At 36.8% G+C, this 72,089-nt stretch overlaps 3 protein-coding genes and 2 pseudogenes across 3 annotated transcripts in view; 1 reads left to right on the forward strand and 4 right to left on the reverse strand.

The window, feature by feature from the left end:
- Positions 1-958: 958 nt before the first annotated feature.
- On the reverse strand, positions 959-1,906 carry LOC118828814 (olfactory receptor 4F15-like). Its single transcript, XM_036735683.1, has one exon. The coding sequence runs from the start codon at positions 1,895-1,897 to the stop codon at positions 959-961; it is 939 nt and encodes a 312-aa protein (XP_036591578.1). The 5' UTR covers positions 1,898-1,906.
- Positions 1,907-13,542: 11,636 nt separating this feature from the next.
- Positions 13,543-14,952, reverse strand: LOC118829956 (olfactory receptor 4F15-like). Its single transcript, XM_036736797.1, has one exon. The coding sequence runs from the start codon at positions 14,947-14,949 to the stop codon at positions 13,996-13,998; it is 954 nt and encodes a 317-aa protein (XP_036592692.1). The 5' UTR covers positions 14,950-14,952; the 3' UTR covers positions 13,543-13,995.
- Positions 14,953-21,576: 6,624 nt separating this feature from the next.
- On the forward strand, positions 21,577-22,116 carry LOC118829768 (annotated as a pseudogene).
- Positions 22,117-38,114: 15,998 nt separating this feature from the next.
- Positions 38,115-39,041, reverse strand: LOC118829769 (annotated as a pseudogene).
- A 26,504-nt stretch (positions 39,042-65,545) lies between these two features.
- LOC118829770 (olfactory receptor 4K13-like) overlaps positions 65,546-72,089 on the reverse strand; it is a 16,785-nt gene continuing 10,241 nt past the window's right edge. Inside the window, 2 exon segments of the mRNA XM_036736657.1 lie at positions 65,546-66,411; positions 66,414-66,486. Coding sequence (XP_036592552.1) covers positions 65,546-66,411; positions 66,414-66,486 — 939 coding nt within the window.

A 72,089-nucleotide genomic window follows, 5' to 3' on the forward strand; every position in this document is an offset into this window, starting at 1 on the left:
TTGGCTGCCATCCTGTAGGCTGACTAATTTTCACCTTATTGTCCACTAAAGCCCAATATCTGCTTCACACAGAATGTTTTCTATGAAGGTCTCCTCCATCCTAGATTTTTCAAGATTATTGTTTAATTGATGTCTATTTTTCTTTTTCACAAAAAAGAAAGTCCTTTTTAAGAAAAATTAGTGAGAGTCTAATCTAACAGAATCAGGAAGACCCTACAGTATGATTCATTAGATGCATTAAATACATGTATTAAGGAAACAAAACAATTTCTTAAGTACTTTTGAGGGACTTAAAAGACAAGTTCTTTAAAAAAGATTATATACACAATTTAATGGTAGTAATACTTGATTCAAAAAGGGATTGACAAATTTCCTTAAATGAAATTAAATGGTCAAGGAGTTGTGTTTTTTAACTGCACAGATGATTTTTTTCCTTACAATTAAAGCACCTAGAATCAAAAGAAAGGATTTTTCACAGGACTTGGTGATCGGTTAACAAAAACTTGCACATTTTAAAATTGTCAACAAATACCATTTGTAGAAATTCTCTTCATGTCAGAGTATTCTGTCATGAAAAACTCCTCAATCTGGTCTTGCCTTATGTCTCAGTTTCTTTCACCAACTTTCATTAGCTTCCTTCCTTCTCATAATTATAGTAAATTTTTTCAAATATGTGCCTTTAGATTTCCTTTCTGGTCCATCTACACTCTCAGATGATGATCTCATGCATATTTATTATTAGAGTTATGATTTTTTTGTATGTGTGTACACAACATTCAAAGTTCTCTCCCATCTCCAGACTCCTGTTTCCAAATCCATACTTGAAATTCCCATTTGGATCCCCCTAGGAATTCAAAATTAGCATGTCAAAACCAAACTCATCCTTTCCCCTTACAACTGTTGTTTCAAGACTTTCTGTTTATGGAAGTTAGAAGTTCTTGTCTTCTCATCAAGTCACTTAAGAGATTTTCCTGAAACTCACAACCTGGCTACACATTCTTTTCATTGCGAACTTCATCTGTTTGTTCCTTAGTGTGTAGATAACTGGATTCAGAAAGGGAGTCAGAATGGCATCAAAGATAGCAAGAAATTTGTCCAGATGTGATGTGTTAAATGGCCATGCATAGAAAAAGATAATTGGACCAAAAAACAAAATCACCACAATGATGTGAGATGAAAGAGTGGAAAGAGCCTTAGAAGAACCACTTGATGAATGTTTTTGAACAGTGAACAGGATGAACATGTAGGATATGATCAAAATAAGAAAGACACCTAAGGACATAAAGCCACTGTTGGCAGTGACCATCAACTGAAGACCATATGTGTCTGTGCAGGCAAGTTTGATGAATCGAGGGAGATCACAGTAAAAACTGTCCAATTCATTGGGACCACAGAAGGGCAGATTAATTACAAAAGCCATTTGAACCACTGAGTGGAAGAGGCCAATGACCCAAGCAGCAGCCAGAAGAGAAATACACATTCTTGGGCACATAATAATCAGATAATGGAGAGGCTTACATATGGCTACATATCTATCAAAGGCCATGGCGATAAGCAGCACCATCTCAACACCACCAATCAAGTGAATAAAGAACATCTGAGTAATACAGCCAGAGAAGGAAATGACTTTGTGTTTTCTGAAAAGGTCACATATCATCTTAGGGGAAGTGACAGAAGAAATCCCCAGGTCAATGAAAGAAAGGTTGGCCAGCAGGAAGTACATGGGAGAGTGTAGGTGAGGGTCAGAAGTCACTGTGAACACAATGAGGGAATTTCCCAGCATGCTTGCCAAGTAGAAAACAGAGGAAAACACAAAGAGTAGAAGCTGAATGTCCCGAGAATTGGTGAGTCCCAAGAACACAAACTCAGACACAGAAGTATGATTTACTCTTTCCATTGATTCCTTCAGTAGGGCATCCTCTTGAAATTGCCTGTAAGAAGAGAATAAAGAGAGAATTCAAATTCCTGGATATGATAATGATATCCCATAATCCAAGTCAATTTAATAAACACTAGTGAAGGGACTACTATGTGGAATGCTATGGAAATCCAATCTCATCTCACCATTTCATAGCCAAAATAACTTCTTAATCTGTGATCACACAGAACTACAAAGTTATTTGCATATTCAGTTAAAACCTTGTCCCCTAGAACTTTTCTAGCTTTTTTCCAGAGATGACTGGATGAAAGCAAAGGGATAACTGCTATACAGAAAAAAAAATTAGTAAAGTTAGGCAAGGCAATGCACCTGAAGAGAATATGAGAAGAAAGGAGAGGTGAAGTCATTCATTTCACTCTTTTTGGTTGGTGAGAATGTTCTTGGTTAATTAAATGCTCTTTATTTCCTTTCGTTCCATTCTGCCTGATCATAAACATTCTGTATTTCCCATTCTCCCTCACTCTGTGGTGGCAGAAAATGCCAGCCTGGACTGTTGTTGGAGTTGGAAACCTTAAGTGTTCACCCACTTTGCTGCTTCTGCCTGCCTGTGGGATTTTGGCCAAGTCACTTAAATTCTCTGAGCCTCATTTTTCTCATATGTAAATTAAGAATAATTCATCCTGCACTACCTACTATCATTCACAGGATTTTTGTGAGACTCAGCTGAGATAATGCATAGGTAATGCATAGTAATTAGAAAGGTTACATCAAACTATTCCTAGTTATACTATTTTTTCATCTTCTCATACAATTGCACTCACTGTTCATAAAAAAATGAAGGATACCTAGTTAGATCTAACAATTGGAGCTTGTTCTAGGTGGTAGAAGGGGGCTAAGGATATGAGGTAGAACAAAAAATATATCTATATTAGTGTGAATAATGTATCCCATGATGTAGTAGCATTATTCCAATTTACTATATATTTCCATTGAGCTGGAACAAATTAATATACTTTATATAATAATTACAAAAAGTAAGATTTGGATATAGATTTCTTTATTGTCACTAACCTGGACCTAGCTGTTGGATATTGACTTTATTAGATTTAGAGAGAGAGAATAAAGGGGTCAGACATCTTATCAGAAGGAGATTACACGGGTGTGTTTGCTGGCACTGGGGGCAGGAGGTTGTTGTTTTGCCCATACTTGCATCTGAGTCACAACCCTAAGTGGTAGACCCAGGGTGAAGAGGAGCACTTGCCCAAAAGAGCTCATAGTGGCAGTGGATCAGGGACCATAGTCACAGTTACAGGGCAAAAACAGAGTTCCTTTGTTGACTCAAAGATCAGAACACAGGCCAGGAGAATAGTGAACACATCTCTCCCTAGATCATACCACCTTAGAAGAGATGAAAGTTTACAGATCGCCCAGAACTAGCTCTGAAAACAGCTGCACAACCCCCTTGAAGCCTGGGACAGTGCCCATTTCACTCTGGAAGTAGAGCCCAACTTTAGCAAAGAGTTAAAAGTCAAGAAATAGGCTGTATGTAGCCCTAGCAAGTGCCAAAGAAGAAGAAATGATAAAGAAGACAGAGAGAAAAGAGCTCAGGTAAATATGGTGAGAATAAGGAAATAAAGAAAACTTCTGAAGCAAATTTTAAAGAGGCAAAACATAATAATTGTAAGGAGAAAAAAAGAAATAAGAAACTGATGGGGAAAAAAGGTGGCAAAAGAGTCAAAAGAGCAGTGAAGCTATAAACTTACACTGCTTGTGTCTTCAAGGCTTCCTAATCAATCCATAAACATTCATTAAGCCTTTACCATGAAATGATCTTTCCAAATCACATAACTAGGAGCCAACAACCAGGGATTAGTAGCTGCACTCAGTTCTAGTCTCTAATCTAATCCAGGCTATCATTAAGGGAGAAGAGAGATAGCAGATATCCCATCCAGATTCTGTGTACTTCTACCTGAGTTCAAGTCTTTTTCATTTTAATTGTCACTTCTGTAGTAGTCTCCTTACTGGTCTCCCTGATTCCTTTCTATGCCACTTTCTACCTAAATTATGCACTAATGATATGCAATCTTCCTAAGAAGAAGCTCTAATCACATCACCCCCCTGTTAAAAACCCTCTCATAGTCTCTACTCCAGCCCCAACTACCTAATGAATGAAATTCAAATGTCTTAAATGGGAGGAGAAGGAGAATTCAGGACCAAGAATGTAACATTCAAAGGTTCTGTCTTGAATCTTTGTACCCAAATCATTATCATAGTGACTTGGGCATCTTTGTGGGTTGGAGGGGGCAAGAGAAAAAAGACCTGTGATTTTATCCAGATTGGAAACAACTGGCAGTAATGCAGTTTGGCTAATATGTACCAGAGACAGAAGTTAGCAGTGTATGGGACATAGTAGGTGTTTCATATTGCTTGATTACTCTTGCTAATTTGATTTGAACAGAGAGCTTCATGAGTCCAAGTCCAGGTTTCTTTCCACTTGTGCACAATACTTCTTGCCTTACATATTACAGGCCCTCAATGAATACTTGTGGGATTGGATTGAAATGTGCTCAGACCTCACTTTTAGAAAGGGAATAAACAGCAGCCTGATCGGATGTATCAAGGGTATATATTAGGTTTTTTTTAATAGTGGATGTTTGTACATGGAGGAAAGGAAATCAATGAAAAAGAGAAGAATTAAAGAGAGCTAAGTGATAAATCACTTGAAACAACTGATGAAAGCAAAAGGAGGTAATCTCAAAGATACAAATAGAAGAATTAACCAGGGAAGATGCTATCCCCCTTACTCTTTCTCTGAAACCATGAAAGAAGTGAAGAGAATGTGAGAAAAGATGGTGAAATCCTAGGCTGGTGAAAAGGTGTGGTGAGAGGTGCAAGACTGAAGAGAAGTAAGCTCTTAGTATATGGTCTCAGTTTGTTCTTGTTTTTTATTAAAGTAGGAGACAAGATTATCTACAGAATGTTAAAGAAAATAAGATGGAAGCTTGGAGAATATGGAAAAGGCTTAGAATTGCTACTACAGGTAAATAAATAAGGTTTATAAGAGATGAAGATTAATTAATAGCAATAAGATTTCAGTTAACTTTGAATAGGATGTTTGCAATGAACCTGGCATTGGGGTTTTGTGACTTTCCCCAGAAATATTAGAGAACAGGATTTCATGAAAAAAACTCAGATAATAAGACATTGCCATTTTCATTGCAGACACAGGAAAAGATTTGGAAATCATTAGACTTGAATATTCAAAAGAGATTACCACAGAAATGCTTGCCCATGAAATCCAGACAGCATAAGGGAGCAAGTTAAGATGATAAAAAGAGAGATATTCTAAGGGGAAAGGGTAGATAGACATTTTGAACAAGAAAAAGAAAATTCCATAAGTTTTGAGGAGATGGTTAATTTTTTAAAAAATTTTATATTTTTGTCTTTACTCATTTCTCTGATATGTCTACCAGGAGATGAAATCAAGCCCTGTTTCCAGGTATGTATGCCCATATCTCCATAACCCGGAACCCTCCACAATAATACTCCATTTGTGTGTTTGGCTTTTTCTTCTCCCTGTTGACTCTTTTCCTAGAATAAGGCAGTTCCAGACCTGTCCCCACCCCTACCCATCATTGTCCCCTGTAATAAGTAATGCTGTTCCCCCCATCATCTATTCACCCTGAAACATGGAGGGCTGGCCAATCTGAGCTTCTGCTGGAAGAATTTATCTGCTGGAGAATTTATTCCCAACTCTCTCACTTACCTCTTCTATCATAGCACTTGATACTGTAGCTGAGCTGAAGGGATCCTAAAACTTAGCCTTCTAAACATTTGTAGTGACTACAAGAACTAAGAGTATTCTAAAATGCTGCTATATGCAGAAAGACAGCTCATTAGCAGCCAAGTGATGCTGTAGAGAATGGTTTTGCCAGCCTGAGATCGTTTGACAAAAGGACTTGTCTCCTAGGATTCTATTGGTTTTCCCATGATAACTGAGAGGAAATGTTGTTTTTTTTTTTAAAAAAAAGGATGACTAAGAAGAGATGTGGGTGTTCCTTGTGAAAAAAAAGATTGTTTCACCCTTTTCCAGTTGAATTTAATGAAGTTTGAACAAATACATAGCTGGGAAACGTGAGAAACAAACACATTTTCACACTTTTAAATGTGATCATTTTCTCTCATACCAAATTTTATCTGGCTTTTCAGCAAATCTGAAGGAATAACTTCACAGAACAAATGCCCTTAAAAAGGATTTGTTCAGTAAAACTTGGACTCAGTCAAAAGGCCACACTCAAGGACCTAGAAGGCCACATGTGGCCTCAAGACCACAGGTTCCCCCTCTTGCCCCCCCCATATCCAGTTTATGTTTTTGTAGATATTCATCCATATCTCTAAGGTTGTCAAATTTATGGGCATACAGTTGTGCAAAATAATTCCTAATTATTGTTTTGATTTCCTCTTCATTAGAGGTGAGCTCACCCTTTTCATTTTTGATACTGGTAATTTGATTTTGTTCTTTCTTTTTTTTAATCAAATTGGCCAAAGGTCTATCAATTTTATTGGTTTTTTCATAAAACCAGCTCTTTGTTTTATTTATTAATTCAATAGTTTTCTTGGTTTCAATTTTATTAATCTCTCCTTTGATTTTTAGTATTTCTAATTTGGTATTTAATTGGGGGTTTTCAATTTGCTCTTTTTCTAGCTTTTTCAGCTGTATGCCCAGATTATTGATCTCCTTTTTCCCTATTTTATTCATGTAGGCATTTAGGGATATAAAACTTCCCCTAAGAACTGCTTTTGCTGCATATCATAAGTTTTGGTGTGTTGTTTCATTATTGTCATTCTCTTGAATGAAGTTATTAATTGTTTCTCTGATTTGTTCTTTGGCCCACTCATTCTTTAGAATTAAATTATTTAGTTTCCAATTAGTTTTTAGCTTATTTTTCCATGGTACTTTATTAAAAATAATTCTTATTGCATCATGATATGAAAAGGATGCATTGAGTACTTCTGCTTTTCTGCACTGGATTGTGAGGTTTTTATGCCCTAGTACATGGTCAATTTTTGAGTATGTGCCATGTACTTTTGAGAAGAAAGTATATTCCTTTTTATCCCCATTCAGTTTTCTGCAGAGGTCTATCATATGTGCCTTTTCTAAAATTCTGTTTACCTCCTTAACTTTTTTCTTATTTATTTTGAGGTTAGATTTATCAAGTTCAGAAAGGGAGAGGCTGAGGTCTCCCAATATTATAGTTTTGCTGTCTATTTCTTCCTGTAACTCCCTTAACCTCTCCTCTAAGAATCTGCATGCCTTACCACTTAGTGCATATATGTTAAGCAATGATATTGCTTCACTGTTTATGGTGCCCTTAGCGGGATATAATGTCCTTCCTTATCTCTTTTAATTAAATCTATCTTTACTTTTGCTTTGTCTGAGATTAGGATTGCTACACCTACTTTTTTTACTTTAGCTGAGGCACAATATATTTTACTCCAGCCTTTTACCTTTACCCTATGTGTATCCCCCTGTTTCAAATGCGTTTCTTGTAAACAGCATATTGTAGGATTATGGTTTTTAATCCATTCTGCTATCTGCTTCTGTTTTGTGAGAATGTTCATTCCCTGCACGTTCAGGGTTATGATTTCTATCTGTGTCTTTTTCTCCATCCTAATTCCCCCTGTCTATGCTTTTATTTCTCCCTTTCCCCTTCTCCTCCTCAACAAAGTTTTGCTTTTGACCACTGCCTTTCTCAGTTAACCCTCCCTCTTTATTCCCCTCCCTTATCTTACCGTTTCCCACTTCCTACTTCTCCTCTCCCTTCTGACCACCCCCCTCCCTTTTTCCCCCCTTCTCCTCCTACTTCCCATAGGACAAGTTAGATTTCTAAACTTATCAGGGTATGTTATTCCCTTCCTGAACTAGATCAGATGACAGTAAAGCTCAAATACTGCTCTTCTCCCTCCCTTCTTTCCCTCTACTATAATATGTTTTTGTGCCACTTCATTTGGTGTAATTTACCCTTTTCTACTACCTCATTACCGCTTCTCTCATAGCCCTCCCTTTATATCTCTTACTTATATTTTATATCTTTACATCAGTTAATTTATACAGGCATTCACAACCTATGTATATCCCTTTCAATTGTCATAATAGCTGTACCATTCTCAAGACTGACTTATATATATGTGTATATATATATATAACATACAAAAGATGACATAATCCCACATAAAGATGTAAACATCCTGCCCTTATTGGTTAATAAGGTTTGTGGGGTTTTTCCACCTGGTTACCTTTTTATGTCTTTCTTGAGTTTTATATTTGGAGATCAAATTTTCCATTGAGTTCTGGCCTTTTCATCAGGAAGGTCTGGAATTCCCTTATTTCATTGAATGTCCATCGCCTTGCCTGGAAAATTATGCTTAGTTTTGCTGGGTAGTTGATCCTTGGTTGTAGTCCCAGCTCCTTTGCCCTTCGGAATATCATATTCCAATTTCTCCTGTCTTTTAATGTGGAAGCTGATAGATCCTGCGTGATCCTGATGGTAGTTCCATGATATTGCTTCTTTTTGGCTGTTTGCAGTATTTTCTCCTTGAGTTTATAGCTCTGAAATTTGGCTATAATATTTCTTGGTGTTTTCAGTTTGGGATCTCTTTCAGGGGGTGATCAGTAAATTCTTTCAATGACTATTTTGCCCTCTGGTTCTAGGACCTCTGGGCAGTTGTCTTTGATAATTTCTTTGAAGACAATGTCAAGGTTCTTTTTTTCATTGTGGATTTCTGGTAGACCAATAACTCTTAAATTGTCTCTCCTGGATCTATTTTCCAGGTCAGTTGTTTTGCCAATCAGATATTTCACATTTTTTTTCTATTTTTTCATTCTTTACATTTTGTTTTACTACTTCTTGGTGCCTCATAGATTCATTAGCTTCCACTTGCTCAAGTCTAATTTTTAATGAGTTAGTGTTTTCACTTTGCTTTTGAGTCTCCTTTTCCAATTGGTTGATTTTGCCTCTCAGGGTGTCATTTTGTCTCTCTAGAGACAATTTCACCAATCTTATTCTTTAGGGACTTGATTTCATCAGTGGATTTTTTTTCCATTTTTTCCATATTTTCTTTTAGCTCCCTAATTTGGTTTTTAAAATCCTCCTTTAGCTCTTCCAGCAGTGCTTTTTGGGCTGAAGACCAGTTCATATTACCTTTTGAGGTATCTGATGTATCTACAGTATCATTACTTATCTCTTCCATATTGGTATTTTGATCCTGCCTGTCTTCATAAAAAGAATCTATTGTCCTCGGTTTTTTTGTGTTCGTCTTCACGCTGTTTTGCCTTTTGCTGGCTTTACAATGAATTTCTACCTTTGGGCCTCAGGGCTTTCTGTCCCAGCTTTCTTATTCTGGGGGTTATGAGTCTAGAATTATAGCTTTCAGTTTCCTGAGGTGTGGGGGAGGGGTCTGGCTCCCTGGCGTCTCACTCCCTATGAGTGCTCTCCAGCACTTGCTTTTCAGCAATGGTCTCAGCTGTTTGTTGTTTGAGCTGATGTCTGGCACTTCCCCTGGGGGAGCAAGGTTATGTGTGGGCTCCTGGCATTGACCCCTGTCGACTCTGCCCCTCTGGGACTGATGAACTTCTACTATTTGACCACTGAATTCCCACTACTTTCTGCTCAGTTCCAGCACTCTTTTTCTTTTTTTTTCCCCGGGGAATTCTCTGGGTAGGGAGGGGAGGGATTAGAGCCCTTTGCCTGGCCATTAAGCTTCCCAGAAGTTAAAGAAGCCACGTTTCATACGTTTGGGCTGCAAGCCTCAGGAGTTGGTGTTTCACGGCCAGTGGCATTGTGCTGCCTCTCGTCGCTTCCACAGACTGCCGTGCTGTGTTGGGAGGCCTGGGGATCTCTGCCGGTTTCAGGTGCCCAGCTTCCTCCCAGCCCATCCTCCACGTGGATTTCCCGGCCAGCCGCTTCTGCCTTGGTCTGGAGCAGCTCCGCACCGAGCCCTCTCCGAGCCTACAGATTCATGCCTCCGGCCTTTCAGACTCTCCCGGCTTGGAAATTTACCCCACGCAGACTCCTCGCGGTTTCTGACTCTCTCAAATCTGCTCAAATTCACTTTTTTATAGGAATCTGACAGACCTTGTGAGAGAGCTCCAGTAAGATGCTGCCTTCATGCGGCCATCTTGGCTCCACCCCCCTAATTTGCCTTTTTATAAGCAATAGTGGTTTAAAACATTTTTTCATACAACTGTCAAAAGATGTTGATTCTTCTTCTGAAAACTGCCTGTTCATATTCTTTAACCATTTATCAATTGGGGAATGGAATTTATTTTTATATATTTGACTTAGTTTCCTATTTATTTGAGAAATGAGGCCTTTTGTTAGAGACACTTGCTATAGAATTTTTTTATATTACTTCATTGTTGATGGCACCTTTTAGAAAAATAGTTTCCTTGATTGTCTCTTTTAATTAGATCTAGTTTTGTTTTGCCTTTGTCTGAGGTGATGATTTCTACCCCTGCTTTTTTTTTTACTTTAGTTGAAGACTAAGAGAATCTGCTCCAGCCCTCTATTTTAACTCTGTGTTGTGTATTTCTGTTTCAAATGTGTCTCCTATAAACAACATATTGTTCCATTCTAGTTGTTAATCCATTCTGCTATGTGCTTCCATTTTATGGGTGTACTCATCCCATTTACATTTATAGTTATGATTACTGTGTATTTTTCTCCATATTATTTTATTCTGTTTTCCTTCTGTCTCTCTCTCTGTCTCTCTCTCTCTGTTTCTCTCTCTCTGTCTCTCTCTCTCTTTCTCTTTTTGTCATTATCTCTCTCTCTTTTTGTCCTGTCCCTTCTTTGCTTCTGACTTCTGACTGCAAAGCCTTCTGTTTTGGAGGAGAGTGAGGTTCAAGGATTGCCCAACACATCTCCACCCCTCTATTTCTCCCCAACTATAAAAGCTATTCATTATGTGCCTTCCTTTCTGTGAGAAAATTTTCCCTGTTCTACCTCTCTATTCTCCCTTCTCCTAGTTTATTCCTCTTTCTCAAACCCTCACTTTTTATATCATCCCAAGACCAGACATTTGACCCTCTTAATGTCCCTGAGAGCTCCAGAAATTGCTGTTGCCACCCCTGCTGCTACCTCCTATGAGGCCCATCCCTGGTGCTCCAGCTTTGCTCCAAGTCAGCTCCCACAAAAGTGTCACAGACCTCTCTTTCTGACATCCTAAAAACTATCCTGGACTGGGAAAAAAATCTCATTCTGACCTTTTGTTGGCTCTGTTGCTCCAAAATTTCCTTTGAGGCATCATGTTAAAGTTGTTTAAAGAAGAATGTTGAGATAGTTCAGCTGGATGGCTACCTATACTCTGCCACCTTGGCTCCACCTCTACTAAGTATACCTACTCATATATTTTTTTAAAAAGTTTATTATGCCTTACAAAATTACATACCATGACAAAACTGTAATGACAAAATAAAAGAAATCAGGAGTTATTGGCTCAGGAAAAAAAAAAAAACAAAACTCAAGTCCAAATCTCTACCCAAATGCATTTGAAACAAAAGGAAAGGGAATAATGATTTATATAATACCTACTGTGTGTCAGACACTGTGCTAATGCTTTTTATAAGTAGTCTAGCCCACGATGTGACACATCTTTACAAGATCAATGGAACTGGTTTCTGAATGGACACCATAATAAAAAAAAAACAGGATTTCAGATACCAGCACAGGATTTGGGTCAAGTTCTATTCTAATAGTTGTTTCCTCCTAGACATTCTTGAACAGACAGGACATCAAGGCATTCTCCCCATTCAACAACCTCATGATGGAGAAAGTTGACTAGAATGTGGTGATTCTACTGACTTCATTGAGTAGAAATGATAACCTTTTCCCTCAACTAATTGTTGGTATTTGAAGAGGGAATAATGCACAAATTGCCCCATTTTTCTTTTCCATAGAGTATGCTTAGCTGCCTTTGATTAACAAAAGCAAGTGCTTCTTTTCTAAAATGATTTCTGGGATATTCAAACTTTATTGCTGTGCTGATCTTATTGCCACCCATAATAAAATGAGGGAACAAACAAAATATAAATTTAAATAGATCAGATTAAAGGCCTTGATAATATTACACTTTTCCTGGAAACATCCCCACCTGAATATAACTGTAATGAGTACATATTAGGTGATAAAAATGTAATCTGATGAGTTTTAACAAAATCAATATGGATTTTTCATTCCTATTCATACTTCTTTCTTATTTCCTCCAGTCTGCCTGCTTTCCTTCTACAATTATTTACTAGAGATATACTGTATGTGACACATTGTGATAGACACTGAGTCCAATATAAAATTGAATCATATAAGATCCTTGGAGTAAAGGCACTTAAAATTGAGTAGACCATATATTAGAGATGAAAAGACTCTAAAAACCTCTCCAAAATGGGAATTATGTGCAAGAGATAAAGCAATTTCAGATATCTCCATGGTCTAGGAAACGCAGTGCCAAATGAGGTAATATTCAATGAATGAGCAACAGACAAAGCTCATCCACAGCATCTAATGTGTTCACTCAGCACCCCCTCCATCACCCATCATGTTCCTGCAGTAGGGCTAAATAACTCAACCTGTAAGCTTACAACATAAGTGAACTCTACCTTCCCTCCTCCCAGCAATGAAAAACCAAAAAGCAGAAACTTGCTCAGGCTGGTACAGCAGTGCACCAACTGAATGTACTACAAAAGAATTCAAGCAGAGAACTGAGGATCAGAGAGGACTGGGGCAGAGCACATGTGTGTATGTGTGGCATTACAGTAAGCTTGACAGAAAGAGACTAGAATCTAGCTGACACAGGTTCTGATATCCAGCCATCCTCAAAGTCACTTAAATCAGAGGCTAAAGTCACTGAAACATGAATTTCCCATGATGTTGAGAGAATTTTGAAATAAAGACCGTAGTGAAATCACCATCAAAAGGGTAAGGAATCACGGGCACCTAGGCAGCGCAGTGAGTAGAGCCCTGGCCCTGGAGTCAGGAGGACCTGAGTTCAAATTTGACCTCAGATACTTGACACACTTACTATCTGTGTGATCTTGGGCAAGTCACTAAACCCCAATTGCCTTGCCTTGTGCTTGCAAATACAGGGGGAGGAAGGAATCAGAAAATGAGTAATATGGAAGTAGAAGAGGGAAAAAAATACTGAAATTACTAAATATTTCTGAAAGAAGAAAACTCAGTTAAAGATGTTGATTATAAACAGATAAACCAAAAGACAAAATGTGAATAACAGAAGAGAATATGGTCTCTGAATTAGAAAAAAAATCAAGGTTTAAAAGACAAAAAAAGAATACAGTATGTCTAACAGGGGTAAAAGCACAATAATATCAGGTAAACATACATTCAGAACCCATTGAGAAGTCAGAAAAACATCATTAAGAGATATTTTAATTAAGCATTGAAGGATGGACACAACAAAATACTTAGACTGGGAGAATAGATGAGAAGACCAGGGGCTAAGACCAGCATGAGTAATGCTATAGAGGTAGAAGAATATGTTACCCATCTGGGACATGACAAGTAGATTTTGTTGAAATTAAGAGCATTTAAAAATTAATAGTATCAAATAAAGTTAAGAAACTAGGCACTAGCCATAATCTGAAGGTTAGCGAATACAAAGCTAAGGACTGTGGACTCTTTGTTATCTGGTTTATAAAAACCCATAATGTATAGATTGGGACCATAGAATTTCCATGAGAAAAATAAGTTATTTTCCTGAGGTGCTTATAGCTAAGCTCAGCAAAAACCAAGCTTAATTACAAGTACAGATTCTTACAACAACATGACACTGAACTATGTACATGACAATAGATTTCATTGTATTCATTAAACTCAGACTTTTTATTCGCTTCTGTATATATTCCACATTACAAAGTAGAAGATGGGAGTAGGAGGTGTTACTCTATTCCAGGTGATGAGCAAAATAACTGCACCTCTATAATCCTAAACATCTTCTTAGGGTGTCCTAGGTCATGATGTCTGTGTGCCTTCCATCCAGTATACAGGTCTGGAAGGATTCAGCAAAATCCCGAAGCATCTCTTGATTGTGCTTCATAAAATCCATCATAATGTCTCCCTAGAACTCATAATTTTCTTGCTCAATCTTTTCATTGCCACTTTCATATCTTTGTTCCTAAATGTGTAGATGGCAGGATTCAATAGTGGGGTAACAACAAAGTCAAAAATGGCCAAAAATTTATCCAATGACAAGGTAGGGAATTCCCACACATACATAAAGAAACATGGAGTGAAGAACAAAAACACCACAGTGATGTGAGCTGATAGTGTGGAGAAAGCCTTGGACAAACCAGCAGAAGAGTGATGCTTCACAGTGACAAGGATGAAGATGTAGGAAATGATTAAGAGGAAGAAGGTGCCTATGGAAAGAAGCCCACTATTAGCAGTGACCACCTGCTCTACCCAGTTGCTGTCTGTGCAGGCAAGTTCTGCCACCCGAGGAAAGTCACAGTAAAAGCTATCAATCTTATTAGGGCCACAGAAGGGCAAGTTTACAATGTAAACAAACTGAGACACAGCATGGATCACCCCAATCACCCAGGCAGCCACTACAAAACAAATGCATGTTTTGTGGCTCATTATGGTCAAGTAATGGAGAGGTTTGCAGATGGCTGTGTATCTGTCATAAGCCATGGCTATGAGTAGGACCATCTCAGTTCCTCCCATGACATGAGCAAAGAACATCTGTATCATACACCCTGGGAAAGAAATTACCTTATGTTCACTGAAAATATCAGTGATCATCCTTGGGGCTGTGGTGGAAGATAGACCCAGGTCAATGAGGGAGAGATTGGCCAGCAACAAGTACATGGGGGAGTGTAGATGAGGGTCACAAACCACAGTAAACACAATGAACAGGTTTCCCAACACAATTCCCACATAGAATGAAAAGAAAAATAAGAAAAGAAGAATCTTCATCTCCCAAGAAGCAGACAGTCCCAGCAGCACAAACTCAGTTACCACTGAATAATTTGCTCCATCCATTGATACAGTTGGCATCACAGACACTAAATAACCTGAGGGTATAGAACAAGATAGATATTAATAGTGTGAGAAATACAGGCTGATTCCTATTTTGTCTCAGCAATGAATTCAAGAGTCCCTAGATTGTAAGCACTGGAATTGAAATATAGAGGGAGTCACAAGAGAAAAAAAAAGTTCTTGTCAAAACTGAAGAAAAAGGTAAATTACAATTATTGGAGGGGCTGAAGGTAAATACACTCTTGGTGGAGCTGTGTATTGATCAAATGATTTGGGATTTGGAATTTTGTCACAAAATTTATTAAGTATTCATACCTGTAAGTATTCATATGTGTAAATATCACTATGAAGCCTATACACCAAAGACATCAATGAAAGATTTAAAAGGTAGCATAGGTATAAATTACTTATATCTGCTCTTTTTGTGGTAACAACTGAATAGTAAATGGGTCCCCATCTGCTAGGGAAAATCCAGTAATTGGAGAAGAAATAAAATGTGTGTGTGTGTGTATACACACATTATATATATACACACATTATATATGTATTATATATACACTGTATATATTATGTATATGTATATATACTATATATATAATATATATATTAAAAAGAGAAGACTAGGGTTCTTGTATTGGCATTGTGGTAAGAGTAAGGGTTGAACAAATTGGGAATGTTAAGCCTGAAGAGAAATAAGGGTCAGGGTGCCTGTCTTTAAGGATACGGAGGAAAGACTATGATATAGAAAATGGATTAGACTAATAGTAATGGCCCTGCATGGTAGAACTGAGAGGTATTGCTCTCATCTATTTAGATGGATGTCACAGAGAGGAGCATTTAGAATCAAATAAGAACAAGTTATTAGAAATTAAAGCTTCCTCCAAATTAGAATGAATTGTCTCAGAAAGTCATTATCTTCTAATCTGAGGTCATCCACTGAAGGCTGAATGACCCCTTTTGGGGAGCATTATAGAGGGGACTTTTGATCTAGTATAGGTTGGTCTAAATAGCTTCCGAGATCCCTTAAAACTCTGAGATTCTGTGATTCTGTAACTAAATAGCATATCTTTGGGCAAAGCTGTTTCTCTGACTCTTACCTTCTTGTTGGTTAAATATAGGGATTCAATTAAATAATCCTTAACATTCTTCAGAATTTGAAGATCTACCAAACTTTCCCATATTCTACAGTATAACTAATTAAATGTTGTACATTCAGGGCATAGCAAGTAGTTCAATTGTGTTAAAATTGAGTAGATAAAAAGACAGATGCAAAAGAGACCTTAGAGATCACGTAGTCTAAGTCCCTTGTTTGACAGATAAGAAAGATGCAGCCCAGAGAGGTTAACGGTCTTGACCAAAATCACACAGATAGTTAGCAAAGAAATAAAATTTTAATCTAGGCCATCAGATTCCTCTCATTCCTCTGTGCCACAATCCTCCACGTAAGAAGATTGTTTCTCACTAAAATAAACCTCTCTTAAAAGGAAGAGAAAATAAGATAACTCAAAAAGGGTCCTTTTCCTGCTGAGAACACATTGTCTCTCTCTACCACTCTCCAAAGGGGTCAGTGATTTAGAAAAATCAAAAATAAAAATAAAAAATAACTGCAATATTCCCTCAAAAAATTGAAATAGGGGCAGCCAGGTTGCCCAGTGGATAAAGCAGCATGCCTGGAGTCAGGAGGAACTAAGTTCAAATCCAGCCTTAGACACTTATTAGCTGTGTGACCTTGGAAAAGTCACTTAATCCCAATTGCCTCCAAAAAAATAAATATTGTGATCCTTAGTTCTTTAAAATAATAATAATAATTAAACTCAATATCTGCAGTTAGAAATCTCTTGATTTCCAAGCCATTCCTGACTTACTGCACAGTATTACAACTCTATCAAAGACATTAATGTCCAATTATGTTACTCTTTCTTCCTGGGGTCAAGGGAGTAATCAACCTTGGTGAGATTGGTATTAATGACATATTTCCTGTCTCTATGACAACAAACAAACCAATCTAACATGGTTAATATTAAAATAGCACTTTGCCATTCACAAAGTATTTTCCGCATAATCCATTAAGGTAAATAATAGTATTATCACTATTTTCCTGAAGTGAATATAAAATCCTCATTGGTAAGTGGTTCACCTAAGCTCACAGAGTCAGAACTGCAGTAGGCTATTCTACAAATTGAAGAAGATTTCAAATATCTTCTCCTCCTAAAAAACTTCTTGATTTCTCCTGTATTCTCCTTTCATTCATTCTTTATCTCCCCTTCTCTTACTCTGTTTCCCAAATCAAAAACTGTCAGAAATCAAAAACAGATTTATCTAATCAAATCTTGGTAAAAAGGCTATAATTGAAGTTAGAAATCCCACTTCCTAAAACCTCTTTCACATAGTCTTCTCTGTAGTGATAATGGAGTTCAAGAAAATAAAACACCAAGATGTGTGATATTTGCATAATTACTGCATCACATAGTCAGCTGATCTTACACTAACAAATAATATCTATAAAGCTCCAACAATGCTAAATGATACCAGAATTATGTATTACGTGTCTCTATGTGTACTGGTATGTATGTGCTTGGTGTTGAGGGGAGGGGGGAAGGAGATGGAGAGTGAGGAAAGCATGAAGAGCAGGGTGAGTTTCACTAAATACTTCTAGATAGAAATGTACCAATATTATGCTCACCTATGAGCTCTGGGGCTCAAGAAATGTTTCCACCTCCAATATATATGAGAATTTATTTGTGATCACTGACAGCAATTTAACCTTCAAGCCATCACAGGCTTCTTATTAATTTTTGACAATGAAGAGAGATATGAAAAGAAAAACAATCCTTTAATAGAATAAATCACTACCTGATGAAGTGAAGAAGTATTGGTGTGTACATGGGTATATATATATGCATACATATTAGTTATAATCCTTTTGTGTGTTTCAAAAAGTTGTTAGGTGGATTGCGTGTTGGATAAAGGGTTTGGAAAATAATACTGGTGTAAAGCAACCCACCAGCCTATAGGAAAGAGTTTATTCCATCTACTCCCACTGTTTCTTCAGTATTTCTAGAAACAGATTTATCTAATCAAATCTTGGTGAAAAGACTATAATTGAAGTTAGAAATCTCACTTGCTAATGCCTCTTTGACATAGTCTTCTCTCTAGTGATAATGGAGTTCAAGAAAATGATAACAGATAAATAAGGAAGAACAGGTCAAGTTGAAGTGAAAGGTCCCACCTCCTAATCCTTCTTCCTCAATCTTTTCTCTGGTGATAATGAGGTTTAAGAAAATAAAACCATAAAAGTGGGTAAGTGGGGGATAGCTCTAGCTATGAATGATTTGGGACTACTGTTGTCATAACGAATAAAAAAAAAACCTGAAAACATGCATGATATAAACCAGAATATCAAGATTCCTTGAACTCACTTGAAAGGAAAAGGGAGTATATTTGGTTTCTTTGCTTACTCGTAAAATACCATCACAATTATGGCCCAGCCAAGAATTCTCCAGGTGCTGAGATCCTCAGAACAATTGTTTCTCTTTCCCTCTTTGAGATAATCCTCAAATACAACCATTCTAAATGAAGAACAAAAGGTGGAAATCAAAAACACGAGATATGGCAGATTTAAAAGAATCATTTAATCCAACTGTCTCATTTAATTGAGTAAACTCACCACGTAAGTGAGACTGAGTTATTTGACCAAAATCACATAATAAGTTAGTTATCTAGCCAAAGCTAGAACCCAGGTCTCTTGGTTCCCAAGCCATTCCTGATTTACTGTACAGTATTACCACTCTATCAAAGAAATTAATATCCAACTATGTTATCCTTTCACCTGGGTTCAAAGGAGTAATCAAACCAAGTTAACAATAATTATGGTTAATATTAAAATAGTGCTCCGCCATTCACAAAGTACTTTCCTCACAATCCATTAAGGTAAATAATAGTATTATCACTATTTTACTGATGTGAAAATTGAATCACCATTGGAAAATGGTTCCCCTAAGCTCACAGAGTCAGAACTACAGTAGGCTATCCCACAAACTGAAGAAGATTCCAAATATCTTCTCCTCCTAAAAAACTGCTTCATTTCTCCTGTCCTCTCCTTTCATTTATTCTTTGTCTCCCCTTCTCTTACCATTTCTCCAAAACCTTTCTCAAGGAGGTTTGTGTTTCACAATTGGCAAGCATTCCCTCTTGACTACCTCATTGTCATTGAAAGATAAAAAATCTTGATAACTCTCTTTGTGGTTCTGAAGACATGCCATTATCTGAACATTGGCCTCCACCATCAAACATAGGGAAAAACAATTTAAAATGAAAAAAGTAAAAGACATTGTACCCAAGATTTGGTTAGAGATTCTTTTTTGCTCTCCCTTTACAAAAAAAAATCAGTTCTTATTACATAACTTGTTTACAATTAAAGTAGGTAGAAATGGCCAAGAGGCAGACTTTGTGGCTTGGCCTCCAGAAGAAAAAATTACACAGATATAGATATACACATATACATATATATGTATGTGTATATATACTTGACATGTAAATATTCAAATTAAGGGAGGTTGACCACCAATAAGTTCTATGTTAACCATAGTCAAATCACATCTAAGTTAAGTGTTCAGTTCCCAAAGGTACATTTTATAAGGAACACTGAAAAGCCATAAGATCTCCAGTAGAGAGAAGTCAGGATAGTGAGGTAGTTAGAAAGCATACCTAATGAAGATGGGTTGAAGAAACTTGATGTTTACCTTGGGAAGGAGAAAGCATAACAGTCCTCAATTATATAAAGGGTTATATTGAGAGAAAAGAATTAGGATTGATTCTACTTGGCTATAGAAAGATGAATTGGAATTAATGGATAGATGTTGGATAGGAAGGTTACAATTCTATAGGAGGAAAATATTCCTAATTATTAGAATAGATTTACATAAGCTACTTCTGGTGGAAGATGGGGAGTTGCCCCCATCACTATAGGTCGTTAATAAAGACTGAATGACCATTTCTTGGAGATAGTGTAGACCAGGGAAATAAAACATTGTTGGAAGGGGAATGGGGGAGGTGGGAAACAGAGTGAGAAAATTTGTTAGCTGAATGCAAAAAGAAAGATAAGGGGGAAGAATAACTGTGTGAAAGGGATATAATGGAATTTAAATCCCTCTCTTACCTACCAGTTCTTTTACATAAAAGAAGGAAGACTCACTGGGGTTGAAAAAAGATCAAGGACATTAACTGCCCTCCTCTATTCCACACAGCCCCCCTTTTTAATATTTCCTACAGAAAAAAAACAACTATAAGTCTGTTCTCTACTAAAAATGAAAACACTTACCTGTTCCAAAATCTAGTGACCTATCATTGCTTGTGAAACCTCTAATACCCAGCCCATAATGGTGTTCCACTGGTAATTATGTCTTGAAATCACACTGGTTTTCCCTATGGGAAAATCAATGGAAAGGTTGCTTGGCAATGAAACAGGAGGGAAGAGAAATTGTGCAGAGAAGTTATTCTTATGCATTAGGGAAAATAATGTCCTTGTTGATGTCAAATAATGACCTTCAGGGAAGAGTCTGTTTAGAGTTATTGAGATAAGGACGGGACAGTGTTTCTATAGAATACCCTGATATTTACTCCTTTGGGAGAGAAAAAAAAAACAGGTTAAAATAAAGTTATATCAGAATTATGGCAAGGCTGTTGATCTATGAAAGGAGTAAGAGAGCAGGGGCTATGGCTTTTGCAGCACCAGTCTCTTCTGCCATTCTGATGCAGCTTATAAAAGAATGGAGTGCCAGGACCAGTGCACTAGGGTGATCCAATATACTGGTCTTTCAGAATTGATTGTGAAAAAGATAGAGAGATGAGGACTTAGTGTGGCATAGTAGTGTAGATTCAGGGTTTTATTTATACCTTCATAAGTTTACCCATTTATATCTTGGTTTCTCTGTGTTATGTATGTTCCCAAAAAGTTATGTGAACCAGACTGTGCTGGAAATTGCACTGGGTCTTTGACGCAGAACAAACCAAAGGATTGAGGTGTGATCTTTCTGTTTCACCAAACAACAATAAATGAATTTTTTGAATCTTTACACACTGGTTAAAGACTAATATATGCCAGTCCTAACTCAGGACAGTCAGATAGTTGAGGTTCAAGATTTGAAGGAGACCTCATAGACCATCTAACAGTTATTTACTTGGCCATAGCATGAAATGGATATTCAGAAAGATACAGCACTGAGTTAGTTGGATGCAAAGGGGAGAATTTTTTTTGGGGGGGGGAATCAGGATTGTTGGGGGGTGGGTTGAATAAGTTCAGTTTTAAATATATTGTGTTTAAGATGTCTCCAATATATCCAGTTAAAGATATTCAATAGATAGTTAGAGATGCAAGACTGTATTCCACAGAGAAGACAGAACTGAATAAATCTGTAGCTCCTTGAACTCAGGGCTCCTATTACCTGTTTCACTTCTAATCTTAACTACATTGGGTGTTTGTGAAAAACCTATTTAAATTTTATGTAATCAAAATTTTTCATTTTGTCTTCTGTGATTCTCTCTATCTCTTGTTTGCTCATGAGTTAGACTATAGGATTTCTTTATTTAGTTGTCTTAAAAACAAGACCCCTTTCTCCCTTTTAGCCTTTCCCCTTCAGACAGACTATGAGCAAGATTTTCATCACACTGCAAGGATTCCTGGCTGCTGGGCAGGACATCCAAGAGGAAAACCTAAATGTTGTACAGAATTTAGAACAGACAGCCTGAAAAATTTTGATACTGCTTCAATAGGTTCATCAAAGGACTGGATTTCAAGATGATCTGAAGAAATGTCTGAAAGCTTGAAAACATTTCAAACAGTAAAAGACAAAAACAATTTTGACCAGACGATCAGTTACAAAAATACCTGGCATTGAACTAGATAAAGGAGAATTCATTTGGATGTTGAAGATTATCTCTCTGGAGTGCTAACTCAAGCTAGTGAATTTTCTGTGAGTTAACAATGTCACTGCAAGGCCCATCTATATAACAGTTCTAGATTCTAGCTTCTAAATTCTCAACTTATAAAACCATTAATTGAAAAAACTCTGTGATAGTCTGGAGTATGCTAGCAAGAAGGTGGAAGAAATAGTCTATGAGTTCTTAGTCCAGTGTTTTAATAAAGAAGGAACAATTACTTGTACAGAGAAACAGGTTTCCTTGTAGCTGGCCTTGCTTACTTTCAGTGTTGCCGGCGAGGGTCAGGAACTTTAATGTGCTTTTCCCACGGTAGTTTGGAAGCTGCAAATGATATTTTTTTTATTTTATAAGTTGGGTGATTCAGGTATAAGAAATGAAATATATTTTAAGGGTAAAAAGCATTCAGAAGGACAATATTACTCTTGTTTGCAGTGAACTTATTCTATAATTCATTATACTTCAGTGTTGTCAATAGTAGTTATTAACTCTAAGTCAGTTATCATGACTTCCTTCAGATATTGTGTTAAATGTTTGATTGTCTTCATGGTATATTCTTCTTCCTTCCATGATATTTCCTATTCTTTTCGCATCCCAAAAGAAAGATCAGTTGTACCTGGCTCTGGTATGAACTTACAAACTAGCAATTTTAAAAACTGTATTTTCTTAAAAAAATACAGAAAGTATGCTTCTGGTTAAATATTGCTTTTGTTAATTCAAGTGTTGCAAATTAATCAAGTGATGAAGCTTTACATGGCAGACATTTTTTCAAATGTTCATTTTTTTAAATATGAAGATTCAAGTTGCTTAATCAAGCTAAAGCTAATTTTGGGAGGTGAGGTGTGTATTTGGACTTTTTTGGTGGTGTTTTGTTTTACTCCCTTGAAAGAATGCTAATACCAGGTTCAGAAAAATGTTCGCCATTCAAAAACCTATGATGACAGACAAAATTTTAGTATGCAAAAACCTATGATGTTACCAAAATTATTTGCTCTCATAACTATTACCATAAAAACAATCTGCATGTAGGTAATGGTCATGTGTGATGTATGTCTGGATAGCATACTGCATTTATAGAAGCCAGTAAAACAGATTAGGCTGGTAGCATGTAACCATCCATGAGAGGTTTTTTTTTTTTTTTCAGAAGTAACCTACTGTTTCAACAACCCAGCTAGCAGCTGCTGTGGGGGTGTAAAACCAACAACACCCAGCTCACAGAACACTGCAAGCCCAGGTTCTTTTGATCTGTTCTATTAAGGAAAGCAATGTTAAGGGGTTAACAATCTTACTTTAATTCAGCAAACAACTATCATTCACTGAGTTCAGGGGAAAAAGCCAGCACCTTGAACTTCAGAGCAAACACAAACAAATTACAAACATACATTTATAAACACACCAAATACGATTCATAGTTACCAAGGAAACGTCAACATCTGAGTTCAGCTGGGAGCTTAACAAAGGCTGGCCAAGAGTCACTCGCACCAGTCCTGCTGTGGCTCAGAGCTCCGAAAAAAGAAAGCAAGCCCTGATTTTACATTTCTTGTTCAGGATCAAAGGTGAGTCACACATGCAACTCACCCACGTGACGTAAAATCATCACAAAAATGAAACTTAAAACCACATGGTCTAAAAGCCCCTGATGTCACAAACATGTCACTCAAACACATGTAAATTAGGCTTTCCCTTGAGGCAAGGAGGTCATCCAAGACTCCTAATTTAATTAAGGAAACAAAGGCCAAACTCTTCAAGGGCACTTGGTTGAATAAGTGCTAAGAGCCCATCTTGATTCCCAATACACCTACATGTCATATATTTATACTACATAAATGAGAATTCAACTGTTCATATGTTGCATAAAAGAAAGATATTACTTTCAATATTGTATTTGGGTGGCATGACAAATCTCAAATTGAATGGTTACTCAGGATTAAGTTTCAGATTTATTAATATTCACACTTTATTTAATCTCAATCATCTTTCTTTTTTTTTTCCATCTGCCAGAGATAACTAAGCATAATTCCTATCTATCATTCTTAGATGTGATGAGTATTACTAATACAATAACTATGTTGCATAGTGGTAATTAGAAAAAAGAGATGCCATATTTTACACTAGCAATGCATAGCAGTTATTAGTTTAAACTTTGAGGTTAAATACCACTCAGTTATTCTATTTGTAACATAGAACATACATCATCAACATAATTTATTTTTTAAGTTTTTTTTTTATTTTTCATTTACAACACTCAGTTTCACAAGTTTTTGAGTTCCAAATTGTCTTCCCTTCCTTCCCCTTCCCCCTTCCCCCAAGATGGCATGGAATCTATTATATGTTCTACATATACCTTCTCATTAAACATATGTGCACAATAGTCAAGTCATAAAGAACCATGATCAACGGAGTGAATCGTGAGAAAGAAGAAACAAAACCAAAAAAGAAAAAAGAAAAAGCAGATAAATTCCTTCAATCCATATTCAGACTCTATAGTTCTTTACTGGATGTAGATAGATCTTTCTGTCATGAGACCTTCGGGAATGTCTTTGAACCTTGTATTGCTGAGAAGAGCCAAGTCTATTACAGTTAGTCATCACAGAATCAATATGTCTAAGGTTGTGTGCAGTGTTCTCCTGATTTTGCTCCTCTCACTCAGCATCATATCATGTAGGTACTTCCAGGTTGTTATGAAGTCCGTATCTTCCTCATTTCTTATAGCACAATAGTATTCTATTACATTCATATACCACAACTTCTTTAGCCATTTCCCAATTGATGCACATGCCCTTGATTTCCAATTCTTTGCTACCACAAAAAGAGCTGCTATGAATATTTTTGTACATATGAGTCCCTTTCCCACTTGTGTGATCTCTTTAGGATACAGCCCTAGAAGTGGTATTGCTGGGTCAAAGGCTATGCACATTTTTATAGCTCTTTAGGCATAGTTTCAAATTGCTCTCCAGAATGGCTGCATCAGTTCACAACTCCACCAAAAATGTAACAATGTTCCAATTTTCCAACATAATCACCAGCATTCATCATTTTCCTGTTTTGTCATTTTAGCCAATCTTATAGGAGAAATGTGGTACCTAAGAGTTGTTTTGATTTGTATTTCTCTGACCAACAGAGATTTAGAGCATTTTTTTCATACAACTATAGATATATTTAATTTCTTCCTCTGAAAACTGCCTGTTCATATGCTTTGACCATTTCTTAATTGGGGAATGACTTGTATTCCTATAAATGTGGCTCAATTCCCTGAATATTTTAGAGATGAGGCCTTTATCAGACACACTAGTTGTAAAGATTTTCTCCCAATTTTCTGCTTCCCACCTAACCTTTGTTGCATTGACTTTTTTTATACAAAAACTTTTCAATTCTACATAATCAAAATTATCCATTTAGCAATTTGTAGTGTTCTCTATCTCTTGTGTCATGAATTCTTTGCTTTCCCATAAATCTGACAGGTAAACTATTCCTTGTTCTCCCAAATTGCTTATACTATTAGCCTTCATTGCTAAATCATGAACCCATTTTCACTTTATTTTGGTATAAGGTGGAAGACATTGGTCTATGCCCAGTTTCCACTCTACCATTTTCCAATTTTCCAGGTTGTTTTTGTGAAATAGTGAGTTCTTAGCCCAGAAGCTGGATTCTTTGGGTTTATCAAAGATCATGTTGCTATAGTCATTGACTACTGCAACTTGTGTACCTAACATATTCCACTGATCCACCACTGTGCTTCTTAGCCAGTACCAAATAGTTTTGATGACTGCTGCTTTATAGCACAGTTTCTTCTTTATTATTGGTATGACAAAATATATCTCCCCTCTAAACAAAATAAAAGGCAATGCTGATTTTAAGCACTTCTGTTTCATTCAGAAATATGTGTGTGTGTATGTGTCTGTGTCTGTGTCTGTCTGTCTCTGTGTACATTTCATGATGATGTATTTGAAATATGACGTTTATTGACACATCATGGAACCGACCATTTTGAGTTCTGACCACACCTTTTGTCTGAGATCAATTTCACTACTAACAGAGTTTCTCTCTCATGTACAGCTAGGTGGTGCAGGAGATAGAGAACTGGACCTGGAGAAAGGAAAATATGAGTTCAGCTCCAGACTTACACACTTACTAGCTGTGTGGCCATGGGCAGTTAGGCAGTTACTTAACATCTATCTACTTCAATATCCTCATCTAGAAAATGGAGATAATAACAGTATCAACCTGTCAGGGCTGTTGTGAAGATCAAGTAAGATGATATTTGTAAAACACTTTTCAAAACAGAAAGAACTATATAAAAGTTAGGTATTATTGTTCCATGCAATATACAGAGTCATGGAACCCTTCCTCTCTATGGAGGCATCTGGCACCCTTTGCACCTTGCCATGTCTCCCTTTATATACTTCTTTGTACTACTTGGTGAAGTGATTCTAAACCTGGACTCAGATTCTCTAAATGGCTCTATAATTCCATTCCTGATGTGGATGAGGCATTCATGCATAGTGCTCCTTTGAGGTTTGAGGTGCTTTACATAGATTATTTCATTTGATACTCACAACAACTCTCTGAGGGAAAAGTTTTTATTTACTATTATTATCCCCATTTTACAGATAAAGAAAAGGATTTTCCTAGAGGTTGAGATGCTTAATCCGAGTCAAAAAAGTCACTATGGGAGGATCAATCTGACTACAGTCCATCAGTACTTCATGATATCACAAAAAATCAGGGATCAAAGGACTTAGGGAACAAAGAGACTTTAAGGATCATCAAGTCCAAATATAATTTTTTCCTATCAAATATTTCTTGACTTCTCAGCATATTTTGTCATTGGAAAATCAAATTAATATCCCATAATTTGGTCCTTTACTTAAAGAAATGCAAAGACATACATGCTCCCATAACACATCCCTAGAATATTAGTGATGGACCACATTATAAATATACATCATCTTTATTAGTAAAAGTTAATACATTTGCCAATGAATATGAAGAGCAATAGGTCCTTCTGAGATGAGATTTATCTTGCTTGTGCTTTAATCATTATTATTATCATGAATCTCAATCCAATCATAGCTGCCTTTACCTCCTGATTTCTCAAGGCGTAGATGACTGTATTCAGGAGAGGAATGAGAACCAAGAAAAACACTGAGAGAATTTTGTCCACTTTAAAGCTACTAAACAGTGAGACGTAGATGAATATGCATTGCCCAAAGAATTGAGTTACCACTGTGAGGTAAGCAGAAATTGTAGACAGAGCCTTGGAGAACCCAGCTGAAGAGTCATGGTCAACAGTGAGCAAAATGACAGTGTAAGAGACAAGCAAGAGGATGAAACAAATTAGTAAGAACAGCCCATTCTCAGCAATAACAAGCAGGTCCAGAATATCGGTGTCAGTGCAGGCAAGTTTGATCACAAGAGGAAGTTCACAAAAATATTTTCAACCACATTGGGGCCACAAAAGCGCAGGTTCACAGTAAAGGCCATTTGGCTTATGGTGTGCAGAAAACCCACAGCCCAGGAGAGCCACATAAAACCTAGCAGTGTTTGATAGCTCATGATAGTTGTGTAGTGGAGGGGTTTACATATTGCAACATATTGATCAAATTCCAGGAATATAAGGAGAGTCATCTCACTAGCCCCCCCCAAAAAATTGAGAATAATCATCTGGGCCATGGAGTCCCATAAGGAGATGGTAGGGACAGTAAGAGTGGAAAGAGCCATGTTGAGAAAGGAGAGGCTGGCTAGGAGGAAGTACATGGGAGTGGAGTGGAAGTGGGAGTCAAAGATCAATATCAGTATAAAGAGATTGTTTCAGCCATGATCAATGTCTAAGCCAGAAAGATCGCAAAAAATAAAATCTCAAGCTGCCAACAATTGGTGAGTCCTAACAAAATATTTTTACAACCATTATCTCTGATAAGGGGTTCATATATAAAATATACAGGGAACTGAGCGAAATTTATAGGAATAAGTCATTACCTAATTGAGAAATGGTCAAAGGATATGAACTGGCAGTTTTCAGAGGAAAAAATTAATTATATCAATAGTCATATGAAAAAAATGCTTTAAATCACTATTGCTTAAAGAGATGCAAATCAAAACAACTCTTAGGTCTAACATGATAAAACAGAAAATGATAAGTGCTGGAGAGGATGTGGGCAAATTGCAACATTGTTACACTGTTGGTGGAGTTGTGAACTGATCCAGCCATTCTGGAGAGCAATTTGGAACTATGCCCAAAAGACTATAAAAATGCAAACCCTTTGACCCAGCAATACCACTTCCAGGGCTGTATTCCAAAGAGATCATACAAGGGGGAAAAGGCCCCATATGCACAAAAGTATTTATAGCATCTCTTTTTGTAGTGGCAAAGAATTGGAAATCAAGGGGAAGCCCAGCATTTGGGGAATGACTAAACAATTTGTGGTATATAAATGTAATGGAATACTATTGCGCTATAAGAAATGAGGAACAGATGGACTTCATAAGAACCTGGAGAAACTTATTGTATTAGGAGGGCAGAGTTTATAATCTCAAAGAGGATCATATATATCTCTGAAAGGTTCAGAACCGCTGGATATAAGAAACTCTCAAAGTAGGAGGCAGAAGAATCAAAGCATATATTTAGGCTCCACAGTAACCAACCCATGAACCAGCATCCCCATTTTGACATATTGATCAAAAGCTTCCAAGCCCAATAAGTACGCCTTACAAGAGTAACCAGGAGGCTACAGAGAAGCATGATGGTGTAAAGCAAAATCATGCTTCCCCCTCTATGGTAAAAAGATTACCCACTGGCCTCAAGTCCTTGTTCAGCTTCCTCCCGTAGGTCAGCTCTGCTACCGGCAGCTCCTGCTTCAGCTTCGGCTGTGGCTGTAGTTGTAGCAGCCTCTGGCTCCAACAGAAGCTGTTTTTAACCATCCGGCTTCTGCTGGGATGTAAGGTATGCCGGGGAAAGCACAGGTTCTTCCAATCTGCTTAAGCAAGGTGAAGGGGTTGACCAGGAAAGCACAGGTGCTTTCGATCAGCTTAAGCAAGGTGAAGGGGTTGACCGGGAAAGCAAGGTTCTTTCCATCAGCTTAAGCAAGGGAAGCAAGGTGAAGGGGCCGACAAGCTTACTCCAGTCCAACATAAAAACAGCATTCAGTTCATGGGAAAAGTCAAACTAGTCAAGGGTACTTGTTGACTAAGTGCTACGGAGCCCATTTTGGTTGCCAACACACTCCACCCCTTGTTATAGGATACATAATCTAATCAGCCATGTATCCTAGAACATACATTGTGATCCAATTACAAAGGAAACTAAAATATATCATTCATAATAAAGCAAAACATATCATTTGGTGACATTCCTCAACATTGGTTTGAGATTCAAATGTGATCCACCCCTAGGTCCCAGCAAGATAATCTCTTTCAATCAATCATCCCAAAATAATTATTAATAATTCAAATGTCCACCCCTAGATCCTTGTATCCATTACATAGGATCAATAATATCATAACAATAAACACCATGGCAAGGATAACACAAAATAATTAAACAGAACACTATCATCATTCCCACCCCCCTTGAACGATTGGGGCTCAAAATCTTGGGGTAAGGGGTGAGGTCTCATTTTCCATAGCTTCTTCTTGCTGGAAATTGGATGTAGAGATGGCCCTGCCCCCAAAAGTCCCATTCCAGAGGTCAAGTTCTTTAACAGCTGGCAGCAGGAATTCCAAGAATGCTACGTGCTTAGGCAAGTCACCGGAAAGTTGCGGGTGCTTAAGCCTAAAGGAAACAGAACTAGCAACAACGTTAGCCAAAACAAAGGACAAAAAGAGTAGACAAGTATGGACTATATCCTTCAAATAAAATCATCTCAAGTTTTGGTTGAGATTTCAGTACGCAAAGATCCAACATCAGAGCCAAACTCAGGTGGGAACTGTTTCTTTTCAAAAGGAACATAATAATGGAAGCCAAGAGGATCCCACCCTAGATAGAGACCTAAGACTTGTCCTCTCAGCCTTTCCCCAGATGTACAAGGAAACACAATGGAAAACCAAACTAAGAGGATCCCATCCTAGGTAGAGACTAGGATTGTCCTCCCAGCCTTCCCCAGATGTACAAGTTTTCATCTGTTACTCACCAAGGTCACCTTCCCTCTGAGTGGCTTGTGGGTTTGCAGGAGCAGTTCTTATTTTCCTATTTCTTCTGTTATCAAGTCCTTTAGCTTGGTACATTCTGTACAATTCATTGGTTGGAATGCCATCTATCATTCAAAACCTATCCCTGCTCTCAATAGAGCAGTAACATTTCTTTCCTTTGTACTCTCTTTTGGCGCCAAGTGTGCTGGTTATTCACCATTCTCTCTCGGGAGATCTATCACTTCCCCAGTCACCTAAGTCATGTAACTGTAAAATCTTATTTATCACTGTTGTAAGACTGGCTCCCTACTTCCCCAAGTAATAAATTCAAAATTAGTTGTTATAAGCAGGGGAGCTGTCCTAATTATTAAATCCTATGAGGCAGTCCCATGGATCATGTAATATTTGTCTGCAGTTCCTATCATGATAGCAGTCTTCATTACCCTCTTCTTTAGTCTCATGATACAATCTCTAAGTGAATACCAGGGTCTGTGCTCAGTGGGCCACATAGAATCAGTAGCATATCTCTTATTAGCATCCACAGTGGCTAATGCCAACAGAGTAGTCCTGCTATCACCATCTCCTTGCTGATGATGTTCCCTAAAAGCTTGTTGAACTAGAGGATCATGGCTGATACCTATGAATCTCATACAGTCTCTCCTATCTACTGATCTTACACTGGCCCCTTGATCACTGAGTCTTACCATCCAAGATATTAATGGTTCTCCTATTCTTTGGCTGAATCTACTCAACATATCTGTGACCTCTTGCGGTGAGAAATCTTCTGAATTTACCTTGTACCTGAGTCATCACCTCGGGTTTCTGTCTTCCTCCTTTGTATGAGTCGAGCCCTTGTTCTGATCATTTAACCATCTCCCATTCTCTGTGTAAGGGACATCATGAACCCTAGTAGTGTTTTGTGCCTCAGCCCCTAATGTTGTCTCATTTTCCACCCACTCACTTCCCTGCCACCATGGCAAGGACGAAGCAGGAAGTCAGGCTCTTTTCTGGGACTGGTTTTGGAATGCACTCTTGGCTTATTTGGTCTCCTGTTGCTCCTAGCCATATTAATAGAAAAGTTCATTTGAGTCAGTTGGTCTCCTGCTATCTGAGACTTCCCCTTCTGCTGTGGGTAGGAGTGCCCCCATCTATTTAACTTAATCTCAATCTTTGTATATTAGCCGGTAGGCTGATAAACACTATCCAGCTTGCCTAGATAGTGATGCCCAGACTGAATCCAACTTCTTGCAAACACCTTTCCAAATCCCTATGATCTCCTCTCCGTAGCCTGGTTCCCAGTTTTCACAGGGTCCAGCATTTTTTAGCCAATTCTTTTGCTAGGGAGGAATAAATGGATCCTCCCACCCGGGATATTCATCTCTTACTCTGAAATTCCTCTGCTTCTAAATAGAGATCTTATACTAGCAATCCCATCCTCGTCACCAAATGTATAGGAGGGCCAGAGTTTATAATCTCAAAGAGGATCATATATATGTCTGAAAGGTTCAGAACCGCTGGATATAAGAAACTCTCAAAGTAGGAGGCAGAAGAATCAAAGCATATATTTAGGCTCCACAGTAACCAACCCATGAACCAGCATCCCCATTTTTGACATATGATCAAAAGCTTCCAACCCAATAAGTACGCCTTACAAGAGTACACCAGGAGGCTACAGAGAAGCATGATGGTTGTAAGCAAAATCATGCTTCCCCTCTATGGTAAAAAGATTACCCACTGGCCTCAGGTCCCTGTTCAGCTTCCTCCCGTAGGTCAGCTCTTGCTACAGGCCGCTCCTGCTTCAGCTTCGGGCTGTGGACTGTAGTTGTAGCAGCCTCTGGCTCCAACGGAAGCTGTTTTTAACCATCGGCTTCGCGGGGATGTTAAGGTATGCCGGGGAAATGCACAGGTTCTTTCAACTGCTTAAGCAAGGTGAAGGGGTGACCGGGAAAGCAAGGTTCTTTCCATCCGCTTAAGCCAGGGAAGCAAGGTGAAGGGGCCGACAAGCTTACTCCAGTCCAACATACAAACAGCATTCAGTTCAGGGGAAAAAGCCAAACTAGTCAAGGGCACTTGTTGACTAAGTGCTAAGGAGCCCATTTTTGGTTGCCAACACACTTATATGATCTGATGATGATGAAGGGAGCAGAACCAGGAGAACATTGTACACAACCACAGACACATTGTTTCTGTGATGACTAACTTCAATAGACTTGGCTCTTTTCAACAATTCCAGGTTCTAAGACCTCCAAAAGACTCATGATAGAAAAGGCTATCCACATGCAGAGAAAGAATTACAGAACCTGAATGAAGATTGAAGCAAACTATTTGCTCTCTTTTGTTTTTCTCTTTCTTTTTTGGTTTTGTTTCTTCTTCTCATGATTCATTCCATTGGGCATCATTCTTCTTTACAACTGGACTATTATGTAAATAAGTTCCATGTGAAGGTATATGTAGAACCTATATCAGATTACATGCTGTCTTGGGGGGAGGGAGGACAGGGAGAGAGAGAGAAAATTTGGAACTTTGAAACTTGTGCAATTGGATGCTGTATACTAAAAATAAAAAATAAATTAATAAAAAGAACAAAAAATAAAGAAAGTGAAAGAGTAAAAATAATCAAAACATTAATCTGGTAAAGGAAAGACAAGAGGATCAAAGTTTGGAAACTTAGGAACAGTCCAACACATAGGGTACATTTTTGATATTTTTTTCACCAAATTCTATACAACTTGAATAAACTTAAAGTAAAAATAAAACTGTATAAAAGACAATAATTTATGAAACATTTTGCACTCGAGTTGGTACTTGTCAGACTGTACACAATTGTTTGGAAGGTAGACAAGTTTATTGATATTAGACCATATATTACTAGGGGAAATTTTAATGATCCCTAACTTTTGGAGGTATATGGCATAGAAGACAGCACTACTCTGACCTAAAATGTTCTATAATACTGGTTGCAATGGGGCAGCTGGATGGCACAGTGGTTAGAGCACAAGACCAGCGAGTCAGCTAAGGCTCAGATTCCTGAGTTCAAAATCTGGCTTTAGACTCTCATTAGCTGGGTGACTTGTTGTAAGTCACTTAACCCTGTTGCCTCGTTTCCTCATGTATAAAATGAACTGAAGAAGGAATGGCAAACCACTCTAGTGTCTTGCCATGGAAGGCACTCCAAATGGGATCATAAGGAGCCAGACATAAACTTACAATAACGATTACTGACAATGAGCAATGACATGACCTATGGTTAATATCATTTCTTATGGTAAAGAAATGCCTAGTTCTACCATCCTTTAAAAAAGCTTTACTTAATATTATGAAGCCCTCAAGTTATCATTCTATGTATCTCTACATTTTACATCCAAACTACTTAGGAAAAACTATTTAGCACTTTTTGTTTCCATTCCTTTCCTTGTTTACTTATATCCCCTCGCAAGTCTGGCTGCCTACCACCTCATTCAACTGTGATCTTTCCAAAGGTAACGATTTCTCTTAATACCAAATTAGGTCTTTCTGAAGCATTTGATACTATTAACCACTCTCCTGCTGGAAAACTCCTTTCTTGTTGTTTTCATGATACTCTCTCCCTCTCTCTCTCTCTCTCTTCTCTCTCTCTCTCTCTCTCCTCTCTCTCCCTCCTTCTCTCCTGTCTGTCTCTATTTCCCTGTCTGTCTCTCTCTTTCTCTCTCTTTGTGTCTATGTCTGTCACTATGTCTTTCTCTCTGTCTCTGTTTCTCTCTGCCTCTCTATTTCTTTCCTGTCTCTGTCTCTATCCCTCTGTCTGTCTCAGTGTCTCTTGGTATCTCTACTTCTTTGTCGATATCTGTATTTCTGTCTCTGTCTCTCTCTCTCTCTCGGTCTCTCTTTTTCTCTCTCTGTCTCTCTCTGTTTCTCTGTGTCTGTGTCTGTCTCTCTCTGTCTATTTCTGTCTCTCTCTCTCTCTCTCCTCTCTCTCTCTCTCTCTCTCTCTGTCTCTCTCTCTCTCTGTCTTGATCGACTTCAAACCTGTCAAACGGCTCCTTCTCAATCTCCTTTGCTGCTTAAACATATCACACCCTGACTGTGAATGGACTTCTCTGAGTCCTTCACAACCTGAACCCAAACAACCTTTTTATCCTTTTTGTAGAATGCTTCCTTTGCCACACTTTGCAGTAGAGATAGACTGACCTTCTTACATTATTCACATAAAACACTCTATCTCCCTAGCCTACATCTCCCTCTCCTAAAACACATTTTTTGCTCATTTCTAACTTTAAAACTAATTTGTTTCCTGGAGAATTTGCTCAAGTGATACCCTCTACCTAAATCCTTTCCTGAACCTCCCCCCCAAAAGACCATTAGCACCTCCATTACATTCTATTTTTCATATAAATTACATGTAGCCATGTAATTTCTAAGATAGAAGAAGTGTTTCTGGGTATCCCTTAATTCTAGTGCCTTTCCTCATTTAATTATTTATAATATATAATGTATATAGCCTGCATATACATAGATGTTTGAATAGTCTTCCCCATTGGATTGAGGGCTCTTTAAAAGCAGGGACTGTATTTTGCCTTTCTTTCTAACCCTAGTGCTTTGCATGGTATCAAACATGTAGTAGGTGCTTATAAATATTTGTGACTATAAACTGACCCCACTGAGCTCCTACCACATACTCTGATGACCTTGGCCTCCTTGTTGTTCCTCAAACAAGACATGATTTCTGATTGGTTTTCACTGACACCTGGAATTTTCTCCATCCTCATCACCCTCTTGTGGCTTCCTTTAAGTCTCATTTAAAACTCCACATTCCATAGAAAAACCTTTCCTGAATTCCCTCAATGTTAGTACTTTCCCTCTTATATACTCTCCAATACATAATTTATATATTATGTTATCCATAGTTGTTTATATAAGGTCTCCACAATTTTGTGATCTCCTTAAGAGTAGTCATTGTTTTAAAAATACTTTGTATCAGCAGTGCTTATAGCAAAGACCTTAGTACAAAGTCAGTACCTAAAAAAGGCTTGTTGGATTGATTTGCAATGTTTGAGGAGATGCGCTATTTTACAAATATTTCAGAAACTGTTTTGGAATTATGCAAACAAAGTGACTAAAATGCCTATGTCTTTTGATCTAGAGATTATTCTGCTAGCTATATGCCCTGAGAGGAGCACTGATGAAAAGGAGACTTCATATATGTGTACACCAAAATATTTATAGCAGTATTTCTTTTGATTTTGTTTTAGCAAAGAATCAAACAAAATATATGCTCATTGATAAGGGGAATGGCTAAACAAATTGTGATGCATAAATGTAATCAAATATTATTGAGCAATAAGAAACAATGGGCTTTATGACTAAATGAAAATATGGTAAGATTTGTTGGACTGACTTCAAAGTGGAATAAAGAAGAGCCAGGACAATATTGACAGCCATGTCAAAAGAAGCAGCAATAACCACCAAACAAATGAAACTTGATGTTGTGAATTGTTTTTAATTGATTGGTCCAAAAGGAGAGATATATGAAAACACATCCTGTCACAAATTTGTTGCAGTAGTGAGGTATTGTATATGACAGATAGTATCAGAAATTTTTCAATGTGATTTTTTTATTTTCTTCCATTTAAAAATTATTCCTTGTTTTAAGTGATGACTCCCTGAGAAGAGATAGGGGAAGAATACAGAAGAAAACCTAGGCAGTGTAAAAGCAAATATATGAATAAAAATATTTAAAAATAAAGATTCAATGATACTTCCAAAATTTAGCTTTCCATATTTCAATTGACTATAATGCCATCATATACTGCAGAAACAAGATGAGCAGAAACAACCACTCCAGTGGTTGTTTTTTTTAAGTATGTAGGACTTCTACTTCTTTCACAATTATATGTGTTTCATATAAATAAGTGCTTGCAATTATACACAACATGGCCCATCTGAAAATCACTTTAACAGGAATCTACCTATGCCCTTTATGTGAAATAAGCTTAAATGCCCTGTAGACTCTCAGCCTTAAAATTTATAATATAAATCAGTGGCCTGGTTATTACTCAGTTGCTCTTTGTAAAGGTATGAAGTCATCCCCGGTACTAGCACCTGAAATTTTTTTACATTCTTGGAGAATTTGGTAAACTCCATTTCTGGACTGAGTATCTAAATCACCCATTGTTTCCATTTGATTAATGTCACCTTTCAAGGCATTCTTCTCCTCACTGGCTTTTTGGAGCTCTTTTGCCATTTGGTTTAATCTATTTTTTAAGGTGTTATTTTCTTCAGTATTTTTTGGGTCTCCTTTAGAAAGTCCTTGATTTATTTTTCATGATTTTCTTGCATCACTTTCATTTCTCTTTCCAATTTTCTTCTACTTTCTTACTTACTTTTCCAAATCCTATTTGACCTCTTCCATGGCCTGAGACCAGTTCACATTTTCTTAGAGGCTTTTAATGTAGGTTCTTTTATTTGTTAACTTCTTCTGGTGTATGTTTTGATCTTCTTTGTCACCAAAAAGCATTCTATAGTCTGAGTCCTTTTACACTAATTGCTCATATTCCCACCCAACTACTTAACCCTTGAGTTTTTGTCAGGGTATGACTGCTTTCAGAGTGGAGAGTGCTTTGTCCCAAGCTTCAGGGCCCTTTCACTGTTGTTTTCAGAGCTACTTCTATGTTGAGGTGGTTTGATAATCCTTTCCTGGCCTGTGCTCTCCTCTGTGATTGCAAGCACTCCATTCTGCCATATAGCTACCAGGAGGACTCCCTCTCCACAGTCACCACAAGCTCTGCCACACCAATGCTTCTTGTCCCCCAAGAACCACCCACCAGGATCACAACCCAGATCCAAGCAAGGCAAAGCAAGAGAACCCTGCCTCAGGATTACTAAAGGAAACCCTGAACTCCTGTACTGACCTGCTGTTTGATTCCTCCCACTGTGTGGGCCAGAGTACAAGGAAATAGCTGATACTGGAGCTCTGGAAGGAGCCTCTGGAGCTTCCTGATGCTGCTGCCTGCTGCCCTGTGGCTGAGGCAGGACCATCTACTTCTCTCACTCGGATCCAGAAGCTCTCTTTGCATCTTATTATCCTATATTATATATCCTATATATCCTATATTATCCTATAACAACATAACTTTTTCAATGTGTTGATTTTTCTTTTTTTTAAAAAAAATTGCTTGTTTTAAGTAATGAATGTGAAAGGATAAGGGTTAGAATACAAGGATAAATCCAGGCAAAATAAAAACATAAAAAATGAATAAAATATATTTTAAAATATAAAGCCTGTTGATTAAGAACTTTTATTCTTAGCTGTTTACATGCAAAATTAGCATTTAGACTGCATTTTTGCCATCTCTTGGCCATACTGACATCATGCACTTTAGAAACAAGATGCCAAGAGCTGTTCCAATGATTTTTTTTAATACCTAGAATTTTTGTTTCTTTCAGAATAGTGTGTTTTTCTGTATGTGTCTGTATGTTCATGTTAATGTGCATGTAATTGGTTCAATTGCAATTCTTTGTAGCCTCATCTGAATGTCACTCTCATAGTCATCTATCCATGCCCTTTGTTGAGATAAACATAACTGCCTTATGAACATGATACTCTACACTGTATAACATGAATCACTGGCACCATTCTTACTCATTTACTCTTAGTAAAGGGATTTAACTATCCTTGGTCACAGTACCTGAAATCTGTTTTAACATTCATGGAGAATTTGGCAAACTCCATTCTTGGACTGAATCATTAAAGCATTCAACTTTTCAAGTTTTCCTGCCCATTGTTTATCAAGCTGAAGCTTAACTACATTTAAAATAATAGCAAAAGATCATAGGACCAAAGAATGGAAAATTTTAGAAATAATCTAATTCAAGTCGTGATTTTCTATACAGATCTTTGCTGAACACATCTTAAATTTATAATTCCAAGATTGAAGTAAATTCCAGTTATGAGTGTGTCCAAATTAAAGAAGAGTCAGAAACATATAAAGCAGAAATAAAACTATTTCTAGAATAATATTTATAAATTATTTTGAAAATAAGACTGATCTTTGTTTGTAAAATATTACCACAAATACATAATTGATCATTTTAAGAAATATTCTTTCATGTACAAAAACAAATTTCATCACCATTTAGAAGTTTCACTTGAAGTAGATACACCAGCTTCTCAGTCGAATCATGGCTGCTTTCATCTCCTGATTCCTCAAACTATAGATAATTGGATTCAGGAGAGGAGTGATAACTGAGTAAAACACTGAAAGAAGTTTATGTAATGAATAACTAGTAACTGACCAAGCATAGGTTAAGATTATTGACCCAAAGAAAAGAGTTACCACCGTAATATGAGCAGACAGTGTAGACAAAGCCTTAGACAGTCCACTAGGGGAGCGATGCCAAACACTAACTAAAATAACGATATAAGAGACAAGCAAAAGAAGGAAGGAGATCAGGGAAAGCAGCCCACTGAATGCAACAAAAGCAGCTGTTGGACAGAAGTGGCAGTGCAGGCAAGTTTCAACACCAGAGGAAGGTCACAAAAACATCATCTATCACATTAGGCCACAAAAGGGCAGACTCACCATAAAGACCATTTGGCTCATAGTGTGCACAAAGCCAACTGTCCATGAAAGCAGCACACTTCCTACCAGAATTCGATGGTTCATGATAGTCATATAGTGGAGGGGTTTACATATTGCAACATATCTGTCAACAGCCATCACTGTGAGAAGAATCATCTCACTCCCAGCAAAGAGATGAGCTATAAATATTTGTGCCATGCAGCCCCAAAAGGAGATGGTTTTCCTCTCCCTGAAGAAGTCTATGATCATCTTAGGGACAATAACAGTAGAAAAAACTATGTCAAGAAAGAGAGGTTTGCGAGGAAGAAGTACATTGGAGTTGAGTGCAAGTGAGAGTCAAAAGTCACCATAAGTATAATGAGGCACTTACCAGCCAGGATTGATAGATAGGCAAGGAAGAAGACCAAAAAAGAAAATCTCAAGCTCCCAAGAATTGGTGAGTCCTAGCAAAATAAATTCATTTACCATAGAGTTGTTCTTTATCTCCATCTAAATGATATACTTCACTCATCGAGACATTATCTGTAGGAAAGACAATCTGAAAGAAGTCACAATTTCAGGTGAATATTCCTTAGTATGTAGATGTAGGCAAAGAATATTACACATCAAAAATAGATGATATTGATTGCTAAGAACTCTTTGGTACACCTTTGTGCAAGTCATTTACTCTCTCTAAACCTGTTCCCTCAGCAATAAGATGGAAATCATATCACCTTTCTCAGGGTTGTTGTGATAATTAAAGATGATCTCAAAGCCTTTAGCCCAGTGCCTGATATGTTGTAGGCATTAAAAGTGCTTCTCAACTTTCTATTAACTTGTCTTTCCATTCCCAACTCTCTGCATTGTGTCAGACAAATAGTTGGCTTTAAAAAATATATTTGAATTGAATATTAATAATGTGACTGGCTAATGCATCTATTAGTATGATTGATAAACTTTGCTTTAGGTATTATAATTTCTATGAAAACACTTGGTTGAGATTTGTTGGTCAAGGCTTTGAATTTTACTTAATTAACTTCTGGGGACAGTTGCCTTATGCGTTACTCAAAACCATTGGTCATTACTCTCCCTATCTAATAACTCACAATTTCCTACTGATTCTAACATCCTGATATCTCTTTTATCTGTCTTCACTCACACAACTACCTAACTTATTTGAAACCTTCATTACCTTTCACTTTGATAAATATTTGTTGAACTGAATTTAATTATTTTAAAAGTCTTCCAACTTATGCTATTGGTATTAACCATTCCCAGTTGCAATCTATTCTTCTCACAGCCAGCCAAAAAAATAACTTTCCTAAGTAATAAAAATAAAATAACCAAGTCACCCTGGCTAAATGCATTCTAGTAGCTTCCTTTTGCAAAGGGAATAAATGTTTCATGTACAGGATGTTAGCCTATTGGAAGTTTATTTTCCTGTGTCTTTTTCAATGCGACCTCTAGTCTCTCCTATGGCTTCAATTATCACTGCTAAGTATACATACCAAATCAATTATCCACCCACTATCTTTATTCTGAACTCCAATTACATATTTCTATCTGAAAACTAGCTATCACTTTTTAAAATTTTTTTTTAAGTTATGGAATAAACAAAATTTTCGTAACATAGTACAATAAACAGATGAGTAAACGTGAAATTTCAAAACTACTATGCACAACTTGCTATACCTTTCAAATACACAAAAAATTATCTTGTAAATTTTTTTATTATTTACCTATTACCATTAGACAAATATATATATATATATATATATATATATATATATATATATATATATGTATATGTAAAGTTATTCTATAAATACTTCTATTGATCAGTTCTTTCTCTGGTTGGAGATAGTGTCTTCCTTCATATTTCTATCTCTATCAGGATGATCTACCCAGCATTTGAAACACAAGTAGCCCAAAGACATGCCAGGTATCAATTTCTATCACTTGTCTTCTTGATCAAGGTGATGAGATTCAGATCAAATCAAAATATGTTACATAAGGCCTACTAGGCACTAGGCTATGTTCTATTGTGCAGTTGCAAAGATGGAAAACAAAACCCCTTCCTACAAGGAATCTAGATGCTAAAGTAGAGGAAAGGGGCAAGGTACATGACCATTGCACATAGAAAATGATTCTCAATTTCCTAATGTCCTCCTGAATAGTTTGCCTCTCTACTTTTGCTCACATTATTTGCTATGCTAGAAACACCATTCACTAAACATACCTAAGTTTATTGTTTGTAAATAGGCGGCTAGATGGCACAGTGGATAGAGAGCTGGGCATGGAGTCAAGAAGACCTGCATTTAAATCCAGACTCAGGGGGCAGCTAGTGAGGCAGGGATTAGAGAACTGGCCCTGGAGTCAGGAGGACCTGAGTTCAAATCCACACTCAAACATTTGGCCACTTACTAGCTGTGAGAACTTGGGCAAGTCACTTAACCCCCACTGCCCTGCCTATCCCCCTCAAAAAAAATAAAATAAAAACAAAACAAATTCAGCGTCAGGTACTTACTAGCTGTGTCACTCGGGCAAGTCACTTCAAATCTGTTTGCCTCAAGATTCTCAACTATGCAATGAGTATAATACTACCCATTTTTGGTGTGAGGATCAAATAGGACCATATTTCTAAAGTACCCAGACAGAGAAGGTGCTCATTTCTCTATTATTTTCCCCCATATCATATCTTAAGATACCCAGAATGAAAAACTCTGTGCCAGTTTTTATTCTCCTTCACTTTCCTTCCTCCCAGCCTATGTCCAATGGTTTGAAAATTCCAGGTGGTTCTACTTTCTAATTGTCATTTGAATCTTAATTTCTCTTCTTCACTCAGCTCTTAATTTTAATCAGACCCTCATCACCCTGCTCTTGAGAAATGTTTTTCATTTAATTGAAAGAAATAAAAATCGACTACTTAAATTGACTTCTAAGTTACTTATTTTACTCATTCCTATTTATAATTCAGTCCTCACACACTTGGCAAAATAATCTTTTAAAACAGGACTGGACAGATTATTCCATGCTCAGCCTTTAGTTTCTTCATGATGCAAGTGGAATAAGGTACAAACTTCAATGAATGGCATTAAATTCATGTGTATTTTGTGTAATAGAAAAGGACAATTATTACTCTGCTGATCTCATTTGGCCCTATGAATATTTACAAAGGGTATCTCCAATGTCCAGATCACACTGATTTATCATTGCTGCCTTTTCAAATAAGCTCCCTTGACACTTCTTCCACAAAACTTGTTATGACTACCCGATTAAAAGTGATTTCCTGCACATCATATTTATTTTCTATGCTTTATCATTATCCTGTTGTATAATCTATACTACACCATATGTGTTTTTGCACATGAGAAGCAGCCTGCTGTAGCCCTAAGAGTACAATAAGTAGCATCAATTTTAAAAAAGAACTTGAGACTGTATCTCTTTGAATAATTTAGTGACAATGATCAAGTTATCAGTTTTTTTATTTTCATGTGTGTAAAATGATAATATTAATAGCTATAGTGAGTATTTCACAGTATATTAAATAACAAAATAATTATTACATATGAAACTTTGGGCAAACCCTAAAACACAATACAGATAATTATCATTATTATTATCATTACTACTATTAATAGTATTGCTCTCAGTAGCCTTACCCTCCATGATTGTTAACTCTTCTAAACCACGTAATTCCATATTTTTTTTCACTTTTAGTCTGTATCATTTTCTTTCTTGGTACTACTCCCAATGCCAAAGACAGTGTCAAGAACACAGAATAAGCCAAATAAGTGCTTGCAGAATTGAACACAAATTTGGTGATTTTATCAAGAAAATGATATGCAACCATGCCAAATCTCCTGAATCCCTCATAGAATAGAATCTGGGAACAATCACTTAGGTTCTGGCTAAAAATTATTCTAACTTCATAAAACCATTGTCATAGACCACTGAGACTATCTAGTACCACCCACTTGGTTTACAGATGACAATGGGACTGAGAAATTGTCATATTCATCCTTTCAGTGGAAAGAATAAATCTTTTTAATTCAGGTGACAAATCCATATAAAAATTTTTGGGTGGTTATTAGCAGCAATCACAGTATATTACATTGGTCATTCAACCTACCAGTTCTGGACAAAGACCTCAGGGAGCAGCCTTTTGAAAGATATATGATCACATTGAAATTTGAACTCAGTTATTTTCCTGTGGCCTCAGGAAGATAGACTTATATACACTGTCAGGAAGGGAAAAAACATTGGAAAATCTTTCTGTAATGAACATAAAGTTAGAAAAGCAAAACGCCATGGGAGTCCATAAAGATCCACATGTTTTTGGTTCGATTTTCTTTTAATTAATTAATTAATTAGTTTTTGGTTTATGACACTCAGTTTCTCAAGTTTCTGAGTTCCAAATTTTCTCCCCTCCCTCTCCTCCTCTCACCCCAGCAAGACAGAATGTAATCCAACATAGGTTCTACATACACCTTAACATTAAACTTAGTTTCCCAATATTCAAGTTGTAAAGAAGAATTATAACCAATGAAGTGAACCATGAGAATGATGAAACAAAATGAAAAAAAATGAAATGAAATAAAATAAAATAAAGAGAGAACAAATAGTTTGCTTCAATCTGCATTCATACTTCATAGTTCTTTCTCTGGGTGTGGATAGCCTTTTCTATCATGAGTCATTTGGAGCTCTCTTAGAACCTGGAATTGTTGAAAAGAGCCAAGTCTATTGAACTTACTCAACACAGAAGCAATGTGTCTGTGGTTGTATACAATGTTTTCCTGCTTCTGCTCCCTTCACTCGTCATTAGATCTATAAGTTTCTCCAGGTTCTTATGAAGTCCATATGCTCCTCATTTCTTATAGCACAATAGTATTCAATTACATTGATATACCAGAATTTGTTTAGCCATTCCCTAATTGATGGGCATCCCCCTGATTTCTAATTCTTTGACACCACAATAAGAGCTGCTATAAATACTTTTGTACTTATGTGTCCTTTTCCTCCTTGCATGAACTTTGGAATCCAGCCCTATGAGTGGTATTGCTGGGTCAAAGGATATGCACATTTTTATAGTCCTTTGGGCATAGTTCCAAATTGCTCTCCAGAATGGTTGTATCAGTTCACAACACCAACAACAATGCGATAACATTAAAATTTCCCCACATCTTCTACAGCATTTATCATTTTCCTATTTAACATGTTAGCCATCTGACAGGAGAAACCTGATACCTGGAAGTTCTTTTGATTTGTATTTCTCTAATTGATAGTGACTTGGAGCATTTTTTCATATGACTATAGATATCATCAATTTTTCCTCTGAAAACTGCCTGTTCATATTTGACCATTACTCAATTGGGGAATGACTTAATTCCTATAAATTTGGCTCAGTGCCCTGTGTATTTTAGATGTGAAGCCTTTATCAGAGACATTGCTTATAAAAATTCTTTCCCAGTTTTCTCCTTCCCTACTAATCTTCGTTGTACTGGTATTGTTTGTACAAAACATTTTCATTTTAACTTAATCAAAATTATCAATCTTGCATTTCAAATTTCTTTCTCTTTTTTAGTCACAAATTCTTCCCTTCTCCATAAGTCTGACAGGTAAACGATCCCTTCTCTGTTCAATTGCTTATGCTACATGCCTTTATATCTAAATCACGAACCTTTTTTGACTTTACTTTGGTATAAGGATTAAGATATTGGTCTATGTCCAATTTCTGCCATACTATTTTCCAGTTTCCTAGCAGGTTTTGTGAAATAGTGAGTTCTTATCCCAGAAGCTGGACTCTTTAGGTTTGTCAAATTATAGATTACCACCGTCATTAACTCTGTGACTTGTATCCCTAACATGTTCCACTGCTACAACTCTATTCCTGAGCCAGTACCAAGTAATTTGATGATTGCTGCTTTGTACTATAGTTTAGTATCTGGTATGGCTAGGCCTCCTTCTTTCATTAAATCCCTTGATATTCAGGATCTTTTGTTCTTCCAGATTAATTTCCTTGTTACTTTATCCAGCCCTTTAAAATATTTTGGTAGTTTGATTGGTATGGCACTAAATAAGAAAACTAATTTAGGTAAGTTATAATTTTACTATATTAGATCAGGCTAACCATGAGCAATTGAAATTTTCTATTTACTTTAATTTGACTTTATTTGTGTGAGAACTGGTTTGTAATTTGTTCATATAGTTCCTGCATTTGTCTTGGCAAGCAGACTCCCAAATATTTTACAGTGTCTACATTAACTTTAAATGGAATTTCTCTTTCTATCTCCTGTTGTTGGGCTTTCTTAGTAACATATGCCAATACCAAGGATTTATGTGGCTTTATTTATATCCTGTATCTTTGCTAAAGTTATTTATCATTTTAAGTAGTTTTCCCTAGATTCTCTAGGATTCTCTAAGTATATCATCATATCATCTGCAAAGAGTGATAACTTAGTTTGTTCTCTGTCTATTCTAATTCCTTCAATTTTTATCTTCTCTTATTGTTAAAGCTAACATTTCTAATACCAAATTGAATAATAGAAGTGATAATAGACTAGACATGCATCTAGCTTAACCACCCTATTACATATAATGCTTGCTGTTTGTTTTATGTAGATGCTACTTATAATTTCAAAAAAGACTCCATTTACTCCTATGCTTTCTAGTGTTTTTAATAGGAATAGATGTTGTATTTTATCAAAATTTTTTTCTAAATCTTTCAAGATAATCATATGGTTTCTGCTAGTTTTGTTGTTGATATGATCAAATATGCTGGTAGTTTTCCTATTACTGGACAAGCCTTTCACTCCTGGAATAAATCCTACCTGGTCATAGTGTATTATTCTTGTGACAAGTTGCTGCAATCTTTCTACTAATATTTTATTTAAATTTTTGCATTGATATTCATTAGGGAAATTGCTCTATAATTTTTTTCTCTGTTTTGATCCTTCCTCGTTCAGGAATTAGTACCATATTTGTGTCATAAAAGGAATTTTGGAGGGGTTGGAACCAAGATGGTAGCTTGAAAACAGGGATTTGCTTGAGCTCTCCCCCAAATCCCTCCAAACACCAGTAAAATGACTCTAAAAAATTCTAAATGTACAGAACCCACATAAAAGACAGAGTGAAACAAGTCTCCAGCCCAACATGACGTGGATGGTTGCTTGGTAGTGTCTTTAACATGGTTCTGGGAGCAGAGTAAAGCCCAGCCTGGGACACACTAGATGAGACCAGACCTGGGCAGAGTAAGCCTCAGGTCACTGATTCACTGGCAGCTGTGGCAGTTTCCAGACTTCTCAACCCACAAACGCAAAACACAAATTAGCAGGTCAGTACTTTGGACCTGGATGAGAGAAGTATATGGTCTTGCCCCAGCCCCAGGGCAGGGAAGACAGCTGCACCTGCTGCAGGTGCTTCCAGAGCAGGAGACCCACAAACAGTGAAGGGAGAATTGAAGCAGCTTGTCGAGTGGGAGTGCAAGGATCTGTTTGCTGGCACTGAGGCAGAGTTTTCTTGCTTTGGATTTTGATTTTGGTCTTGGCAGGCAGTGCTTGGGGAGGAGAAGTTCTGGGTTGGCAGAGCTTGTGGTAGCTGTGGAGAGGGAGTCCTCCTGGTAGTTACAAGGCAGAAAGGAGTTCTTGCACTCACAGACTAGAGTTTAGGCCAGGAGAGGAGTATCATACCATCTCACAATAGAAGGAGTTCTGAAAACAGCAGTACAAAACCCCTAAAGCTTGGGACAAAGCACTGTCCACTCTGGGAGCAGTCAGACCACGACAAGAAACTCCAAAGTCAATAATTGCCTGCAAAAATGAGCAGACATTGTAAAATGACTCAGATTATAGAATCTTTCTTTGGTGACAAAAAGGATGGAAACATACAGCCAGGATAAGTGAGCAAAATCAAAGATCCTATATGAAAAGCCTTCAAGAAAAATAAGAGTTAGTCTCAGGCCACAAAAGACCTCAAAACGATTTGGAAAAGTAAGTAAGACAAGCAGAGGAAAAATTGGGACTAGAAATGAGAGTGATGCAGGAAAACCATGAAAAACAAGTCAATGACTTGCTAAAGGGGACCTAAAAATCCTGACTAAATAACACCTTAAAAATAGACTAACCCAAATGGCAAAGAGCTCCAAAAAGCCAACGAGAAGAAGAATGCCTTGAAAGACAGAAATAGCCAAATGAAAAAGGAGGTCCAAAAGGCCACTGAAGAAAATACTACCTTAAAAATTAGATTGAACCAAGTGGAAGCTAGCGACTTGATGAGAAATCAAGATATTATAAAACAGAATCAAAGGAATGAAAAATGGAAGACAATGTGAAATATCTCATTGGAAAAACCACTGACCTGGAAAATAGATCCAGGAGAGATAATTTAAAAATTATTGGACTAACTGAAAGCCATGATCCAAAAAAAGAGCTTAAACATGATCTTTCAAGAAGTTATCAAGGAAAACTTCCCTGATGTTCTAGAACCAGAGGGTAAAATAGAAATTGAAAGAATCCACCAATCACCTTCTGAAAAATATCCACAAAAGAAAATTCCTAGGAATATTGTTGCCAAATTCCAGAGTTCCCAGTTCAAGGAGAACATACTGCAAAGAGCCAGAAATAAAACATTTGAGTGTTGTCGAAACACAATCAGAATAATGCAGATCTAGCAGCTTCTACATTAAGGGATCAAAGGGCTTGGAATAAGATATTCCAGAGATCAAAGGAGCTAAGATTAAAACCAAGAATGAAATACCCAGCAGAACTGGGTATAATTCTCCAAGGCAGAATATGGATTTTCAATAAAATAGAGGACTTTCAAGCTTTCTCAATGAAAAGACCAGAGCTGAATAGAAAATGTAACTTTCAAACACAAGAATCAAGAGAAGCATGAAAAGGTAAACAAGAAAGAGAAATCATAAGGGACTTACTAAAGTTGAACAGTTTTGTTTACATTCCTACATGGAAAATCATGTGTGTAATTCATGAGACCTTTCTCAGTATTAGGATAGTTTGAAGGAATATATATATATATATATTATATATATTATATATATATATAGTATATGATTATATATATACATGTATGTATGTATGTATGTGTGTGTATATATATGTATATATATATATTATACATATATATTTAGACAGAGGGGACAGGGTGAGTTGAATATGAAGGTATGAAGGAATGGCATCTAAAAAATAAAATAATATTAAGGGCTGAGAGATGAGTTTATTGAGAGAAGAAGAAAGGGAGAGATAGAATGGGGTAAATTATCTCACATAAAAGTAGCAAGAAGCAGCAGTTCTACTGGAAAGGAAAAGGGGACAGATGAGAGGGAATGAGTGATTCTTGTTCTGATCAGATTTGACTTCAGTAGGGAATAACATACACACTTAATTGGTGGGTATCTTACAGGAAAGTAGGGGGAAGGGGATTAAAAAGGGGGCATGGTAGAAGGAAAGACAGATAGAGGGAGGAGGTAATCAAAAGCAAATATTTTGAAAAGGGACAGGTTCAAGGGAGAAAATCGAATAAAGGGGGACAGGATAGGATGGAGGCAAATATAATTCATCTTCACAACATAAGCATTGTGGAAGTGTTTTACATAATGATGCAAGTGTGGCCTGTGTTGAATTGCTTGCCTTCTTAGGGAGGGTGGGTAGGAAGGAAACAAGGGAAAGAATTTGGAACTCAAAGTTTTAAAAGCAGATGCTCAAAAAAAGTGTTTTTGCATGCAACTGAGAAATAAGTATATAGGGAATGGGGCATAGAAATCTATCCTGTCCTACAAGAAAGTAAGGGGAAATGGAATGGGTCAGGGAGTGGGGAGAAAGATGAGAGGACTGACTGGGAAATGGGGCAATCAGAATATGTGCCATCTTGGAGTGGGGAGAGGGTAGAAATGGGGAGAAAATTTATAACTCAAAATCTTGTGGAAATCAATTTCGAAACTAAAATATTAAATAATGAATTAATTGTTAAGGACAAAAAGAAAGGCAGAAATAAAGAATGAGTATGATCCAGACCTGTAAGATAGCTTGTGTGAATGGACTATTTTAGCAGACAAAAGATGGAAAATAAAACCAGTCAGTTAACAGATTATCACCCCTTTGTGCTCTAACATAGTATATGCCAATAACATTTAATGTCATACTTTGATTTTGCACCTTACTTTACTTGTGACAGGACAATAGAGGATGATGAGCCATGGAATGATCTGCCCATAACTATTATTATGACAGATAATTTTGGCAAGTTTGTGAAGACTTGATCAGAGATGGGAATAAGTAGAATCAATGAGAGAAATCATGTCTGCTAAAATAGTCCTTCCTATTCCTTTCAGTTCAATTCACATACAATTGTAAAAGAGAAATATCTGAATTAAGTTAGGAGCTAGGTGAGTGGAGAGGAGGGATAACATTGGAGTGATGATGAGAAAGTAGAATCACCTAAAAATTGCACATGAGTGAATTGGGTCTGGGGAAGCCAGCAAATAGGAATCAAAATGTGCCAGAACTGTTACTGTGTTTCTCAGGCCGCTTGCCTGAAAAAAAAATGTTATGGTCAAAAAAATAGGGATGTGTAGAAGAAAGTGTTTTAGGCATTGATGAAGGCCTGAGGAAAAGTACATAGGCAAGGCAATGCAGAGTGACATTAGAACATGTGGATCAATTTTTCTCTGTTCTGAGCACTATCGTCTTTATCCTTTCCCTCCATTCTGTTTAAACTTCTAGACTTCTGAGGGAAGGGACAATGTTCTTATTCATTTTCAACTACTGTGCCCTAGATCATCAGAAATGTTGTTTATTTAATACATTTTGAACTGAATTGAAATTTATGAATGTCAGATATAGATCCCTGGTATGTCTTTTAACAAGTTGCAAATTCAGGTGATTGGCATATCATTCTAGCATAGAAATCCAGTCTTCATACTGATATGGGGCTGGAGAGCTGGGGAAATATAAGATATAGATATGTAGATTTCATATGTATCTTATTGGGGTGACCATTGGGGATATGGAAAGAAAGGGAGGGAACATTGAAAAATAAAAATCTCCTCCAAACAACTCTAAAATAATTCCTCAAAATGAATTCATACTTTTGCAACAATTCGGCTAACAGCTGCTGTGGGAGTGAAAGACCAACACAAGCCAGCACAAAGGCCCTACCAGCACAGGTTCTTTTGATGTGTTTTCTAAGGAAAGCACCATTAATGGGTTAACAATCTTATTTCAATCCAACATACGAATATCATTCACTTAGTTCAGGGGGAAAAGCCAGCACCCTGAACTTCACAGCAAATACAAATTACAAACATACATTATAAATGGATCAGATAGAATTCATACTTAGCAAGAAACTGTCAACATCTGAGTTCAGGATCCAGGGAGCTCATAACAACGGCTGGCCCAGAGTCATGCGCCACTCCTCTTGTGTCTCAGAGACCCTTGCAAATAACTCTGTTCTCTCTTTTATATACTCTTTAGCCATCCTCAAACGTCATCTGATCGACCAGAACTTAGGCTCCTACTATTGGCTCTGGTCTTAGTAACTCCCTTCAGGATCCTGGCTTCAAACCCACATAGGTTTAGCACCTAGTAAATAGGGGTTTGGGTCTGGGTTTGCATCTAGTAAGGCTTAATCAAAGACACTTAATTATATCATTCTAAAACAGTAAAAGTCCCAACTTAAGTGATATTACACATGCCTTGGAGGAAATTGAATCAACAGCAGTGACACCTGGAAGCATTTACACAATAAAGGGGCAAGACAATTGGTCTGAAAAAGATTACAGGGGACACATTGCTATCACTGAGTACAGAAGTCTGTTGCGTTGCCCAAAGTAGGATGTGGGTCATGGAGCCGATTCACAGTCCCTAGGTGAGGGAGAGCACTAGCACTAGCAGTAACATGGGAATGCAGGGAAGTTGGGATCCTTGTCAAAGCTCCAGGGTACAAAAGAGTTCTTGTGATTGCTCACAGAGCAGAGCACAGGCAAGGAGTGCGAGACCATACCTATCCTTGAATCAGGCCTGTCCAACCTTAGGCTTTAATTGAAGCAATAGATAATATTTTGATTTACCATTTTAGTGAGAGCTCTGTAGTAGCTTGGATTTGTTTACTAAACATTTATAAAATTTCTATGCTTGTAGGTGGGCCGCATATATTGTGCTGTGGGATGCAAGCAGCCCATGGGGCACAATTTCTACAGCCCTGCCTTAAATCATAATACCTTTGAAAAACTGAAAAATTACAAGTCATTAGAATTAGCTCTGAAAATAGCACAAAAAACCTGAAGCTAGGGAGAGTTCCCCCTACACCCTAGGAGAAGAGCCCAACTTTAACATAAAAATGAAAGGAAAGAAGTATGTTGAAAAAATGAGGAAAAGAAGGAGAAGGAGGAGAGAGGAGGAGGAGGAGAAGAAGAAGACAAAGAAGAAGAAGAAAGAGGATGATGATGAGGAGTAGGAGGAGAAAGAGAAGGAATGGGGGAAGAAGAAAAGAAGATGGAGAGGAGGAGAAGAAGGAGAAGGAGAAACAGAAGAAACAAGGAAAAAGAAAGAGGAGGAGGAGAAGAAATAGAAGAGGAAGGAGAAGAAGGAGAAGAAGGAGGAAGAAGAGGAGAGGAGAGGAGAAGGAGGAGGAGGAGGGAGGAGGAGAAGAAGAAGAAGAAGAGAAGAAGAAGAAGAAGAGAAGGAGGAGAAGAAGAAGAAGGAGGAGGAGGAAGAAGAAGAAGAAGAGAAGGAGGAGAAGAAGAAGAAGAGGAGGAGGAGGAGGAGGAGAAGAACAGGAGGAAGAGGAGGAGGGGAAAGGGAGGGAGAGGAGGAGGAGAAATAATGATTATCTCAATAAATAAGGAAAAAAAACTTGACAAAATATAAAACTCATTCCCACTAAAAAGACTGTAGAGCATACAATAAGTGGCTTTGTTCAATCATTAAGTTATTTCTGACTTTCTGTGATGACATTTGTTTTATTTTCTTAAGAAAGATATTGTTATGGTTTGCCATTTCATTTTCCACTCATTTTAGAGAGAGAAGCTGAGGCAAAACTGGATTAAGTGACTTGCCAAGGGTCACTCAGCTTCCAAAATCTCTGAAACCAGATTGAACTCATGAAAATGAATATTCCTGATTCCAAGCCCACTGCTCTATCCACTGGACCACCTGGATGTTCCAGAAATTGATGTATTTCCATAAAATGATAGGTTAGCTTCTATCTAAAACCAACAGCAAGTGTTATCTGTAATTGGGATAAGCTAAAAAATTTCCTGGTAAGATCAGGGTTTAAAGCAAGGCTGCCTATTATGACTACTAATTCAATGCATTGCTAGAAAGGTTAACTATAGCAATAAGAGAAAAAAAAGAAATTGAAGGAATTAGAATAAGCACAGGGAAAAAAAACTTTCACCTTTAGAGTATATGATGGTATACTTACAGAATCTTAAAGAATCAACAAATAGTTGAAATAATTAACTTTAACAAAGTTGCAGATATAAAATAAACCTTGTAAATCATCAGCATTTCTGTATATTACCAACAAAGTCCAGTAGCAAGAGACAGAGAAATTCTATTTAAAGCAACTGTAGAAAATATAAATATTTGGAGCATACATCCAATGAAAAACTCTGAAACTATATGAACACAATTACAAATATTTTCACAGCAATAAAGTCAGATCTAAGAAATGGGAAAAATCAATTGCTCATGGACAGGCCAAGCTAATAAGAGAAAATGACAATTCTACCTTATTCCATGCAATACCAAGCAAACTACCAAAAATTTTGATACAGCTAGAATGTAAAAAAAATCATCTGAAGAAGTCAAGAATATCAAAGGAATTAATGAAAAAAATACGAAGAAAAGTGCTCACTCATACCAGATCTCAAGCTGTGTTATAAAATGACATTCATCAAAACAATGTACTACAGGCTAAGAAATAGAGTGGTGGTTCAGTGGAATAGATTTGGTTCACAATACTCCAGTGGCTGACCATAGCAATCTAGTGTTTGATAAAACCAAAGACTCAAGATTTTCAGATAAGAACTCACTATTTGACAAAAAGGGCCAGGAGAATGGGAAAAGAGTATGGCAGAAATCAGAAACCAACTTCTTATACCTTATACCAAAATAAAGTCAAAATGAATTATGATTTATGAATAAAGATGTTACTATAAAAAAATTAGGAAGTCATGAAAAGTTTACCTGTCAGATTTATGGATAGGGAAGAATTTATGACCACAGAACAAATAGAAGCTTTATATGATATAAAATTGATGATTTTGATTGCATCATTTTTTTCACAAACAAAATCAATTCAAAAAAGGCAATAAAAAGAAGGAAAGCAGAAATCTGGGAAACAATTTTTATAGCAAGTGTCTCTGATAAAAGCCTCCTTTATCAAATACAGAGAACTGAGTCAAATTTACAAGAGTATAAGTCATTCCCCAATTGATAAATGATTAAAGAATATGAACAGGTAGTTTTTAGATGAAAACAACATAGCCATAGGCATAAGAAAAATGCTCTAAATCACTAATGATTATAGAACGGAAATTGACACGACTCTGAAGTACCACCTCATGCCTAGCAGATTTGCTAATATGATAAAAAAAGGAAAATAATAAATGTTGGAGGGGATGTGGGAAAATTGGGACATTAATGCTTTGTTGGTTGATTAGTGAACTAATAAACAATTCTGGAAAGCAATTTGGAATTATGCCCAAAGTGCTATGTAACATGGTACATACATTTTCAGCACTACCACTACTAGGTCTATATGCCAAAGATATTTTAAAAAGCAAGGGAGGGACCTATCTATCAAAACATTTATAGCAACTCTTTTTTTTTGGTGGCAAAGCATTGGAAATTGACGGGATGTCCTTCAGTTAGGGAATGGCTGAAGAAATGGTGGTATGCAAATATGATGGAATTCCATTGCGCTATAAGAAATGGTAAGCCAGATGATTTCTTGAAAAACTGGAAAGACTTACATGAACTGATGCAAAGTGAAGTGAGCAAAATGAGGAGAACATTGTATAAACGCAACAGCAATATTACAATGATCAACTGTGCGATGATCAACAATTCTAAAGGACTCATGGTGGAAAATGCTATCCAACTCCAGAGAAAGAACAGATGAAGTCTGAATGCAGATGGAAGAATACCTTTTGGTACCTTTTTCATTTTTTGGTCTGTGATTTCTTTTACAACATTACTAATATGGAAATATGTTCTGCATGAATGTACATGCATAACCTATATTAAATTGTTTACCAACTCAGAAAGAGGAGAGGGGAGGCAGGGGGAAAGGGAGAGAATTTAGAACTCAAAATATTTTTTAATTAATGTTAAAATTGTTTTCATATGCAATTTGGAAAAATGAAATATTACTTCAAAAATAGAATAAACCTATGGTAAGCTAGCACATGGACAGTAAAGATTTTGTTCTCTTGTAATAGATAGCCACTGGAGCCTTTTGAGCCATGGAATATCTTGATCACACACTACCTGTTACATAGGAAGGGTATTTTGCTAGCTCTGTGAAGACTAGATTTAAGATGGGAAGTCTAGAATAAATGAGAGGTTTTAAGGGGCTATAAGAATAATCCAATTCATTTCCTCTTAATTCAGTTCAGCCAACATTTATTAAAATTTAAGACAATGAGAGTTGAGTGAGTGGAAAGAAGGAGACATGTTCAAAGGACATTAGGAAAGTAGAACCAACAGGATTGACAGTTACTGGGTAGGGGTAGGTGATTTTGAAAGCTTTAGGGTAATACACAAGGGTAAAAGTTTTAAATATTGTAAATTAAATATAAAAATAAAGTGGAAATCCAAGGCAGTATTGGGGTTTAGTGAAAGGAGAGAATAATATTTTCTTTGAATAGATTAGGTTTCACTTGTCAAATCTGCTTTTAAATTAATAAAACTTAAAGTGTGTAAAGGTAGAAAAGCAGAAATGATTTGGGATTACAGCATTAAGTTAGGATTTTTTTTACTTTTTCTCAGTGATAATTAAGTTCTGGTCAGATAAAGTTTATTGTACAAGGTGAATTTTTAGTTGCCTGATTCTGGGTGTTCTCTAGCCCACATTCATTATTCCCATAAGCTGCTTCACACTGGCTTGTATAACATCAAGCCAAAGTTTTGTTGATTTCTAATTTATCTTTTGGGATAACTATATTGCCAACCCACTGACAATAGCACTGGAACTGGAATTCAACAAAAACCTAAATCTCTCCTTTATTGGCTGACTCATGACAACTTTCTGCATACTCATTATGATTATTGAGGAACTTTGTATACAGACTTCCAAATAAATGACTAAATATTACAAATTCTAGGACTTGAAGGTTATATAATCAGATTGCCCATTTGGTGTCCTGCAATGATGAGTTGATTATGGGGAAGGACTGTTAGCTAGGCTGATTTCTTCATTTTTTTAACAAAATGCCTTGTTAGGTAGACAACTTACAACAGTGCGAGGGAACTAAGGTCAAAACCTTTCTAATAGCTAATAATAGCAAACTATTTTTATAGTCTATGATGTTCCAGGCACTGTGCTAAGCAATTTACAATCATTTTCTAATTTGATCTTCACAATAAGTCTGGGAGGTGAGTGGCATTGTTATCCCCATTTTACCAATGAGGGAAATGAGGCAAACAGTTTATAAATTACGTGCCCAGGGTCACATAGCCTTTTAGTGTCTAGGGTTAAATTTGAACTCAAGTTTTCCTTACTCCAGGACTGGTGCACTGTCCTCTGAATTAGCCTGTACCAACCTAACCAAACTCAAAGCCATGATAAGCAAATGCTAACTTTATCAAATACAGCAGTGCCTGAAGAGAAGGTGGTATTAATTATACCATAAGGTCTACTGGCTGGACATATTATCATTCAATTCATCCTTTATTTTTTGAGTACCTATTATTTGTCCAGACTGCTAGGAATGGACAGAAAAGGGCAAGGAAAGAGAACAAGTCTTTAATAATTACCTACTATGTGCCAGGCTAAATGATAAACTGTGCTAAATGATTGACAAATTTTATCCCATTTGATCCTCACTACAACCCTAGGAAGTAGGTGATATTTTATCTTTATTTTGCAGTTGAAGAAATTGAGGCAGATGTTAAGCAACTGCCATAAGGTCAATTAGCATAGAGATATTCTTCATCTCCATCTAACTGATAAACATCAGGCATCCTGCAAGTTTCAGTAGAGTAGATAATCTGAAGGGAGTCATGGTTTTAGGTGAGTACTCTTATGTGTATGGAATTAGGGAAGGAATAGTATACTTCGTAAGATGATACTGAGGGTTAAAAATTATAGAAACTCAGCCAAGATGGTGGCTGAAAAGCGGGGACTAGTGTGAGCTTCCTGACAAGTCCCTCCAAAAACCTATAAAAAATGGATCTGAACCAATTCTAGAACTGCAGAACGCACAAAACAGCAGAGGGAAGCAGGGCTCTAGCCCAGGACAGCCTGAATGGTCTCTGGGTGAGGTCTATCCCACACAGAGCTGGAGCTGGAAGCGGAGGAGTGGAGCGGAGCAGAGCCCAGCATGAGCAGCACGGGCCAACCAGACCAGGAGCCGGGAGGAGTGTGCCCTAGAGCCCTGAATCAGTGAGCTGCGGCAATTACCAGACTTCTCAACCCACAAACACCAAAGACAGTGGAGAAGGGTAGTGGGAAAACCTACAGGAGTGGAAAGAGTTCGAGGTTAGGCCACTGCCCTGGGGGCAGCAGAGGTGGGGCAGCTACAGAAGTTCAGCTGCAGTTGCTTCAGGCCCCAGGCCAACCTGGTGGGAGGAATTAAGTGGCAGATCAGAGCAGGAGTGAAGAGCCTGCTGAAGATCTAAGTCCAGTCCGGGTTGGGGGTTCATGGGGAAGGAGGAGTGCTGGTGTGGCAGAGCTGGCACATCCCCCCAGGCATGGAACATAGTTCACTAAACTCTACAAGCAGTCATACCCCTGAAAAACTCAAGGGTCAAGTTAGTTGCGTGGGAATATGGCCAGGCAGCGAAAACGCACCCAGATTCAGTCTCAGACTTTGGTTTCATTCTTTGGTGACAAAGAAGCCAAAACATACAGACAGAAGAAGTTAACAAAGTCAAAGAGCCTACAACAAAGCCTCCAAGAAAACATGAACTGCTCCCAGCCATGGAAGAGCTCAAAAAGGATTTGGAAAAGCAAGTTAAAGAAGTAGAGGGAAAATTGGGAAAAGAAATGAGAATGACGTGAGAAAACCATGACAAACAAGTCAATGACTTGCTAAAGGAGACCCAAAAAAATACTGAAAAATACACTGAAGAAACAACAACCTTAAAAATAGACTAACTCAAATGGCAAAAGAGCTCCAAAAACCCGATGAGGAGAAGAATGCCTTGTAAAGCAGAATTAGCCAAATGGAAAAGGAGGTCCAAAAGACCACTGAAGAAAATACTACCTCAAAAATTAGATTGGAGGAAGAGGAAGCTAGTGACTTCATGAGAAATCAAGATATTATAAACAGAACCAAATTAATGAAAAAAGGGAAGACAATGTGAAATATCTCATTAGAAAAACCACTGACCTGGAAAATAGATCCAGAAGAGAAAATTTAAAAACTATTATACCTGAAAGCCATGATCAAAAAAAGAGCCTAGATATCATCTTTCAAGAAATTATCAAGGAGAACTGCCCTGATACTCTAGAGCCACAGGGCAAAAGTGAAATTGAAAGAATCCATCGATCACCTCCTCAAACAGATCCCAAAAGAATCTCCCAAGAATATTGTCGCCAAATTCCAGAGCTCCCAGATCAAGGAAAATATTGCAAGCAGCCAGAAAGAAACAATTTGAGTATTGTGAAAACATAATCAGAATAATCCAAGATCTGGCAGCTTCTACATTAAGAGATCAAAGGGCTTGGAATACGACATTCTGGAGGTCAATGGAGCTAGGATTAAAACCAAGAATCACCTACCCAGCAAAACTGAGTATCATACTCCAAGGCAAATATGGATTTTCAATAAAATACAGGACTTTCAAGCTTTCTCAGTGAAAAGACCAGAACTGAATAGAAAATTTGACTTTCAAACACAAGAATCAAGAGAAGCATGAAAAGGTAATCAAGAAAAGAACAAGAAAAAGAAATTGCAAGGGACTTACTAAAGTTGAATTGTTTTGTCTACATTCCTACATGGAAAGATGATGTGTATGATTCATGAGACCTCAGTACTAGGGTAGCTGAAGGGAATAAGCATATATATATATATATATATATATATATATATATATATATATATATATAATATATATACACAATATATATGTTTATGTATATATAAGTGAATGTGTATGTATGTATATATCTATGTGTGTGTGTGTGATATATATATTATATATATATATATGGAGAGAGAGAGAGAGTGGGCACAGGGTGAGTTGAAGATGAAGAGAAGACATCTAAAAGAAATAAAATAATTAAGGTGGGATAGAGAGAATATATTGAGAGAGGGGATAGGGAGAGATAGAATGGGTGGATTATCTCGCATAAAGGTGGCAAGAGGAAGCAGTTCTGTGGGAGGAGGGGAGAGGGCAGGTGAGGGGGCATGAATCGAATTCTTGCTTTCATCAGATTTGGCCTGAGGATGGAATACCATACATACTCAACTGGGAATCTTACCCCACAGGAAAAAGAGGGAAGAAGATAAAAAAGGGGGTGATGGAGGGGAGGGCAGATGGGGGTGGAGGTAATCAAAACAAACACTTTCGAAAGTGGACAAGGTCAAGGGAGAAATTCAATAAAGGGGGATGGGTTGGGAAGGAGCAAAATATAGTTAGTCTTCACAACATGAGTATTGTGGAAGGCTTATACATAATGATATACATGTGTATTGTTGAATTGCTTGACTTTTAGGGAGGGTGGTGGGAAGGGAAGAGGTGAGAATTTGGAACTCAAAGTTTTAAAAACAGATGTTCAAAAACAAAAAAAAATTTTTGCATGCAACTAGAAAATAAGATACACAGGCAATGGGGCATAGAAATTTTCTTGCCCTACAAGAAAGGAAGGGAAGAGGGGATGGGAGGGGAGTGGGGTGACAGAAGGGAGGGCTGACTGGGGAACAGGGCAACCAGAATATACACCATCTTGGAGGGGGATGGCAGAAATGGGGAGAAAATTTGTAAATCAAACTCTTGTGAAAATCAATGCTGAAAACTAAATATATTAAATAAAAAATGTGGGGAAAGAGGAAATAATTGGGATTGTCTGACCTATTGAAGGTAAAGAGGGGAGGCATCTACAGCAGCAGGCTAAACATTGGAATAGACCAGACCTGTGATTTCTAGTGAGGAAATTGCTAATTTAGATCTGCACCTGTTTTGCAACTTAAAAGTCTTGAGTGGCAGAGGCCCTGGGAAGGTAAATGACTTGTCACAGTCACACAGCCAGTAAAGAACAGTCAGATGAGAAATCAAGATATTATAAAACAGAACCAAATTAATGAAAAAAGGGAAGACAATGTGAAATATCTCATTAGAAAAACCGCTGACCTGGAAAATAGATCCAGAGAGAAAATTTAAAATTATTATACTACCTGAAAGCCATGATCAAAAAAAGAGCCTAGATATCATCTTTCAAGAAATTATCAAGGAGAACTGCCCTGATACTCTAGAGCCACAGGGCAAAAGTGATTTCATGGCCTGAGACCAATTCATATTTTTCTTGGAGGCTTTGATGCTGGCTCTTTGACTTTGTTGCCTTCTTCTGGCTGTATGTTTTGGTCTTCTTTGTCACCAAAGAAAGATTCCAAAGTCTGAGTCTGAATCTAAGACCATTTTCACTGCGTGTGTATGTTTCCAACCAACTACTTGACCCTTGAGCTTTTGTCAGCATGTGACTACTTGTAGAGTAGAGAATACTTTGTCCCAAAACTGAGGGGCTGCATTGCTATTTCCAGAGCTACTTCTACACAACAAGCTCTGCCACATCCCTGCTCCTTCTCCCCCAAGAATTGCCAACCAGGATTGCAGCCTAGATCCAGGTAGGGCAAAGCAGGCCTTGCACTCCCACTCTAATCTGCCACTTAAATCCTCCCGCCAGGTGTGCCTGGGGCCAGAAGCAACTGCAGCTGTAGCTGTTGAAGCAGCCTCAGAGCTGCACCACCTCTGCCACTCCTGGGGAGGTGTCCAAACACAAAATCCTTTCACTCTGTGCCAGCAGTTTTTCCCACTAACCTTCACTGTTGTCGTTGGGGTTTGTGGGTTGAGAAGTCTGGTAACTGCCACAGCTCACTGATTCAGGGTGCTAGGGCCTGTTCTGCCAGGCTCCCGGTCTGGTTGGTCTTGGAGCAGCCCATGCTGGGCTCTGCTCATCTCCGCTCCCAGTTCCATATGATGGACCCTTCCCAGCGACCATCCAGGCTGTCCTGGGCTGGAGCCCTGCTTCCCTTTGCTATTTCATGGGTTCTGCAGCTCTACAATTTGTTCAGAGCCATTTATATAGGTGTTTGGGAGGGACCTGGGGGGGGCCTTAAGAAAATCACTGATTTCCAGCCACCATCTTGGCTCTGCCCCCCAAGTGTAGCAATCTTTATCTCAGACAAAGCAAAAGCTAAGATACATCGAATTAAAAGAGATAAGAAAGGACACTACACCCTGGTTAAATGAGCCATCAACAATGAAGCAATAACATTACTTAACATATATGCACTAAGTGGTATAACAGGCAAATTCTAAGAAAGTTAAGGGAGTTATAGGAAAAAATAGACAACAAAGCTATACTAGTGGGATCTCAACCACCCCCTCTCTGAACTTGATAAATCTAACCTCAAAAGAAACATGAAAGAAGTTAATGAGGTGAATAGAATTTTAGAAAAGGCAGATATGGTAGACCTTAGGAGAAAACTGAATTGGGAAAAAAAGGATTATACCTTTTCCTCAGCAGCACATGCTCAAAAATCGACCATGCCATGTATTAGGGCATAAAAACCTCTCAATCCAGTACAGAAAGGCAGAAACAGTCTATGCACCCTTTTCAGATCATGATACAATTAAACTTATTTGTAATAAGGGATCATTGAAAGATAAACTAAAAATTAGTTGGTAAGTAAATAGTATAATCCTAAAGAATGAGCGGGTCAAAGAACAAATCATAGAAACACTTAAGAACTTCATTCAAGAGAATGATAATAATGAGACAACATACCAAAACTTCTGTTGTGGATCAAAAGCATTTCTGAGGGGAAGTTTTATACCACTAAATGATTACATGAATAAAAAAAAGAAAAAGGAGATCAAAGAATTGGCCATGCAACAGAAAAAGCTAGAAAAAGAACAAATTAAAAATATCCAATTAAATACTGAATTAGAAATACTGAAAACCAGAGGAGAGATTAATAAAATTGAAATCAAGAAAACTACTGAAATGATAAATAAACTAAGAGCTGGTTTTACGAAAAAAGCAATAAAATTGATAAACCTTTGGTGAATTAGATTTAAAAAAAAGAAGAAAACCAAATGACCATTATCAAAAATGAAAAAGTGAATGAATTCACTTCCAATGAAGAGGAAATTAAAATATAAAATAATTAGGAATCATTTTGCTCAATTGTATGCCCATAAATAGACAACCTGAGGGAAATGAATGAATATTTACAAAAAAATATAAATTGCCCAGGTTAACAGATGTGGAAGTAAAATACCTAAATAACCCCATTTCAGAAAAAGACATTGAGCAAGTCATCAATGAACTCCTTAGGAAAAAATCTCCAGGGCCAGATGGTTTTACATGTGAATTCTATCAATATTTAAAGAAAAATTAATTCCCATACTGTATAAATTTTTTGGGAAAATAGACAAAGAAAGAGTCCTATCGAAATTCTTTTTATAACACAAGTATTGTACTTATACTTAAACCAGGAAGAATCAAAAGTAAGAAAGAAAATTATAGACCAATTTACCTAATGAATATTTATGCAAAAATTTAAGTAAAATATTATCAAAAGATTGCAGCAACTTATCATGAGAATTATACAGTACAACCAGGTAGGATTTATTTCAGGAATGCAAGACTGGTTTGATATCAGGAAAACTATCAGCGTAATTGATCCTATCAACAACAAAATTAGCATAAAACATAGGATTATCTCAAGAGATGCAGAAAAAGTTTTTGATAAAGTACAACGTGTTCCTATTAAAACACTAGAAAGCACAGGAATAAATGGAGTCTTCCTTAAAATTATAAGTAGCATCTACCTAAAATCATCAGCAAGCATTATGTTTAATGGGGATAAGTTAGATGCATTTCCAACAAGATCAGGGTGAAACAAGGATGTCCATTATCACCCATATTATTCATTTTGGTACTAGAAGTGTTAGCTTCAGCAATAAGGGAAGAATAAGGAATTGAAGGAATTAAAATAGGCAAAGAAGAAACTAAGTTATCAGTCTTTGCAGATGATAAGATGATTTACTTAGAGAATCCCAGAGAATCAAGTCAAAACTACTTGAAATAATTTTTAAAAATTGGCAAAGTTGCAAGATATAAAATAAACCCACATAAATCCTTCCTACGTAGTAGTAACAAAGGCCAAAAGAAAGAGATAGAAAAAGACATTCCATTTAAAGTTACTATAGACACTATAAAATATTTGGGATTCTACCTTCCAACACAAACCGAGGCTTATATACAATTATGAAATACTTTTCACACAAATAAAGTCAGATCTATATAAATGGAAAAATATCAGTTGCTCATGGTTAGACCAAGATAATATAACAAAAAAATTTTGTCCAAATCAATTTATTTCTTCAGTGCCATACCAATCAAAATACCAAAAAATTATTTTACAGAGCTGGATAAAATAATAACAAAATTCATCTGGAAGAATAAAGTATCCAGAATATCAAGAGAATTAATGAAAAGAAATGCTAAGGAAGGTGGCCAGCCTTAAACTGTAGTATAAACAACATTAGTTAAAACTACTTGGTATGGGCTAAGAAACATAGTGGTGGATCAGTAGAATATGTTAGGTGCACAAGACAGTATAGATGACTATAGCAATCTTCTCTTTGATAAAACCAAAGAATCCAGGTTCTGGGCTAAGAATTCACTATTTCACAAAACTGCTGGGAAAGTTGGGAAACAATATAGCAGAAACTGGGCATTGAACAATATGTTACACCTTATACCAAAATAAAGTCACAATGGGTTCATGATTTAGGAATAAGGTTGGTACTATCAGCAATTTGGGAGAGCAAGGAATAGTTTACCTGCCAGATTTATGGGAAAGGGAAGAATCATGACCCAACAAGAGATAGAGAGTATCACAAAATGCAAAATGGATAATTTTGATTATGTTTGTTGAAAAGTTTCAAAGCCAATGCAACAAAGATTAGGAGGGAAGCAGAAAACTGGGAAAAAATCTTTGCAACCACTTTCTCTCATAAGGGCCTCATCTCTAAAATATACAGGAACTGAGCCAAATTTACAGGAATACAAGTCTTTCCCCAATTGAGAAATGGTCAAATGATATGAACAGGCAGTTTTCAGAGGAAGAAATTAAAGATATCTATAGGCATATGAAAAAATGCTCAAAATCACTATTGATTAGAGAAAAGCAAATCGAAACAACTCTTAGGTACCACATTTATCTTGTCACATTGGCTAACATGACACAAAAAAGAAATGATATATGCTGGAGAGGATGTGGGAAAATTGGAAAATTGTTACATATTTGGTGGAGATGTGAACTAATCCAGCCATTTTGGAGAGTAATTTGGAACTATGCCCAAAGGGCTACAGGAATGTCCATACCCTTTGACCCAGCAATACTACTTCTAGGGCTATTTCCCAAGAGGTCATACAAGTGGGAAAGAAACTCATATGTACAAAAATATTTAGAGCAGCTCTTTTTGTGGTGGCAAAGAATTAGAAATCAAGGGGATGCTCGTCAATTGGAGAATGGCTAAAGAAATTGTTGTATTGAATATAATGGAATACTATTGTGCTATATGAAATGAGGAGCAGACAGACTTCATTACAACCTGTAATGACTTAAATGAACTGATTCTGAGTGAGGGAAGCAGAGCCAGAAGATCATTATACACAATTATAGAACACAGTATCTGTATGGACTAAGTTTCATAGACTTGACTCCTCTCATCAATGCAAGGTTCAAAGACAGCTCCAAAAGACCCATGATGGTAAAAGGTATACACATCCAGAGAAAGAATTATGGAGTCTGAAAGCAGATTGAGGTAAACTTTCTGCTCTCTATTTTTTCCTTCTCTTTTGGCTTCATTTCTCCTTTCTCATGATTCATTCCATCAGTTATAATTCTTCATTTCAACTGGCCTATTACATAACATTAAATGTGAAGTCATATGTACAACACACATTGCATTACATGCCATCTTGGGGGGTTTGAGTGGAGGAGTGGAAGGGAGAAAAAAAATGGAACCCCTAAACTTGTGGAACTGAGTGTTGTAAAGTAAAAAAACAAAAAATATAAATTAAGAAAAACCGTATTCTTCTCCCTTAAATACTAATCACTAATTCAAAATCTAACTTCTGATCTGATCGCTGAACTGAAGCAGGTCTATCCAAGTTCTCATAGATTTCCTAATTGCTAAATCTGCTGGCCTTTTTCTCAGTCCTTATGCTTCTTGGCCTCTTTGACACATTTGACATTGTTGACCCCCTCCTCTTCCTTTATTCTATCCTTTGTAGGTTTTTATTACTCTGCTCTTGCTTATCCTCATAACTGTCTGACCACTCCTTTGCTAAATCATCCTCCAAATCACTGAAATTAATAAAAGACAAATATTATGGTTACTGATGGAATTATGTGGTGGATAGAAGGTTGGATCTAGAATCAGTAACATGTGAGTTCAAAATTAAGCTCAGACACTTACTAGTTTGTGACTCTGGCATGCCACTTAGTTTCAGTCTGCTTCAGTTTGCTCATCTGTAAAATTGGGATGAAAATGACATCTGAACTACATCACTGACTGGATCAAATGAATTAGCATTGGTAAAGCACTGTGCAAAACTTAGAGCAGTAAATAAATTCTAGCTATTACTGTTTTTACCCTAATTATCAGTTAAATATCATTTGATATCACTGATACTGTAATGTGAGTCTGACCTATCATGGAATTTCTTTTCTTCCCATGTTCAGTTTACAGTGTAGTCTACATAGGCTAAATAATTAATTTGTTTCAATTTTCCCCTAATCAACTGGGTGCCATAACATACTATAAACAACGTACTGTGAATATTGCTCTAAGTTCTGTTATTAATCAGCTGCAATTTCTATTTCACTCAGAATGTTTTATGTAGGCTTCATATCAGTGGATCCTTATAATTTAGGAATTTTGGCTTTGTTTTGTCATTACTCCCTTGAAGTCTGTCTATATAACTAGCCCTGGTGCTTTTCAGCTCTGGGTTGTACGATATAAGTCAGAGACATATGGTCGTATTTAATCAATCTGGTTCATATAAAATGAATGTTCACCATCTCTCACTCTTTATGACATGGTGGGAGAATTTGGCAGAGAGATTCCATGTCTGGACTAAGTTTCTGAAAGGTTCCACAATCCACAATCCACAATTGTTTTCTTTCTGTTGATTAGATTTAAGCCAGTTGTGTTTTTGATTATCACAAAAGAAAATAAAAGCAGAGGATAAGCTAGAAGAGAGGTTAGAGATCAAGATAGTCAAGAAGTTCTTACATATAAATATTTTTTGTGTTTGGTACAATGGAAAATTTTAAAAATAAATTGAATTTCAGTTAATAAATCATTTTATTTTTATAAATACACACAAACACATATACAAAGGCAATCACCATATATACCAAAACACATTCTCAGGATATTAATTATAAATGGTTTTGTAAATATAATTTATTATTCATTGTAAAAATAAACATATTTTAAAATGAATTAAAATAACAAATAGTCATTCACAGAAGAAATTTACCATGGTGGTATGATAAAAATATTCATCATCGTGAGCATTATCTAGAGGACTGGCCTAGAACTGATGTGCCGGCTCCTCAGTCTAATCATGGCTTCCTTCATCTCCTGATTCCTTAAACTATAGATAATTGGATTCAGGAGAGGAGTGATAACAGAGAAAAACACTGAGAGGAATTTGTCTAATGCATAGCTACTAACTGGCCAAGCATAGATTAAGATAATTGGTCCAAAGAAGAGAGTTACTACTGTGATGTGAGCAGACAGTGTAGACAGAGCCTTAGAAAGCCCACCAGAGGAGCAACGGTGGACAGTGAGCAAGATGACAGTATAGGAGACAAGCAAGAGTATGAAGCAGATCAGTGAGAGCAGCCCACTGTCAGCAATGACAAGGAGGTCCAGGATATAGGTATCAGTACAGGCAAGGCTCATCACCAGGGGAAGGTCACAAAAAACATCATCAATCACATTGGGGCCACAAAAGGGTAAGCTCACCACAAAGGCCATTTGGCTCATGGTGTGCACAAAGCCAACAACCCATGAGAGAAACACACTCCCTAACAGAATTCGACGGTTCATAATTGTTGTATAGTGGAGGGGTTTACATATTGCAACATATCGATCTATAGCCATCACTACAAGTAGACTCATCTCACTGCCTCCTAAGAAGTGAACTAAAAACATCTGAGCCATGCAGCCCCATAATGAGATGGTTTTCCTCTCCCTGAAGAAGTCTGTGATCATCTTAGGGACAGTAACAGTGGAAAGGGTCATGTCGAGAAAGGAGAGGTTGGCCAGGAGGAAGTACATGGGAGTGGAGTGCAAGTGGGATTCAAAGGTCACCATCAGTATAATGAGAGTGTTTCCAGCCATGATTGATGTGTAGGCCAGGAAGAAGATCACAAAAAGAAAATCTCAAGCTCCCAAGAATTGGTGAGTCCTAACAAAATAAATTCATTTAGCATAGAGTTATTCTTCATCTTCACCTACTGGATGTATTTAAAGCATGCAGAAGTTCTCTGGTGGGAAGAATCTGGAAAAGAAACAGTTTTATGTGAGTATTATTGAATATTATTGAGAAGTATGGAAAGTAGAGTTAATACAGAAAATATTGAATATCGAAAGATCTTTGAAATATACTCAGGGCCTTAATTAATGCCAGAAATATTTAAGAGGGTGTATTTAAAAAAAAGGTTTAAGCATAAAAATCAAGAGTCAATCAGAAGAATTTGCATTTTGGAGAAATGACAGGCAGTGTCCCTACACACTTCACCATTTCAGTAGAATGAAACAATCACAAGTAATTTACTAACTGGACCTTAGTTTTCCTGCCGTTAGGTATAAAGAGGTAGCACCAGATAACTTTTAAGTTTCTTTCCATTTGTAGATCTATAATCATCTCTTCCTAATCACTACCTATAAGTTAGTACTTGCTTTTTCAGCTAAAGTTGTAGAACAAATCAGTTTTCTGCAAAAATGTTCAAATTAGTCCACCTAGATAAGCAGGCTTTTTGACCAATGATTCCCATGCATGGGCCACAGACCCTTTGTCCTCTTGGAATTATTATCAACATCTTTAAATAATTTTGAACATTAAGGATTATCAGAGTGATCTTTAGCTGAAACCACTGGATTTTAAATAATTATTGGATATCAAAAAAGGTCCTCATGTTTTACAATTCCAGGAATCACTTTTCTATGATCCAGTATTTAAGATACAAGCCCTTAGCTGTCATTTATCCTTCTTAATATTATTAGTTTAATTCATATGCAGAATTAGATAATTAACAATATTTACAGCTTTACTGTTTTACTCTGTGTAGTACTTTACTCTGTATGCTCTATATATGTCCTTATTGTCAACATCCATTTCTTTTTTGCCTAGTATTCACAGCACCTAGAAAATTGATGGCACATAGCATACTACAAATGCTTGTCCTTCCTCTGGGTAGTGACTTGGTTAATCCTATTTATAAGGAAGACTATTCTGTCTGCTGTATGTAGTTCAGCTATGGGAGATACTGACAGTAATTAGATCATACATACATATATATATATATATATATATATATATATTATAGAGAGAGAGAGAGAGAGAGAGAGAGAGAGAGAAGAGAGAGAGTTATGCATGTTAGTACCAGGGTCTAGTCATTCCTTCCTCTTGGAAGGAAGAGGAGAGGGTAGAACTTAGCCATAGCACAAAATTACAATCCAGGGACTGAGGAGCATAAGCAAACAGAAAAATAGCTTCTGGCACCATGAAGAAATATTGCGAGTTAGAAGTTCAATAAGTAAATACAGTACTCAAAATAAAGTACAATTGTACCTTAGGGGGAAAATCACTTTTCAATAAAGACTCTGAGAGTACACAGCAGAAATTAATCCAAAGATAAAATGAAATTAGAATTATTGAGGAAAACATCATAAAAATACGTAGCTTGGACAGAAGGTCAAAAATATGACCAATAATAACTATCTTGAAAAATAGAATAAGCAAACAATTCAATAAGGCAATGGAGATAAGACAAAATATTAGGGAAAAATAAAAAATATGGAAAAATTAAATATTTATCTATCTGAAAAATGCTGGATGCGGAGAAAATGACAAGGAGAAGTAACTTAGGAATGATCAGAATCCCTGAAAAAAAACACGAACAAACAAAATACCAGGTCACAGCAGTTCAAGAAATAATAAAACAATCCCAGAATTTTTAGTACCAGAGAAAAAATGCAAATAGAAAATCTATTAGTTGACTCTCAAAAGACATCCAAACTAAAATAGCCAGAATATGGCCAGAATCTAGAAGAAAAAATCCTGAAGAAGAAAATACAAATCCAAGGAACCACAGTTAAGATCACACTAAGTTTTGCCGTAACTATGATAAAGCAAAATAACAGTAGAATAAAATATGCCAAAAGCAAATAACAAGTTTTCTACACAAAGATGATGTCTACAAAAGAGTGTAATCCTACAAAAGAAAAATATATTTTTAATAGACATGAGAGAGACACAGACATAGAGATAGAGAGAGATTACAGTCATATCTTTGGAGATAAAGATGGAAATGAAAGTTATATAGTGATTTATAATAAAGATAGATGTACATACATAAATATAGAGATAGTTGTAGATATAAATTTAGGTATGGATGCTTTCCTCCCAGGCATGTACTTTTTTAGCTCTTGGAGACCAAATTCCTCTACCAATGCAAACCAACATCCCCTTTGAAATGAATAATATTACAGAAATACCTGGACCACTGAGAGGTTCCAATTTGGACAGAGTCACACAATTCATATACATCTAAAGTAAATCTGAAGCCAAGTTTTCCTGTCTCTAGAGTCAGCTTTGCAGCCTGTACAATATAATGTTGAGAAATTTTAAATATCTGAATCATGATCAATTGCTTATGATTTAATAGAGAATACACAAAAGGTCCCTATAAAATGCTACTGTCTTAAATAGTCAATGAAGGAGTGATGAATGACAAACACAGTTGCCTTGTTTTGTTTTCTCCATTTTAAGAGAAGAAAAAGGAGAAAGAATAAAACAAAACACAAGGGAAAAGTAGAAAGAAGAGGACTTGGAGTATAATTAAAATTATAGCAAGTAGAAGAAGAGGAGCTAACATAGAGGTGAAGAGGAGAGGGACATCTCTGGAACCCTACTTTTATCTGAACCAGGCAAAGGAGGATTGAATTCTCTCTCTCTCTCTCTCTCTCTCTCTCTCTCTCTCACACACACACCACACACACACACACACACAGAATTTGGTATATAAACATTCAAAGAAATAAGAAGGAAAAGGAAAGAGGAAAGAGGTTAGAGTGAGGTTTAAGAAGAAGAATAGATTATTCCAATAATCAAGAAAAAAACTTCAGCTACAGGGAACATAAAGGAGAGATGAAAAGCAAAGAGGTGAGAAGAACCAGGAATCTAAATGTATACTGGAAGAAGAGAAGAAGGGCTAAGGAGAGACAGAATATTTCCATTTAAAATTACTAATGTTGATCCTTTCCTTTTTTCTTCTCCACCACTTCTTTTCTTTTTGAAGAGAGAAAGGGTTAAGAGTGAGGGCAAAGAGAGGAAAATTCATAAGAGGATATGATTAATGGAAAAATGCAGTTACACATAACTCTGGATGTGAATGGGTTGTCCATACGTATAAATTAAATAAATAATAGATAGCTGGAAGAATAAATGAATGAATGAATGAATGAATGAAGTCCTGGACATGGAGTCAAAAACTCCTGAGTTCAAATGTTTTCTCAGACACCTACTAGCTATGTTACCCTGGGCAAGTCACTTAATTTTTCCCAGCCTTAATTGACTTATCCTAAAATGAGGATAATCATCTATCTCATGGGACTGTGTTGAAGATCAAATAAGAAAACATACAAATGGTGCTTTGCAAAGCTTAAAGTAGGACATTACAAATGCTAACTTTATTATTACAAAGAGGTTTAAATGCTAAAAAAATAAATTTATATTTGATCCTAGCTATAAAAGGAAGTCTCCAAAGTGCATCAAGTAATGCAATAATAAAGTCTGAGAGAGCTTTAGGAAGATCACTTTAGAAGATATGTGAACTATGGAAGGAAACAGATTCAAGGGATGTTTTAGAGGCTAAAATCATTTAGCCACTGATTAGATAGGAATGGAGGGAGGGGAAAGGGATGAGTAAAAAAAAATTCTACTTTCCAGTCCCAGTTACTATGTGACTGAGAAAATAAGACAGAAACCAACACAGGAGTTGAAAGAAAGGACAAGTGAGACATGGAGGATGACAAATGCAAAAGAACAAATGCAAGAGAATAAATGGTGAGACTGGGAAACATGAAATGTTTTCTCTCATTATTACCTTCCTTCCTAAGCCTGCTTCTGTGCCAATTTATCTCAATCACCCAGCCTGGAAAATTAGAGTAATTTAAGACTCTTCCCTCTTTTTCTCTCCCTTACCAATGCCAGACAGTTACTAACTCCTTCCAAATCTACTTCTACAATATTACTTGAAGCTGTCTCCATTTAAAGAGATAATAACTCAATTCAGGCTCTCAGCATTTTTCACTTTGATGTTTATTGGCCAAAATGAAATAATTTGAATTGGACTGTTATTAGCCCACTAACTTATTTCCTTACTTCCTGTCTCTCCATTTCTTATCCAGAAATTTTCATCTTTCTTTGCATCATGAATCCCTTTGGTGGTCTGGTGGACCCTATAGACTCCTGAAAATGTTTTAAAGGCATTAAATAAAATTAATATGTTTACAAAGAAAACCAATTATGTTAAAATAAATTATCAAAATATATTTTAAATGAACACGTTCACAGGCCAAAATTAAAGCCTCCTCCTCTGATTTATTCTTTACACAGCTGACAAAATTATACTCTTAGGCACAGGTTAGTGCCCCTCTCAAAACCCATCAATGATTTCCTACTGACAACAGAATAAAATGTAATCCCCTTTGTCTTTCCTTTAGGACCTTTCATGCCCCAGGGTGATAGCCTGTCTGTAGCAAAACAGAACAGAACAATTGCTGGTTTCCTCATATCATGTTGTTCTTCCCTGCCTTGACACATATACACAGGCTTCTTCCATGTACAGAATGTCCTTGCTTATCATTTCTATTCTTCAGCTATAGTGCCCTTTATTACATTAAACCTTCTCTCATCCAGCAAGCTAAAATTGACCACACCTTCCTTGTTCTTAGTGTTCTCTAGTTTGTTCTTGTCACATTTGGTTCTCTACATTGTTCTCATACTTCTATGTGTACATGAGAAATAACATGGAAGAGTGCTAGACTTAGAGGCAGAAGAGAACCGGATTCTAGTCCTATAAATAAATCACTTAAGCTCTCACAACCTGTTTCCTCCATTGTACAATTAGAATGACAGATACAATCCCTCATAGTGTTGTTATGTTCAATAACGAAATAGTGCATTTAAATTCTTTGCAATCATACATCAAATAATAATTTATTAAGAAACTAGTTTGCATGTATACAGTGCTTTAAGATTGCGAGGTTCTTTATATAAACTCCATTCAAACATTTATTTCATTTGAAATAGTGCAAAGTTCTACACAAACCAGAAAACACTCATTATTATCTTGTCACCCATTATTACTATAATTATTCCTTGAAGTAGCCACAATACCCAATAGGACCATAGATACAGACATGGAAGGGTTCTGGTAGTCCATCTCTTTCAGGCTGTAAACTCCTTCAAAGCAGAGACTGTCTCATTTTTCACCTAGGTTCCCCCCATAACTAAGATATTGAAAAACCTTGTAGGCAGTTAATAAATGTTTATAGAATAGAATTTCAGTGCAACTCTTTGATCTGGAAGATGAATGACAAAATTTTCTATCTCCTAATTCTATAGAAATTAGAAATAGTTATGCAGATACTACATGAGGATTAATGTGTCTTAATTCTATTTCATTGGAAAATCCCAATCTTTGCTATTTAGTTACCAAGTCTGTATACAGATCTGTTATGGCTCTAAAGCAAAACCTCTGTACAGCATGGAATTGGCCATTCAGCCTTCCACCATTAGATGTAGACATCAAGGAACAGGCTCTTCAAT

The sequence above is a fragment of the Trichosurus vulpecula genome, chromosome 8, assembly GCF_011100635.1.
Source record: "Trichosurus vulpecula isolate mTriVul1 chromosome 8, mTriVul1.pri, whole genome shotgun sequence".
Classification (NCBI taxonomy): Eukaryota; Metazoa; Chordata; class Mammalia; order Diprotodontia; family Phalangeridae; genus Trichosurus; species Trichosurus vulpecula.

Excerpts from the sequence above, each read along its gene's own strand:
- LOC118828814 (XM_036735683.1), bottom strand. The coding sequence starts at position 1,897 with ATGGAAAGAGTAAATCATACTTCTGTGTCTGAGTTTGTGTTCTTGGGA.
- LOC118829956 (XM_036736797.1), bottom strand. The coding sequence starts at position 14,949 with ATGCCAACTGTATCAATGGATGGAGCAAATTATTCAGTGGTAACTGAG.